General features: G+C 46.0%; 1 protein-coding gene across 1 annotated transcript; it reads right to left on the bottom strand.

The window, feature by feature from the left end:
• Positions 1–6885: 6885 nt before the first annotated feature.
• ORAI2 (ORAI calcium release-activated calcium modulator 2) lies at positions 6886–60435 on the bottom strand. The gene is made up of 3 exons (XM_075333242.1): positions 60300–60435; positions 20472–20710; positions 6886–8302 (listed from the first exon to the last, which is right to left on the bottom strand). Exons 2-3 carry the CDS (start codon positions 20694–20696, stop codon positions 7754–7756), a joined length of 774 nt encoding a protein of 257 aa, XP_075189357.1. The 5' UTR covers positions 20697–20710; positions 60300–60435; the 3' UTR covers positions 6886–7753.
• Between the last annotated feature and the right edge of the window lie 11654 nt (positions 60436–72089).

Below are 72089 nucleotides of genomic sequence, written 5' to 3' on the forward strand. Positions count from 1 at the left end.
TTATTTCTTTATATCTCTTGTCACCATATTTTATTCACATCAGAACACGATGAACAAGTCACCTGTAGTTCAAGCTACTGAAGAGCAAGTACTACCATGCTTTGGTGCGGAGTACTCGAAACGAGCAGGGCAGACGCTCTTGACTCGTGTACCCAGTATAATGGAAGTTAATAGGGACCTTGAGCATTTTTCCCAGAAGATCTTCAGGAAAAATTCTGGAGTTTCCCATTGACTTTCATTATGCTTGGCACTCTAGTCGAGCCCAAACAAGCGTCCAACCTGATCATTTCGAGTACCGAGCAACTGAGCATGGTGGTACTTGCTCTTCACTAGGCCAGACATTTTGTCAGTAAATAACATTTTGAGCTATACTGGCTCAATACATCAAGACTGGTGTTGTTCATGCCAAGGGCACGCTGGAGTCAGATACTTTTGAACCATGAAGAGGTGCATGCCTCTTCGTGAATCTGGAGCGTCTGACGAGTGATGTGCATTTCCGTTTGCTATGCCAGAAGACTCATTCCAATCAGGGACTGGTGTGAGAGTTCTGATGTACAGAACCAAAACAGCTCTTCCTGCTCTAACTCTGCCCGTTTTTTCGGAGTTGGGAGAAGCAGGTGGAAAATGCCACAAGTTGCACCTAAATTTTGCAACTTTTGTAAGCTTTTACGCCAGAATTCTAGAATGAAGGCTTTGATAAATCAGGCCCTATAAAGCAAAAACCCCAACAAAAAGGAGCCAGGACTGTTGAGCAGCTGGAATCCTACAGCAGTCAAGAATGGGACAACCTTCCTCTCCCAAACTCCCAACAAATGGTCTCCTCAGTTCTCTGATGTTCACAAACTGTTGTAAGATGGTAGACATGGCTCTGTCCCATCTTTTTTAAGATGTGTTGAGGGTATCTATTTCTAAATTCGTTAATCTTTTCAAACCAAATGGGAAAAATGTTTAACATTCACCTTCTGTTCTTTTTTGAATAAAATATGGTTGTAAGAGATTTCCAAATCATTGCTTCTAGTTTTCGTTAACATTTTATATAGTGCCCTAACTGTTTTGGAATTAGGGTTGTAGTACCTATCAGCCTAAAGCCTGCTTCACATGTTACGATTCTGCATACGATATCGTATGCGATCGTAACCGCCCCCATCGCATGTGCGGCACATTCAATTTTGTTGAATATGCCGCACAAACGATTAACCCCCGTCATACGTACTTACCTGTCCATATGACCTCGATGTGGGCGGCGAACATCCACTTCCTGGAGTGGGAGGGATGTTCGGCGTCAGATCGACGTCACGTGGCATCCGGCCAATAGAAGCAGAGGGGCGGAGATGAGCAGGATGTAAACATCCCGCCCACCTCCTTCCTTCCGCATTGCTGGCCGGGAGCCGCAGGACGCAGGTAAGATCTGTTCATCGTTCCCGGGGTGTCACACACTGCGATGTGTGCTACCCTGGGTACGATGAACAACCTGACGTTCAATTCATGAGGAATGAACGACGTGCGTGCGATGAACGTTTTACCGTTCATTCACAATCGCACGTAGCTGTTACATTGTAGTGTGTATCTTACGATGCCGGATTTGTGTCACTTACGACGTGACCCTGCCGGCACATCGTAAGATATATTGTAGTGTGTAAAGCGGGCTTTACTCAGTAGATGGCTGCCAGGAGTAAGTTGAAGTTGCTGGCCGCTCTGACACCAGGGTATGGGTGTGACTCCTACCTGAACCCTATAGATGTGTCCTGCTTCATTGCTCATGGTTCTTCCTAGAGTATAATGATTTAAAATATTAAAAAAAAGAGCTAAACAAATAAAGTAGCACAGAAGGTATAGTACACAAACGATGAATGGAGTGAGATTAGGATAGAATGTGCATGCAGTATCATCCATATATCCAATCATTTTTTATATATATATATATATATATATATATATATATATATATATATATATATATATATATATATATATATATATATATATATATATATTGAGCAATCTGAGAAAATAAACAGAGGCAGCATGAATGGTGACAGCGGCGGCTTGCCACGAGCACACACTTGGTATTTATATAGCCACATATCAGCTGATAAGAAAGATGTTCCCTCACTGGATCCTGTATCTCATACTGCTTTGTCTGTGGGCCATTAGCACACACTGTACTAGAAGCATCAGCTGTCAAGATCCCATATCTCTTCCTTTACAGATAACATATCTATTTTACTCACTTATATAGCGCTATTAATTACACAGCGCTTTACAGATGTGATTAACACTGTCCCCATTGGGGCTCACAATCTAAATTCCCTATCAGTACGTGTTTGGAGTGTGGGTGGAAATCGGAGAACCTGGAGGAAACCCACGCAAACACGGGGAGAACATACAAACTCCTTGCAGAGGTTGTCCTTGGTGGGATTTGAAACCAGGACTGCAGCACTGCAAAGCAACAGTGCTAACCACTGAGCCACCGTACAGTGCTAACCAATGAGCCATCGTGCTGCCCAAACATTCCAAAATTACGATGGAACTTCCATTTAATGGACCGCATTTAAAACAATAGATAATGAAGCTAACCTTTGCGATGATGATGATGATGATATACAAAAAAAAAATTTAGACTAAATAATTTGTGATATAAAACGTCTATGTAGCTGGAAATGTTTACCACTTATAACAATGAAACAATGGTGGGATGGAAAATGTATGTCTCAAAAATCAAAGGCATTCTGGAATATGAAAGGCGAATATAAGTTTACAGGTTAAAATATAGTGGTCATCCGATTATCTGGGTGCCATACATGGACCTTGTTAGTGCCAGGTTAGGGTACTTTCACACTTGTGTTTTTTTTCCTTCCGTCACAATCCGCCCTTTTGGAAAACAGCGGAATCCGTTAACGGATTCCGCTGTTTCCCATAGACTTGTATAGATGACTGATTGTGCCAAAAGTACCTGCGTTGCTTCCGCTGGCCGACGCTGCGTTGCTTCCGCCGAGCGGAAGGAACGCAGCATGTAACATTTTTTGAGCAGCGGAATCCTCTATTTTTCACTGCGCATGCTCATCTTTTTTTTTTTTAAATCACAGAAACTTCATTTTGTCTCTCAGTGGCCGAACGTTCAGCTGAGCGCTCGGCCGCCGGCATGTGAGAGCACTCAGTTGAGGGCCTGGCCGCCGGCATGTGAGCGCTCTCAGCTGAGTGCCCGGCCGCCGGCATGTGAGAGCTCTCAGCTGAGCGCCCGGCCGCCGGCATGTGAGAGCGCTCGGCTGATCGCCCGGCCGCCGGCATGTGAGAGCGCTCAGCTGAGAGCCCGGCCGCCGGCATGTGAGAGCGCTCGGCTGATCGCCCGGCCGCCGGCATGTGAGAGCGCTCGGCTGATCGCCCGGCTGCCAGCATGTGAGAGCGCCTGGCCGCCGGGTGATCAGCTGATCGTTCACAATAGTCTGCTGCCGGTAAAACTGTAAAGAAGAAAAAAAAAAAAAGTTGTTGTTTTGTACGATCCATTGTGCCATTATATGCAACGCATCCGTTGTATCCGTCACACAACGCAATGCAACGGATGCCGTTCAGCGCAAGTGTGAAACTAGCTTTAGAGAAACGTTACTTTAATTCCAATAAGTATTTCCATTCATTTGTATTTTAAAAAGGCACCATATTATTAGTTTATATGAGATTTACATGGTGGCAGAAATTTTGTGGAAAGTGTCATATCAAAGTGTTAACCATGTAAATGAGCATAAATATAACCACTAATAATTATATAATGCAAATATTATTTAGAAAAGACATACAGTATATTACGACACACATTTACACTTAGACCTTTGCATGTGAATATATTGTTTTTGTATCTCATCCATGTGGATATTTTATAGCAATTAAATAATTTATATATTTATGTGTATTATATAGGATCAAATGGTTATCAAGATGTCGTCATATCAGTGTGCTTGTCCCAACCCAATAGACCAACTGCAAAGTCAGGTTTCTGCTTGTTCCACAAATGGGGAGCGTTCAATGTAAAAATTGGGACAATTCATTATTTGTGTGTACCTATCCGTCTTAGGCTAAGTTCACATTTCCGTTGATTTGTATCAGTCACATGCGTCGCTTGACGCATGTGACTGATGCGCTGTTCAACGCTGTACAACGGATGACAAAGAACAGAATTCTTTGTCGGATTCCGTTGTGTGCGGGGGGCGGAGTTCTGGGGCAGAGCTGAGCGGGGGGCGGGGCCAGGCGCTGAGGATGTCAGTAGAAGTGCTGCGGTCTGCATGGCTGGGGACAGGTGAGTGTATCTGTGAGTGAGTGTGTGTATGTGCATGTATGTATGTATGTATGTATGTGTGTGCACATGCAAAGTGCGGGAGGGGGCGGAGCCGAGCGGGGGGCGGGGCCAGGCGCTGAGGATGTCAGTGGAAGTGCTGCGGTCTGCATGGCTGGGGACAGGTGAGTGTATCTGTGAGTGAGTGTGTGTATGTGCATGTATGTATGTATGTATGTATGTATGTATGTGCACATGCAAAGTGCGGGAGGGGGCGGAGCCGAGCGGGGGGCGGGGCCAGGCGCTGAGGATGTCAGTAGAAGTGCTGCGGTCTGCATGGCTGGGGACAGGTGAGTGTATGTGTGAGTGAGTGTGTGTATGTGCATGTATGTATGTATGTGTGTGTGTGCACATGCAAAGTGCGGGAGGGGGCGGAGCCGAGCAGGGGGCGGGGCCAGACGAGGGTGTCAGTGGCAGTGCTTGTCTGCATGGCTGGGGACAGGTGTGTGTGTGTGTGTGTGTACATACATGTGCGGAGTGCGGGAGGGGGCGGGGCCGAGCGGGGAAGTGTCGGCCTCCCTGCACACGTAACCAGCCTAAATATCGGGTAACAGCAAAGCACCCGATGTTTACCTTGGTTACCCGATATTTACCTTGGTTACGGGCCTACACCGCTTAGCGCTGGCTCCTTGCACCGTAACCAGGGTAAATATCGGGTAACCAACCAAAGCTGGTGACGTGTGCAGGGAGCCAGAGAGCATGCGCAGCGAAATCCGACGGATCTCGCTGCTCAAAAAACGTTACATGCTGCGTTCCTCCCGCCCGGCGGTCAGTCGTTCCACGACTGATCAGTCGGGCGCAGGGTGCAACGCAGCATCATCAGTCACAATCCGCTGCTCATACAAGTCTATGGGAGCAGCGGAATCCGCTAAACGGATTCCGCTGTTTACAAGAGCAGCGGATTATGACTGATAGATTTTAGCGGAAATGTGAACTTAGCCTTATTGGGGCGCACAACATTAAGTATGGATTATACATTCCTAATCTTTCCACGAAGGTAGTGGCTGTGGGAATTCAGAAGATTATGATTTTTCTGAGCAGAACTCTTTTCTTATATTCCAACATTTGGATTGCTGTATTGTCAGGACCTACTGTATCTTTTCACAGGTCCCCTCACAGCTTTAAAGTGCACAAATTACCATGATTTTAATATATAACCTAAAGGGCTATACTGGCACTATCATGCTGATTCTATACATACCTTTAGTTGTCAGCTCGGATGTATAGGTTTTGAAACATAAACAAGTACACTTTGTAAAATGAGCAGCTTTTTGATTGGCGGCGGCAGCAGCTGTTGATCAGCTGATAGCTGGGGTGGGTTTTGATAGTGATTCCTGCCCTCCTGTCTGTCTGTCCTCCGCCTATCTGTTATTTATGCTAATTCTATTATAGAATTGTTTTACTAAGTGGCTAGAAGGACCTGTGCTGATGTCATACCCATGTGACCACAAAGGGTCGGGCCTCAGCCAACACAGCTGATACCAGAAAGCAACATTTTTCTGTTGGCTGAGGCCCCGCCCCTTCTGGTCACATGGCTATGACATCAACACAGGTCCATCTAGCCACTTATTTATGCTAATTCTATTATAGAATTGTTTTACTAATAGGGGGAGGACGGACAGGTAGGGAGGGTGGCAATCACTATCAAAAAAACACCCTAGCTAGCAGCTAATGGGCAGCAGCTGCTAATCAAAAAGCTTCTCATTTTACAAACTTTACTTGCTTGTGTTTCAAAACTTATACATCCTAGCTGACAACTAAAGCTATGTATAGAATTAGCATGATAGTGCCAGTATAGCACTGGCTTTAGGTTATACAGGAAAATCCTGGAGATTGGTTCCCTTTAATGGGTACTGTACTTTATGTTATATATCCTTCAGTCCCATAGACTTTCAATTAAGCGTTACCATGCATGCTCAACTACGGCTCCAATTAATCAAAGGACTTGTGAAGTCCCAGCAATCAGGAACTTATCACCTTTCCTGGGATAGGTGATAATTTGTAATTGTGGTTCAACTCCATTAAACAGATATTCCATTATGAATATAAGGCCTAAAGTTGGTGTCACACTAAACGACAGCGACAACGACGTCGCTGTTACGTCACCATTTTCGGTGACGTAACAGCGACCTTGTAAGTCGCTGTTATGATCGCTGCTTAGCTGTCAAACACAGCAGAAGCAGCGATCATAAGGTCGCTGTGCTACATGTTCAGAGAGCAGGGAGCCGCGCTTAGCGCTGGCTCCTTGCTCTCCTGCAGCACACATCGGGTTAATTAACCCGATGTGTGCTGCAGCTACATGTCACAGTTCAGAGAGCAGGGAGCCGCGCTTAGCGCTGGCTCCTTGCTCTCCTGCAGCACACATCGGGTTAATTAACCCGATGTGTGCTGCAGCTACATGTCACAGTGCAGAGAGCAGGGAGCCGCGCGCACTGCTTAGCGCTGGCTCCTTGCTCTCCTTGCTACAGTATACATCGGGTTAATTACCCAATGTGTACTGCAGCCACATGTCACAGTGCAGGAGCCGGCACTGGCAGCAAGAGCGGAGGCTGGTAACCAGCGTAAACATCGGGTAACCAGGGAAAGGTCTTCCCTTGGTTACCCGATGTTTACGCTGGTTACAGCTTACCGCAGCTGCCAGTGCCGGCTTCTGATCGCTTCATTTCGTCGCTCTCTCGCTGTCACACACAGCGATGTGTGTGTCACAGCGGGAGAGTGACGACCAAAAAATGAAGCTGGACATTCAGCAACGACCGGCGACCTCACAGCAGGGGCCAGGTCGTTGCTGGATGTCACACACAGCGACAGCGACGGGACGTCGCTGCAACGTCACAGAAAATGGTGACGTAGCAGCGACGTCGTTGTCGTCGTCGTTATGTGTGACACCAGCTTAAGTTTCTCAGTCGTTGCAGAAAAACTCAATGCCAGGTATAAAGACTCCATAAAATAATTTCATTGGAGGTTCCAGCAGGGGGACTTTTTGTGAATTGTCACTGGGCCCTTCCAAAGCAGAGACCCCCTTAAATACATATTAAAGCACTCAGAGTAGGTACTGCTTATTCCTTCCACTGCTGAAGATGATCTCCTGAAATTCTATATACACATAAGCACCGAAAATGGACTGACAACGATAAGGAACACAACAGTAAAACCATTTAGTATTCATTTTGGTACCCACCAAAAAGTTCTGTTGTTTTTTCCACCATTGGTAAGTAAGCATTTCAGGCCCCATTTGTAAACAATACAACTTTTCCTTTTGTTGTCCCATTACACACCCTTTAAAGTGACAATGCAGAAATAATCTGCAACTTGGAACAATTCAGTCTTAAAGCTCTACAGCTATGACCCAGAGGCTTGAAATACAGCCCAACTTCTGAGAAGTGTTCAATAATGGAGACTCATGAACCGGAGTCCACTGACCATTGAACTTCACACCACATTTACACCTCGGTCATGCCCATCAAGTTGGATTTTTAACTTGTGGAGTTCTTCGATTTCCCTGTGGTGGCGCTCGGTTTTGTGCCTCACCAATGTGCGATAAAAGTGAATCGTGAAGATGACAAAGATAATCCCCACAGGTACCATGATGATGGTGGACACTAGTGCAGAGGTAAAACCTGCATCCGAACTTTGCCTCTGTGATGTGGCAGTTTCATTGCGAACTTGTGGAGAGTCAATTGGTAAGAACTTTATCCAACACAGAAGAACCACCTCAGCAAGAAACAAGAGGATGCCGAGAGCTGTGGAGAAGCCCCAAGCCAATTCGATATAGGGATGCATACGGTCATGGGGGGATTCATTGACAGAGTTCAAGTTATGGATATTACTCACTGCCTCGACATTGGGAAGTATACAAGTGCTGATGAGAAGTGCAAATAAGTGGACAGCCACCAGTATCGTGGTGCAGGCACTAAATGCAATGAGTAACGGTTTGGGGTAATCATATTTCATCTCAAGCTGGACTTCAACCATTGCCACCTAGGGAACAACATAAAAATAGAAAGACTTTTACAATGATATAATAAAATGCCATCAAATTGTTGTAAATCGAGATGAGAAAATCCATACAAAGTGAATACAAATCATGTTAAACTTTTAGAAATGTACTGAATCTGTGAAATTCCAGCAACATGCAATTTGCTTCTTGTGCATCGTGTTAGTTGCTGCTATCATTTTCCATATTGCATCAGCCAGAAAATAATTACCGTGTTTTTTTGTTTTATAAGACGCACTGGATCATAAGACGCACCCCAAAATTAGAGGAGGAAAATATGAAAAAATCATTTTTAATGCTAAAATGAGGGTCCGTTTTATAATCCTAGTGTGTCTTCTAATATCTCACCGAAGGAGTGCTGGTGGTGGAGCGGCTCAGGAGGATCACAGGAGGCAGAGTCGGTGATTCTGCGGGCTCAGAGGAGGGTGTGTCGCAGCTCAGGAGAGTCAGTGGACAGAGGGTCGGCAATACTGCGGGCTCGAGGGTATTGCGGTGGCGGGCGCCATTGACCTGCCGGCAGGCTACGGGCTCCATTGAACTGTGGGCTCCACTGAACTGCAGTGACGGCAGTTGACGTGATGGACTTCAAATAAATGGCCACGGAGACGACACATGCGCTGATGGCCAACGCGGCTATTTTATTGAAATCCATCGCGTACCACCGGCAGTTCAATTGAGCCCGTAGCCCGCTGGCAGATCAGTGGCGCCCGCCGCTGCCGCGACACCCCCAAACTCGCAGTATCACTGACCCTTTGTCTTGTGACTCTCCTGAGCCGCTCTACTGCAGTTACAACCCCTCTTCTGAACCCTCAGTATCGCCAACCCTGCCTCCTGTGATCCCGCTCCACCACTGTTGCCCCGGTAATCTATATGCAGATTATAAGTGCGTCTTATAATCTGGAAAATACGGTACTTGTCTTTGGGGGCACATGCGTGTGGGCTTCCCCAAAAGTACTTGCAGCTATCACATCACTTGGAATAGCACAGCTAATCAAGAGGGACTATCATAGACTCTATAAAAGCAAAGATAAGGAATGCAGCAGCAGTTTTGTGGGGGATTTCGTTATGAGAGGATATCACATCTCACAGCTTAGCCATAAAGATAGAGACAAAGCCATAAACACTGAAGAAACTTTACCAAAGCTGTGTGACAGCACAGCAGTGAAGACTATTAAGGCCCAGTCACACACAACGACATACTAGCGCCTGATAGGGATCGCAGGTAAGTCGCTGGGAGGTCGCAGGTGAGATGTCACACAGTCAAATCTTACCAGCGATGCAGGAACAATACAGGTCGCAGTAGCGACCTGTATAACAATCTCAGCAGTCACTGTGACCCTGTCACACAGTGTCAAACACAGCGATGTGTCCTGCCCAGCAGGACATCACCTTTGAAGAAAATGGCCTGGACCATTCTGCAACGACTAGCGATCTCACAGCAGGGGCCGGATCGCTGGTAAGTGTCACACATAACGAGATCGCTAACTGGATCGCTACTGCGTCACGGAAACCGTGACTCAGCTGCGATCTCGCTAGCGATCTCGTTATGTGTGACGGTACCTTAAGTGAATGCAAAAAAGAAAATATTCCACCTATAATTAATAGTTAGAGAAAGGAGAATGGCTGTGTCTGTGAGGCTTGTCCAGTGGGGGACACTGCTGCTTGTTTAATCAGTGTGGTTATAGCACTCATGCAATTTAATCATTCATTAGCTGAGAACCGACATCTTCGGCAATAGCTACGAAGTCTGAATATCAAAAGACTTGCTTATCTATAATTGTACATTTTAGTAAAAATAACGAAAAGAAAATTAAACAATGAAGACAATAAAGTATTCAGCAGTCAGGCCTCGAGAAATTTGCCAGCTTGTCATTTTTGCTAAACAACTGGACAATGTTTCCACCCACTCAAGAAACTTTCCCATGCACTGGCATTTTATGCGAAAAGAAATCTGGAAATTACCAGAAATGTTTCCCTTTAATAAGTAACACATTATACAAGAAAATCATTAGATTAGGGATTATTATTTTCCTAATATTTACTTAAAGGGAACCAACCAGCAGATTTTTAACATACAAAGTACAGGCAGTGCCATACTAGCACTAGGTTATTGAATAAAACGATACCTTCTGTTTAGAGATCCGAGGCTTGACTGCAGAAAAATCCTTTATCAAACCTTTAGGCTATGTGCCCACGCTGCGGATTTACCGCGGATTTTGCCGCGGATTTGCCGCGGATTTCCCGAAAATCTGCAGCAGCGGCACTTCCAAGCCATTTCAATGGCATTTTGGAAATGCTGTGTCCATGCTGCGGATTTTTCCGCTGCGGATTTGCCGCGGATTTTGATCCGGAAAAATCTGCAGCATGTCAATTGTTTGGTGCAGATTTGGTGTGGATTTTTGGTTTTGAATGGGGAAAAAAAAAAAAATCCGCATCAAAATCCGCGGCAAATCCGCGGCAAATCCGCGGGTGCGGATTTGCCGCGAAAGTCGAGGATTTTCAGGCAGAAAAATCCGCAGATACGTTCTACCGTGGACACATAGCCTTAGAAATAACATCATTGATGCAGTGTCTTGAACATCGGGGCGGGACTTTGTGGGTCAGGTCCTCAGCTTCCTCCTCCTGCCTTGCCTCCTTTGCTGTATTTAAATTTTGCGGTGTCACCACCATTGCCGATGTTAGCAGCTTATGTGCATTGCTTATGTCTTATGTGCATTGTGATGTCTTCAATAAAATGGCGTTGGATCGGTGCATGCGCAATCTCGGGCGCCATGTTATAGAAACACTGTGGGGACGATTGTGAGCAGTGGAGGTGCATGCACAGATTGAATTTTTGTTCATCAGCCCATGCACCGCCGTCATCTTCACTATTTCCTCAGTAGAGTGTCGCCGGAGATCACAGTAAGCGCATGCATTGATTCTGGCACCATTTTACTGAAGACAACGTCACACTAGCAATGTCCATGCGCCACCAACATCAGGAATGACAGCACAAAATTTAAATACAGAAAAGGAGGCAAGGCGGGAGGAGGAATCATTCCAGAGGACCCAACGCACAAATTCCTGCCCCAGTGATCAAGCCACTGCACCAATGTAGTAATTTCTCAAGCTTTGGTAAAGGATTTTTCTGTAATCAAGCCTTGGATCTCTAAAGTGAAGTTATAATTTTAATCAGCATCCTAGCACCAGTATGGCACTGCCTGTACTTTATATGTGATAACCTGCTGGTTGGTTCCCTTTAAACCTATTAATTCCATTTCTTTGTTGATGTTTAGATACAAGGTGGCCATAAAATAACCTAAGGTGTGCAGACTGATCCAGTAGACAGAATTGGCTGAAAATTGGTATGTATGCTATTCAAGTCATGGGGAAATGGAAGGCATTTTTTAAAAAAAATTTATACCAAAACTCCCACTAGATGAAAAAGTGGCACTGTACATTGAGCGAGTGTCCCAAAAGCCATGTGCCGATAATTGGAGATGTTACAATTGTTCCTACTAGCATAACTGTTCAGTATGGCCGCCATCATGCATAGTGATCATATTCATCCTATGCATAACATGCTGAATGCTTGCAAGTAACATGTCTGGTGGGATGCTGTGCACTTCCAAAATGATGCGGCCTTTGGAGTCAGCCAGGGTGTCGACATTTCCCCGATAAACACGCTCTTTTTCAAGTGTGCCCCCAACCAGAAATCACAAAGATTGAGATCGGGCGAATGAGGTGGATATGCGTTAGGGAAGGAGCGACTCAAAATCCTGTCATCGGGATCATGTGCATGCAGAACGTTCTTCACACGATTTACAATGTGAAGATGTGCTTCATAATGAAGCCGCTGTTAGAGTTGCAGAACGACCACGGTTTCCAGAATTGTCTGGAATCTCGCTGCTGTCACGGAACAGGTAGCCACCCCAGTTGGCCTCATTTCTTCGTAAAAGAACGGTCCAAAGATGAATGAGGAGGTGAAGGCACACTAAAAGTTTACCTTTGGCGAATGCAGCGAAACCCCCTCGATCACATGCAGATTTTTGGTAGCCCATATACGAAAGTTTTGTGTTTTCACCGTTCCATTCAGGTAAAATTCCATGGCCAGTTGACATCCACTTCCACTCTCACCAGATTCATGAATGCAAATATCATGCGGGTATTATTGTCACGAGGAAGACGTTGTTGATGATGGCTTATTTTGTACAGATATGCCCGCAAGACCTTTCAGAGAACTTTCCACACTGTGCTGTACGGGAGCCCCAATTGTCTGGAAACACTGTGTGCGCTGCTGTTCCCGGCAGGGTTGTTTGTGCCCTGTTTCACGATGGCAGTGGCAATGTCCTCCTCTCTGCTTACCGGTCGTCGTCCGAGCCCTGGCTGAACACTCAGTAACCCTGTTGCCTCAAAATGTGTCATAATTTGTCTCAGCGAATTGACAGCCATTGGTGTTATACTACGTATGTGAAGGTCTTCCAAACGACGAAAGGCTCTCAGTGAAGCTGTGGCATTCCTGGCATTCTCATAAAACAACCGCACTAACAGCGCACGATCCAGCAAAGAGGCGGGCATCTAGCAGACTGAGTTGCAAGGCGCGCTCACTGTACAGCGCCACTTTTCACCTGTGGGGAGTTTTGGTATAAAACATTTTTTTAAGATGCCTTCCGTTTCCCCATCCTTGAATAGAATACATACCAGTTTTCAGACACTTCTGTCCACTGGGTCAGTCTGCACACGGCTCTAAACACCTTAGGGTATTTTATGGCCACCTCGTATATATAGTATGTTTGTGGCACATTTTCAAGGCCTGCAAGTCTATTCATCTATATCTGTTTACTATACAAGAGGTAGAAAAGATTTTAATCTTGTCATAGAGGAGTTGCAATGAGAAGCATAAAATAATGTTTTATTCACACAGCAGTCACTCTAAGATCCCAATTCATCAAACTGTTTTCGCCAAAAAACTGGATTAAAACACTTTGAAAAGTTGCAAAAGTGTGCAAAAACATTGCACCTTTTGGTGTTTTAAACACCAGTATCAGGAGGTTCAGACAAAATTGGTGACGCTTCAGAGGAGCCTGACAAATTAAATTAAAAAAAGGCAGAATTCCTTACTCCGGAAATATTTTCTCCAGTCCTTGACTAGAATTACATTTGTGATGAGACGTACACCACTACAGGCCCCGTCACACGCAGAGATAAATCTTTGGCAGATCTGTGGTTGCAGTGAAATCATGGACATATTGTTCCATTTGTACACAGCCACAAACCTGCCACTGATTGTCCACAATTTCACTACAACCACAGATCTGTCGCAGATTTAACTGTCTGTGTGACACGGCCTTAACAAAATGCACTAAATTAATTAAAGGGAACCTGTCACCAGTTATTTGGCCTATAAGCTGCGGCCACCCCCAGTGGGCTCTTATATACAGTATTCTAACATGCTGTATAAAAGAGCCCAGGCCGCTGTGTAGAATGTAAAAAACACTTTATAATACTTACAGAAACGGTCGTTGCGGTGGATTATAGTCAGATGGGCGTCTCCGTTGTCCGCTGCCGATACCTCCTTTTTCGTCCATCTTCGTCCTCCTTCTGAAGCCTGGGTGCATGATGCATCCTACGTCATACACACTCGCCGGTTCTGCACAGGGGCACTACAATACTTTGATCTGCCCTGCTCAGGCAGATTAAAGTGCGCCTGCGCAGGACCTCAATTCTGGCGCGTGTATATGACGTAGGACACATCATGGACCCAGGATTCAGAAGAAGGAGGACAAAGATGGACGAAAGAGGCGGCGCCAGCACTGGACAAAGGAGACGCCCATCTGACTCAAATCCACCGCAGCGTGACCATTTAGATAAGTATTATAAAGTGTTTTTTCTGTTCTACACAGCGGCCTGGACTCATATACAGCATGTTAGAAAGACAAAACATCGGTGATTGCTGCCGTTTCCTGTCTCCTCATATACCTGGTACAGGTACTAACTACTACCGTATTTTTCAGACTATAAGACACACTTTTTTCCCCCCAAATGTTGGGGGAAAGTGGGGGGTGCGTCTTATAGTCTCAATGTGGCTGCGGGGAATGAGGGTGCTGCGGGTCATCGGGGGCACGAGCAGGCTGTAGCAGCCTGCCGTGACCACGTGGGCCCGCTCATTTCATATGCACGCCCATCCTCCCGCCCATCATCTCTCATCGCTGAAGCTAGCGCTGACAGGTGGGCGGAATGATGGGCGGGGGGATGAGCGGGGGGTGCGCGCACAATTAACAGCCGGCCATGATCACCCCGGCAACTACAGCCTGGAGTGATCATGTGCGGCTGTATTCATTGCCCCACGTGCATCATTATCAGTGCGGGGTGCAGTGAATCAGTGTACTTACCCGTCACCGTGTGTGGAGCCATCCCCCTGCAGCTTCGCGATGTGTTCCTGTCTGTGCCGGTCAGCTGATCTGTGTAGAGAGCGGTGAGCACAGCGATGACGTCATCGCTGTGCGCGCCGCTAGTGTCCACACAGATCAGCTGACCGACACAGACAGGAAGACATCGCAAAGCTGCAGGGGAATGGCTCCACACACCGTGACGGCTCCACTCAGCGGCGTTGCTGCTGAGACAGAGAGGAAGATGATCGGTGCTGCAGGATGTGAGGAAAGGTGAGTATAAACGTTTATTTTTTTTTCTGTGCCATAGGATACAGGCCATATACCAGGATGGGGGTATTTTATGAGCAGGATGGGGGTATATGAGCAGAATGGATGGGCGTATATGAGCAGGATGGGGGTATATGAGCAGGATCATATACAAGGCAGGAGGATCATTACCAGGATGGGGTACCTTAGTAGAGAATTTGGGGACATTACCCCCATAACAGAGTCAGCAGCAGATCCTCGCCCCATAACAGTGTGTCTTGACCACATTTTTTGCTTAAAATTGTATTTTCCTCCTCTAAAACCAGGGTGCATCTTATGGTCCGGTGCGTCTTATAGTCCGAAAAATACGGTATTTCATTCTCAAAACTGTTTTTTAGAGCCTTCTGCCTCTACCAAACATGAAGAACCATTCATTTTCTATCCTTTGATATTTATTTCAGAACTTCCTAAAACGTTTTGAGCTTATGGTGGAATTAGAGAAATATCACACAATGGCTGGAGATTTCCATGACTCATTCGTTTTGGAATTTTATTTATTTCATAAGCTTGAATTATTATGTCAGGCTAGTAACATAAAAACCTGTTTTTGGCAGGCTGTCACAATGTTAAATTGATCATCTCAAACGTTCTTTTCAAATCCTTGATGCTCTGTCATGCTTCAGAGACAACTCCAGCAGACAATAAAATTGTCCTTATTTAGTGAGGAAAATGAAACAATGTCTTCAGATTTTGTTACAAGTCCAAGATTCAAAACCACAATTATTTCTGTGTCTCCAAAAGTGAGAATATTGATGGGGTTTTGAAAGATATTATAAATCTTCACAGTTTAAAAAAAAAAAAAAAGACATTTCTACTGACTGGTAAAATGCTCTTTCTGCTAACTGCGAACTACAATGTCAAATACAGTGCCATGTAAAACTTTGGGTACCCCTGGTTAAAATTACTATTAGTAAGCAGGTTGAAGATGACATGATCTCTAAAAGACAAAAAGGTAAAGATGACACATTTCCTTTGTATTTTAGGCAAAAAAGAAAGTTCCACAACTCCAGAGTCTGCTAAATCTTCCTGAAGGTCTTTTGCAGTCAAACAGGGGTTCTGATTTGCCTCTCTAGCAATCCTATGAGCAGCTCTCACAGACATTTTGCTTGGTCTTCTAGACCTTATCTTGACCTCCACTGTTCCTTTTAATTGTCTTTTCTTAATTACATTGCGAACTGAGGAAAGGGCAACTTTTCTATTTTCTTATAGCCTTCTCCTGCTTTGTGGGCCTCCAACATTTTCATTTTCAGAGTGCTGGGCAGCTGCTTAGAAGAACCCATGGCTGCTGTTTTTTTGGCACAAGGTTAAATGAGGTTGGTTTTTCATAAAGTGTGAAATCTGCATCATGTGGCCTTTCATAACGATGATCGTGAACAAGCCATAACCCTAACAGGCTAATTAAGGTCTGAAACCTTGGTCTAAAGTTATCTGAGCATACAAATATCCAAGGGTGCCCAAACTTTTGCATCAGCCAGTTTTCTTTTTCGTAATTTTTTAAATGTAAAAGATTGAAATATTTATTTTTGCCTCAAATACAAAGGAGTTGTGTCATGTTTAACTTTATGCTTTTTAGAGATCATTTCATATTTAAACTTGCTTAACTGGTCACAATAACAGTAATTGTGACCAGGGGTGCCCAAACGTTTACATGCCACTGTATATGGTATGTAAAGAGAAGCTCTCAACAGGTTTTTGCAACCTCATCTGAAAGCAGCATGATGTTGAGGCAGAGACCCTGATCCCAGATATGTTTCACTTACTGTACTGGGGTCTACAGTTTTGATTAAAAACTGTTTTATACACTGCAGACATATGAGTTCTACAAATGCTGAGCTCTGTATACAGTCATGGCTAAAAGTGTTGTCACCCAGGATATTGTCCAGAAAATGAAGTATTTCTCTCAAAAAAGTTCTTGCAATTACACATGTTTTGTTATACGCATGTTTATTTCCCTTGTGTGTATTGGAACAACACACAAAAAAAAAGTAAATTGGACATAATTTCGCACAAAACTCCAAAAATGGGCTAGGCAAAATTGTTGACACCCTCAACTTAATATTTGGTTGCACACCCTTTGGAATAACACCTCTCAACTAGCATTTTGGACCACTCTTCTTTTGCAAACTGCTCCATGTCTCTCTTATTTGAGGGGTCCTCCTGGCTCTCCTGGCATAGCGTTTAATTTCATTCAAATGTGGACGAATAGTTTGCGCTGACACGGAAGCACCCTGAGCCTGCAGGACAGTTTGAATTTCTTTGGAACTTGACTGGGGGCAGCTTATCCATCATCTGGACTATCCTGTGTCGCAACCTTTCAGCAATTTTTCTCTGCCGTCCACAGCCAGGGAGATTAGCTACAGTGCGATGGGTTATAGACTTCTTGATTATGTTGTGCACCATGGACAAAGTAACATCAAGACTAGAGATAAGCCGACCCGTGGAAGTTCAGTTTGGCGGGTTCAGCAGGACTTTATCTAAAGTTCGATTTCAAACCCAGAATTGACCTGAACTGCAATGGAAGTCACTAATTGGGCAGTTGGGATCTCCGTCCACCTGCAGACAACCACTTTTTTTTGTTTATGCACACTACATCGGATCGCGCTGTTGTTATCCCCAGTGTGAGTCGCTTAAACACTGCAAGCAGCTCGCACTGGGCTGACCGTTGAGCGTACCCAAGCATAGCGATGCTCGCAGGAGTGGTTTGCATTCGTAGAATACTCAAACTCTGAACCTAAACTCTGATTATTTTTTTTTAAGTCTGTGTTTGGAACATACACTGGACACCAAACCTTGGGTTCGTTCATCTCTAATCAAAACCTCTTGAGATAAACTTGTAACCTTGAGGTTGTTGATATTTTTCAACTATTTTGATTCTCAATTCCTCAGCCAGTTCTCTTCTCCTCTTTCTGTTCTCCATGCTTAGTGTGGCACAAACAGACACAATGCAAAGATTGAGTCAACTTCACCTCTTTATCTGTTTTCAGGTGTGATTTTTGTATTGCCCACATATGTTACTTGTCATAGATGAGTTTGAATGAGCATCACATGCTGGAAAGAAAGTTGTTTACCCACAATTTAGGAAAGGTGGCAACATATTTGTCCATTCCATTTTTAAGATTTTGTGTGAAGTAATGTACAATTTGTCTTTTTTTCTAGGGTTTTATGTTATTCAAATACACACAAAGGAAATAAACATGTGTATAACAAAACATGTCACATAGCAATAGTTTTCTGGGAGAAATACTTCATTTTCTAGAACAATTTCAAAAGTGCCAACACATTCGGCCATGACTGTAACCCCTTCCACAACACTGATAGCAAGATTTCTGTGTATACTGTGCCTTGTGGTTTGTGATCGGCCCAATGGGTACGGACATCTGAGAACCATAATTATACATTTGGTCTTTCTTTCTTCTTTTGGGATTTATTTCTGTTGGTATTTGGCAGTAGTCTGGTAACTGCAGTCCTAACCGACCTTGTATTCCTTAAGTCTGATCCCACAATATCTGTTAAGAGGTGACCAATCACCTGCTGGTCTCCTGATCATTGATGTAACAGAAGCTGTGTTATTTTGTATCTTGTATGTTTTTGTAAGGTCTCGTTATGCCTTTGGAAAATCTATACTTTCCGCTTGCTCAGTGGGTGTGGGGGGATGATCTTTCCGCTGTGATGCCAGAGCTGTGCACACAGACTTTGGACTCACCACCAGTTGTGCTCTCTAACCCATGTCTTCACACGCAGTCTTACAGATACAGCAGCGTCCTCCCCCTCCTTTTTGCCTTCTACATACTGTTATACTGAGAGTAAGAGAACTGAACAAATTTCTGAACATTTATGAAATTCCTATTTGCAAAGGAGCTATAAGCTAAAGCAGGGGTAGGGAACCTATGGCTCACGAGCCAGATGTGGTTCTTTTGATGGCTGCATCTGGCTCGCAGACAAATCTTTAATAAAAAAAAAACATATTTTCCGGTTTGTAAGACACACTTTTTTACAGGTGCAGCAGTGGTGGCTCGTGCGGTGTCGGCCGCCATTGACCTGTGAGCTGCTTTCAATCTCCTGCAGTTGACGAGATGGACTTCATGAAAATGGCTGCGGAGGTGGCGTGTGTGCAGATAGGACTCCGTGGCCATTTTCTTGAAGTCTATATCGGCGATCTGCGTACGTGCCACGGCCATTTTCTTAATATCTATCTCATCAACTGCGAGAGATTCAATCAGCCCACCGGCAGATCAATGGTCCTCGCTGCCGCAACACCTCATAAGCCCACAGTATCGCCGATCCTCCGCTGCGGCACACTGAGCCACAACACCCTCTCTCCTGAGCCCGCTGGCAGATCAATGGTGCCCGCTGCCATGACACTCCACGAGCCCGCAGCAGTATCGCCGCCCCTCCACACATTGACCCTCCTGAACCACGACACCTCCTCCTCTGTGCCTGCAGCATCGCCTACCCTGCCTTTTGGGACCTTCTGAGGTGCTCCACCACCACCACTCCCCCCGGTCAGTATGGCTCTCACGGAATTACATTTTAAAATATGTGGCGTTCATGGTTCTCTCAGCCAAAAAGGTTCCTGAATCCTGGGCTAAAAGAATGAAAGAAACAAGGCAAGTTCCTCTGAATAGGATCCATTACAAAGGTGAAATTAAAGGGAACCTGTCCGGTTCCTGTGTCCACAGAACCATCAGCAGCTACCTATCAAAATGACCCGCTTAACAGCCCCTTTATTACAAGGACACAAACAGATCTTTAGAAAAAGCATTTCATGATATGATATGATATGCATGACATGATATGGAAATAAACCCTTCATTGGTCGATGGGACGTTAGTTCTATAGACTAATCGGCCCATTTGTCATGTTATCACACCCCTGTGGGCGTGATAGCATGACTTACAAGAGCCAGCGTCATTGCCAGCACTATACAAAGCTCACGCATGTGCACGGTTATGTTCCCTCACACTACTGAACTTCTGATGCCGGGTGTATGTGTCCCAGAACCAGAGAGGACTACTGCGCATGACCAAAGTCTTCTAAAGATAGGCGTGATAACGTGCTAGGTGGGCTAACTAGTCTGGGCAAGTAATGCCCCATCAACTAGTCAAGGGGGTCATTAGCATATCATAAATGAACTTTAGAAATAATTTTTCTAAAGATCTGTTGGTATGCAGTGTAATAAAGGGACAGTTAGGCAAGAAATTTAGATAGGTAGACACAATAGCTGGTGATTCTGGGGGCACGGGGGACCTGATGGGTTCTCGTTAAACACATATACTGTTGATTTACTGGGTGCAAACACATTTTCTATGCAAATAACCTCTTTAGAGGAAGAGAGCAGAGTATCTAGTGCTACCTAGTGCACTATAATTTTTAACGCATGATAGGTCATACATTTTAACTTTGTGTGATTCTATGACAGTAGAACCTATTCGGTTAAAAAAAAACAAAAAAAAAAACCCAAAGTATTTCCTCTTACCATAGCGAATCCAGAAAGCAGAGCAGAGGTCCTGCTAGAAGCCTTTAACTTGGCTCGGCTGAGATATAACTTCCTCCAGGATAAGGCCTGCACTGAGTGATGATTAGATGTCACCAGTTCCAGGTAGCTGCGTCTGACCCAGTCCCTGTAGTCCATACCTTTGTTGCTGCGCTCAGAGACGGCGGGGGTGGAGGGGTCCACTGGGACGTTTAGTTCACTACTCATGGTTGCTTTTAATGCTAGAAACAAACAGAATCTCAGTCAGATACAAAACTGTAGTAACAATATATTATAAGTAACAGTAAAACCTAACCTAAACATTGTGTGCAGGTGTGCAGGTTATATTAAAGGGAACCAATCAGCAGGATTTTCATATATAAAGTAAAGCCAGTGCTATACTGGTGCTAGGATGTTGAATTTAAGCATAGCTTTTGTTCTGAGTTTGGAGGTTTTATTTCAGAAATATGTGCAAGTAAAGTTACAGCAATGCACTGCTATTTGATTGACAGGTGCAACAGGAAAGGAATATGTGGGTCGGGTATTGCCATCTATTCTCGCCCCTATCTGCTGCCTGGCCTTCCTCCTCCTGTCACCATCATAGATGTTAATTCCGGCACAGGCAGACAGATCGGGACAGGAATAGATAGTAACACCTGACAGTTTTTTCTGTTTGACTGTCTAAAGTATGCATTGTCCAAAGTGGACAGCCCCTTCAAGTGAAATTAATGCATAGGTGAAATATGTTTTGAATGCAGTCCTTAATGTAAACTGATGCCAGATGAAGAAAATAAGAGTAGATTAGATCACTTTAGTATGAGGTTAGGCCGGGGCCAGACAGGGACTAAAGCGATCCTCGCATGACACTTGGCTTGTGCTGGCAGCACAGCAGGAGCAGAGTGTCATGCGAGTGTCATTGCGACTAAGGTCCGATCATGCGAGCGGACCTCAGCTGCGGGGGGCGGGCCGGCTCTCAGGAGGGGCGGGTCGGCACTGAGGAGGGGAGGGAGGGATTTTTCTCCCTCTCTCCTCCGTAGCTGGCTATTGCCATTTTCGCTCTGGACTCGCAAAAACACCTTGAGTGAAAATAGCCTTAGAGACAATCAAAACATCGTACCTACCCCAAAATGGTATCAGTAAAAAAGTCAGCTCAGCGTGCAAAATATAATCCATCACTTAGCCCCAGATCCCGAAAAATTAAAACATTACAGTTCTTGGAAATTGGTGACACAATCAAATATTGTTTTATTTACAAAATTTCCAATATTCTTTTCACCACTTAAAGAAAAACCCAAACTATACAGGTTTGATATCTACATACTCAGTCTGACCTACAGAATCATATTTATGGCCAGTTTTACCATATAGTGAACATGGTAAATAAAAAAAAAACAAAAACAACTGAGAAATTGCACTTTTTATGCAAATTTAACATACCATACTTGTAATTTTTTTTCCAGTAAATTATGTGGTGAAATGAATGGTGTCCTTCAAAAGTACAACTCACCCACGAAAGAACAAGCACTTTTATGGCTATATTGACAAAAAGTTATGGTTCTTTGAAAACACAAAAACAAAAAAAAAATGGAAATTCACCCGGGGATGATTATTTAATATAAAACACAGGTTAATACAGATTTTTTTTCTCACAAAACTATATATCTACTCATCATCTACTGCTCTATAACATGATGCCTGCAGACTGGCCGCCAATTTCAGGGTAAAAGGTTTCCTTTACAGCACTACTCCACGTTTTGTTTTTTTTTACTGCTGGAGTGGCGCTTTAAATCTAAGGCGGGCTTTGCATGCTGCGACATCGGTAACAATGTGTTACCGACGCTGCAGCGACAGTCCCCGCCCCCGTCGCAGGTACGATATCTAGTGATTGCTAACGTAGCGAACATTATCGCTACACCAGCTTGACATGCACTCACCTGCCCTGCGACGTCGCTCTGGCCGGCGAACCGCCTCCTTACTAAGGGGGCGGGTCGTGTGGCGTCATAGCGACGTTACACGGCAGGCAACCAATAGAAGCGGAGGGGCAGAGATGAGCGGGACGTAAACATCCCGCCCACCTCCTTCCTTCCGCATAGCCGGCCGGGACGCAGGTAGGAGATGTTCCTCGCTCCAGCGGCTTCACACACAGCGATGTGTGCTGCTGCAGGAACGAGGAACAACATCGTAACATCGGTATTTCCCAATTTATGGAAATGACCGAGGCTACACCAATGATAAGATTACGACGCTTTTGCGCTCGTTAATCGTATCATAAAGGATTTACACACTCAGATATTGACTGCGACGCCGTATGTGCGTCACTTTCAATCTGACCCCACCGACATCGCACCTGCGATGTCGTAGTGTGCAAAGTGCCCCTTAGTCCCCTACGCCTAGAGTTATACTCACCCTCCGGTGCGGTCACCCTTTTTCAGCATCTCTCCAGCCCCACAGCACCATCTAATACTCGTAACTGCTGATTGGCCGAACATCAGAAATTACGTCACAACTTCCTAATGCAACTCTATGAGAGCCAGAATGAGGCTATCATAGACTTGTATTGAGTTGTGACCTCCAACTGCTCCATGAAACACTAGACCTACCAGAATGTCACAAATTTCAGGAGATTGACCAGAGTGACACTGGAAACAGATGAAGACGCAGGGAGGTGAGTATAAGAATGGGGGTGGGGGCCTTAAATTTAAAGCAGCACTCCAGTGGATAAATCGTAAAACACTGGAGTGCTGCTTTAAGTGCTGGCCAAGGAATGTGCCATTTTCAATCTATTTTGAGTTGTTTCCATACATCATTATTTATCAGATAACATTGGCGTTTCGATGTTGCTATTGCTAACCCATTTTCTGAAGGCAAATGTGTAATATGACCCTCTCTAACGTGCTCTTTCCATTCATGCAAAGCATAAAACAGCACAGGAACGAACGCCAGGCCTCCACAGTGTATATACACCGACTACATTGGAAGGATTCCAGGGAAGGATGATACTCAATAATTCAGTCTAACACCCAGATCTACACTTTATCGCGTAAGTTCCTTTATACTGTATGCTTAACACATAGTAAATTAGCCATTATTTTACAAACACTGGTGTAATTGGACATTATGGGTAATCTGAGAACGGAAAAATAACAATGGCTGACAGCGTAATAAACACAGTACAATATTTATTTTACTTCTTCCTTAGTTAAATAGCTTAGTAAAAGCTCTAGTACCAGTAAGTGTCAAATTCCACACATAAAGAAAGTGCCCACATAGCCGGTATGAGCAAACCCACACACTCACTAAAACGGAATGATTAACCGGAGCGTGGCAAATAATACAGTTGGACGAGGTCGATGTGCGCTTTACAGGGCTCTGTTGGCAGCTCAAGGAATAGAGCTGATTATGTAAAACTCAGTGAAGTCCGTGTTACTGTTAGGGTTCGGCCGCCTGGATAAAGGGCTAGGAAGCTGGAAAAGGAAGCAAAATGGGGATTAAAGCACAAGAATTATACTTACAAAGTTTCCGCACTGCTGTGAGAGTAATTCTAGGTACGCTCATTAAGCCTTATGAATATTTCCTGCTTCTAATGGATGCGTCAATTCTGGGGCAGCTGCGGGCTGCTATTTCTAGCCTGGGGAGAACCAATAACTATGGGCCTCCCAGTCTGAGAATACCAGTTGTCTGCTTTATCTGCACTGGGTATCAAAATACAGGATACCACACATAATTTTTTTTCAATTATGTATTTTTACACTTCACTTAAGGTTTAATGAGTGTACCCGAAAACCGCGTGACAGCCACACAGAAGATCAGTAAGTATGATTGTCCTGCTTTAATCCCCATTTTGCTTTCTATTGCAGCCCCCTAGACATAACTACCAACATTTTAGCACTTTTATACCTGAACATTTTGCCAAAACCCTATAAAGACCACACCCCCATACTATCCAGAATACAATCAGATACTGATAATTTTATAGTGTATACCGGACAGAAGTGGTACTATGTAGTGTATATATACAGAATAATACAGATTCTAAAAATCACATTCCATGTATGCAGCTCTATATACAGTGTGTCCACCCATATCCTGTCCTACACCATTAAATTGAGAACGGTGGCAGCTATTGGCATAGAAGTGGTGTCTAGGTATAGTAAAGTAGCCATGCACTACACAATGAAACCACCTATAGCGCCACCTGGTGGAAAACAACGGAGTTAGCATTTTTATCTCGAAAACGGAACGAGATAGAGAAAAAAAAATGAATTTAAAAATCGTAGGGCATCATCAATTCAATACGAATCAACACCTTGCATAAATGTTATGATATGAAACCCATGACCCCCCAAAACATTGAATGCTGGTCACGCATATGGCGCTCATTTTATTTTGACAAAGTCACTTTGTCATTTATTAATACGTAAAAAAGTGATCTGTTAAAAGAATAAAAAAAAAAAAGATATTAAAATATAATTCCAATATCTAATTCTTTAAAGACTGATAAAATATTCATAATACATATCGCCGGAATGTATTTTTTATAAAGGGGGAATCTAATAAAGTTAATGTTCTTTGAAATTATGGAAGAGACCTTAAATATTCACACCATTAGGTTTCAGAGTATTCAATCTATAAATCCACTCAAATTCTTTTCGTGTAAGTAGTATTTTTCGGACTATAAGACGCACAGGACTATAAGACGCACCTAGGAAAATAAGAAAATAAAACTTTAAGCAAAAAAATGTGGTCATGACACACTGTTATGGGGCAAGGATCTGCTGCTGACACTGTTATGGGGGTAATGTCCCCAAATTCTCTACTAAGGTACCCCATCCTGGCAATGATCCTCCTGCCTTGTATATGATCCTGCTATAAACCCCCATCCTGCTCATATACCCCCATCCTGTTCATCTACCCCCATCCTGTTCATATACCCCCATCCTATTGATATACCCCCCCATCCATCCTGCTCATATTCCCCCATCCATCCTGCTCATATACTCCCATCCTGCTATATGCCCCCATCGTGCTCACATACCATCCTGGTATATGGCCTGTATCCTATAGCACAGAGAAAAAAAATAAACGTTTATACTCACCTTTTCCTCACTCCATGCAGCACCGATCATCTTCCTCTCTGCGCCGCTGACCTGTGTGTGTGGAGCCGTTCCCCTGCAGCGTCGCGATGTCTTCCTGTCTGTGCCGATCAGCTGATCAGCACAAATCAGCTGACCGGCACAGACAGGAAGACATTGCGTGCTGCAGGGGGACGGCTCCACACACGGGTATGGGTGAGTACACTGATTCACTGCACCCCGCGCTGATGATGACGCGCAGGGAGCAGTGAATACAGCCGCACATGATCACTTCAGGCTGTAATTGCCAGGGGTGATCATGCGGCCGGCTCTTTACTATGCGCGCGTCCCCGCTCGTCCTCCCGCCCACCTGTCAGTGCCGGCTTCTGCGCTGAGAGATGGGCGGGAGGATGGGCGTGCATATGTAATGAGCGGGCCCACGTGGTCACAGCAGGCTGCTACAGCCTGCTCGTGCCCCCGATGACCCGCTCCACCGCAGCACCCTCATTCCCGGCCGCAGCCCTATAGTCAGACCATAACACGCACACCCAACTTTCCCCCAACATTTGGGGGGAAAAAAGTGCATCTTATGGTCTGAAAAATACGGTACTTGTTCTCTATCTTTACCTCTTCTCTGTTGAGGACAGTATCCATTATGTTGGACCTTTTGATCCAATGTAAAGTAGTCAGTGTACAGCTTGTATAACAGTGCAAAGTTGATGTGACCTCTAAATAACGCAACACACAGCCATTAATGTCAAAACCACTGGCAACAAAAGTGAGTACATCCCTAAGGGAGAATCAGCAAATTGTGCCCAAAGTGGCAATATTTTGTGTTACCACCATTATTTTCAAGCACTGCCATAACTCTCTTGGGCATGGAATTTACTAGAGCTTTACATGAGTCGCTGGATCCTCTTCCATCCTCCATGACATCATGCCCAGTCCAGCATCTTTAACCTCAGTTTCTTTCGCAAGGCAGTGGTCATTTTGGAGGTGTGTTTGGGGTGGTTATGTTGGAATACTGCCCTGCGGCCCAGTTTCCGAAATGAAGGGGTCATGTTTTGCTTCAGTATGTCACAATACAGTTAGGTCCAGAAATATTTGGACAGTGACACAAGTTTTGTTATTTTAGCTGTTTACAAAAACATGTTCAGAAATACAATTATATATATAATATGGGCTGAAAGTGCACACTCCCAGCTGCAATATGAGAGTTTTCACATCCAAATCGGAGAAAGGGTTTAGGAATCATAGCTCTGTAATGCATAGCCTCCTCTTTTTCAAGGGACCAAAAGTAATTGGACAAGGGACTCTAAGGGCTGCAATTAACTCTGAAGGCGTCTCCCTCGTTAACCTGTAATCAATGAAGTAGTTAAAAGGTCTGGGGTTGATTACAGGTGTGTGGTTTTGCATTTGGAAGCTGTTGCTGTGACCAGACAACATGCGGTCTAAGGAACTCTCAATTGAGGTGAAGCAGAACATCCTGAGGCTGAAAAAAAAGAAAAAATCCATCAGAGAGATAGCAGACATGCTTGGAGTAGCAAAACCAACAGTCGGGTACATTCTGAGAAAAAAGGAATTGACTGGTGAGCTTGGGAACTCAAAAAGGCCTGGGCGTCCACGGATGACAACAGTGGTGGATGATCGCCGCATACTTTCTTTGGTGAAGAAGAACCCGTTCACAACATCAACTGAAGTCCAGAACACTCTCAGTGAAGTAGGTGTATCTGTCTCTAAGTCAACAGTAAAGAGAAGACTCCATGAAAGTAAATACAAAGGGTTCACATCTAGATGCAAACCATTCATCAATTCCAAAAATAGACAGGCCAGAGTTACATTTGCTGAAAAACACCTCATGAAGCCAGCTCAGTTCTGGAAAAGTATTCTATGGACAGATGAGACAAAGATCAACATGTACCAGAATGATGGGAAGAAAAAAGTTTGGAGAAGAAAGGGAACGGCACATGATCCAAGGCACACCACATCCTCTGTAAAACATGGTGGAGGCAACGTGATGGCATGGGCATGCATGGCTTTCAATGGCACTGGGTCACTTGTGTTTATTGATGACATAACAGCAGACGAGAGTAGCCGGATGAATTCTGAAGTGTACCGGGATATACTTTCAGCCCAGATTCAGCCAAATGCCGCAAAGTTGATCGGACGGCGTTTCATAGTACAGATGGACAATGACCCCAAGCATACAGCCAAAGCTACCCAGGAGTTCATGAGTGCAAAAAAGTGGAACATTCTGCAATGGCCAAGTCAATCACCAGATCTTAACCCAATTGAGCATGCATTTCACTTGCTCAAATCCAGACTTAAGACGGAAAGACCCACAAACAAGCAAGACCTGAAGGCTGCGGCTGTAAAGGCCTGGCAAAGCATTAAGAAGGAGGAAACCCAGCGTTTGGTGATGTCCATGGGTTCCAGACTTAAGGCAGTGATTGCCTCCAAAGGATTCGCAACAAAATATTGAAAATAAAAATATTTTGTTTGGGTTTGGTTTATTTGTCCAATTACTTTTGACCTCCTAAAATGTGGAGTGTTTGTAAAGAAATGTGTACAATTCCTACAATTTCTATCAGATATTTTTGTTCAAACCTTCAAATTAAACGTTACAATCTGCACTTGAATTCTGTTGTAGAGGTTTCATTTCAAATCCAATGTGGTGGCATGTGGAGCCCAACTCGCGAAAATTGTGTCACTGTCCAAATATTTCTGGACCTAACTGTATATGTTAGCATTTGTGGTTCCCTCAATGAACTGAGTTTCCCACAGCCGGCAGCACTGATGCAGCCCCAAACCATGACACTTCACCACCATGCCTGACAGTAAGCAAGACACACTTGTCTTCTTGTCTTTGTACTCCTCACCTGATTGCTGCTACATACCATTTGAACCAAGTAAGTTTATGTTGGTCTGATCAGACCACAGCACATGTTTCCAGTAATCCATGTCCTCAGTCTGCTTGTCTTCAGCAAACTGTTTGCCGGCTTTCTTGTGCATCATCTTTAAAAGATGCTTCGTTCTTTGATCGACCATGCTGAGGCTTTTTCTGAGTGGAATCTGTCCTGTTAAACCGCTGTATGGTCTTGGCCACCGTGCTGCAGCTCCGTTTCAGGGTGTTGGCAATCTTCTTATAGTCTAGGCCATCTTTATGTACAGCAACAATTCTTCTTTCCAGATCCTCAGAGAATTCTTTGTCATGAGGTGCCATACTGAACTTCCAGTGACCAGTATGAGAGAGTGTGTGAGCGAGAACACCAAATGTAACACACCCGCTCCCCATTCACACTTGAGACCTTGTAACACTGATGAGTTATTTGACACCGGGGAGGGAAAATAGCTAATTGGGCTTAATTTGGCCATTTTCACTTAGGGGTGTACTCACATTTGTTACTAGCGGTTTAGACATTAATGGCTGTGTGTTGAGTTATTTAGAGGGCACCAAATTTACACTGTTATACAAGCCATACACTGACTACTGTACATTGTATCAGTGTCATATCTTCACTTGTCCCATGAGATTTAATAAAATATTTTCAAAATATGAGGGGTGTACTCACTTTTGTGATATACTGTAAATACACAGTTACAATAAATGTTTATATATAATACAGAGGTACAGTATATATGTCTCAATATATGCTCTGCTGGAGGATAATTGGGGACAGGGGCCTGTCGCAGCCTAGATTCAGCACAGCAGTAGTACAGGAGCAGTTTGCTCAGAGATTACAAGCAGCGATATTGACCGTGCCGGAGCTCCATGCCGAAGTGGACTGACAATCGCTAACCATGGCTTGTCAAGCAATCATTACTGACAAAGAGCAAATACTTTCCCTGGACATTACTCACCTAATGTGTGATGGAGACTGATGGGATCAGTGAGAGTGATGGGATCAGTGAGAGGCAGTGACGGCCGGCGCCTTCCCTAGAGGCTTTGTAAAGTTTCGAAATAAAAAAACTTAATATAAAAGAAAAAAAAAGAAAAATACTGTATACATCACAGTGCCATAGACACACACTGACTTATACTCACCCGGCGGCGCCCGCAACACTTCAGAGACAGAAGACAGGATTGCTTTGGATATTTGGCAGGCTTGACCAGGATTAGATCCTCTCCGTTACCCTTCAGCACTGCAGTGATTTGTTCTTCTCTCCAATGTCCTTCTCCTGGTAAGGTCCTATTTGTACTCTTAGGCCGGGGCCACAAGGGGACTACTGTGATCCTCGCATGACACTCGGCTCACGCTGGCAGTACAGCAGGAGCCGAGTGTCATGCAAGTGTCACTGCTGTGCTGTTTCTATTTGTCTTAGTTAAAACTGTTATTTAATGTTTTTCATGCTTGTCTCTGCTGCCATCTACTGGTCAGACCTTTCGGCTCCTCTGTTTCTTTTGCCCAGCCCATGGGAGTGTCTGATGACCCTCTTGCATCACATCCTGGGATATTCTTTTCCAAAGCAGAGTCTGTGAGAACAACATCCCTTATTGGAGCTACTAGGAGCAAAGTCTTCTGACCACGTAGTAGCTACAGAGGCAAGCATCACTGGAAGATTTCAATGCCAGGTACTTGGATTACTGCACTCTGCATGTCCTAACCTTTGGAGAAAATAAACCACCATTGTTTCATCTCAGCATGTGCATGTTTTCACTCTGGAGTGCTCAAGGTCCTGTCTGCCCCACCTATAGGAAAACGAAGGTAAGACTCTCACAACCTCTCACAACTACGCACCTTCCATCGCCTTTAAGTGGGGACAGAACAGTCAGAAGACTGCTTAGCAGCTCAATACCCCGGCTACAGATCCCTAAGAACCCTGTCACTTCCCCTGTAATCTGCCTAGCAACAAGCCTTGTGCACTAGTCTGCCTGCACAGTGCATGCCTGGACAAGCCTAAGGGGAAGCTCTCCCATCTGCCACGTCCTGTGTCACCTCTGCTGCATTGTAAAGGGACAGTTTATGCACCTGCTGTTTCTCTCTTGCTATACTCCTTCTATAGACTTGCAGTACATTATACCCCATTACTGCACATCGCTGCACTGCGAACCCCAAGTTTTACTAAAGACACCTTGGGAATCTCATCAGGGAGTCCTTGCAGAGCTGCACAACGATTTTTGGACCCCTATTCAAAAGTCAAGTTTCTTAAAGAGACAGTACACCTTATATAAAAATGGCCGAAAAAGACCTCGGACAGTTCCCCACTGCTGAAACAGAGCAAATACAACCTGATACTGTCCATTATGAAGCCCAGGAGGCAGAGCCCATGCTTTCAGCAGACCAAGTTGTCCGACCGAAGCGCTCTTCCAAACCCACGATAAAGGCCACTGAAAACTATCACACTATGAAAGATGAGCTATGTGAACACCTGGAAGAACAGTGGGAACGAGTCACCTATTACATGTCAAGACTTGAATCCTCATCAGGTGATGCCACATGCTTACAAGCCGCTCTGGAACGGCTGAACACAGCTCATGAAAGATACAAGAGACTGTCAACAAGGTACATTACCTTTCTAAAAGACTCTAAAATTGATGAAGCTCTTTCAGACCTGAGCAAGGCAGAAGAGGTGGACAAGGAAAGAGATGCCAAGGTGCAAAATGCCATAGACAAGGCAGAACACCGTATCTCTCACCAGCAAGAAACCAGATCACACCGATCAACCTCATCTAGACGTTCCTCTCGGTCATCCGGGTCATCATCCTCAAGAAGCTCAGCCCTGAGCGACAGGATACTAGAGGCCCGCATAAGAGCAGAGGAATCCAAGGTGAGACGTTCCTTCACAGAAAGAGAAGTAGAGGAAGAAGCCAAAAGTGCAGAAGCGGAGGCTCGGATAAAGATTCTTCAGTCACAGATGGAAGAGGAAGTTGCGCTAGCTAAAGTGAGACTACTTGAGCAAGCATTGATCCAAGGTCCTGATCCAGCTGACTCGCCACCACTGGAAGCAGACAATCCAGTTGATCGCACAAGAGACTATGTACTGAATCAGTTACCTGTAGCAACCCCGGTTTGCAGTACCGTCCAAGCCGACAACACCGAAACCTCCAACTTACCTCTACCAGTGCCAGTGCCACCTAAAGCACCCAAGCAAATTAATAACAGTCACCAAAAGGTGCCCTCTCAAACACAGCCACCACAGCAAGATGGCAACCAAGTGTTTCCTGACCCACTTCCACAGCTCAAGCAGCGGTCATCAGAATCTACAGAGGCTAAACCACAGCTCAACCCTGCAGCAACGTCATTTAACATCTCATCCATTCATGCCAGGCAGCCCATACGCCCCAGGGGCATCACGAGTCGTCGTGGTAACAAGTGGTGAGAAATCAGATATGTCTGAGTTTGCCAGGTTCATGGTGAGCAGAGAGCTAATCAACACTAGTCTCACGAAATTCGATGATCGTGCAGAGAGCTACAGGGCCTGGAAAACAACTTTCAAGGCAGCCATCGCAAATCTCAACTTCACTGCGGAACAGGAGCTCGACCTCCTGATCAAGTGGTTGGGCCCAGGCTCTACAAACCGTATCAAGAGCCTCAGAACCGTCTATGTGGGACAAGCAGAAGCAGGTCTCGCTGCTGCATGGCAGAGACTGGAACGCACCTTTGGCAGCGCAGAAGCAATAGAGAAAGCCCTATTCAAGAGACTGCAGGACATCCCAAAGATCAACCTTAAAGAAGTCCACAAGCTTCAAGACCTAAGTGATCTGCTCATGGAGCTGGAGCTCGCCAAAAGAGACCCTCGTCTGTCTGGGCTGTGCTACCTGGATACAGCCCATGGAGTGAACCCAATCGTGGTGAAGCTGCCATACAGTCTGCAGGAGAAATGGGCAACGTCAGTCTCAAGGTACAAAAGAATGAATGACGTCACCTTTCCCCCATTTATTCAGTTCTGCAAGTTCATCGACGAGCAGGCCCAGATGAGGAACGACCCCAGCCTCGACTTCCTAGAGTTCAACACTTCGGCAGCTGCAACATCATCATCATCAAGGTATGAAGGTGCCATACACAAACGCAGAGACATTAAGAACACTGTGAGTGTCAGGAAGACTGAGCTACCATCACCTGCAGCACGCACAGATAAACAGAACACCATCTCATCACGAGATAAGTCTTTCAATCAAGAATGTCCCATCCATAAAAAACCACACTCACTGAACAAGTGCAGAGGGTTTAGATCTAAAACCCTACAGGAGCGCAAGAAAGTCCTCACAGAGCTTGGGATCTGTTTCAAATGCTGCGCATCACTTGAACACATGGCCAAGGACTGTAAATCCATTGTCAAGTGTGAGGAGTGTCATAGTGAAAAACACGTTTCAGCCATGCACCCAACCCAGCTAGCTAGAGACACACCGGCTGCAGTCACCACCACTCCCACTCCAAGTCATGGCGGGGAGCCCAAGAATCAGACTGACACCACCACAGCCGTCTCCTGCTCATGCTCAGAGGGTATGTGGAGAGGGCCAAACACAGAAATGTTGTGCCCGAATATGCCTCATCAAGGTTTATCCTGAGGGACATCCAGAAAAGGCAATGAAGGTGTATGCCATCATAGACGACCAAAGCAACCGGTCCCTAGCAGGAACCAAATTCTTTGAAGCCTTCGGAATTAATGGACCATCAGAACCCTACACCTTGAACACCTGCTCAGGTCGCATTGAGACTAGCGGCAGAAGAGCCCATGGATTCATTGCTTCTCCTATCAATGGGAAGACTGAAATACCTCTACCAATGCTCGTTGAATGTGACCAAATACCCAGCCACAGGAATGAAATTCCTACCCCAGAAGCTGCATTTCATCAACCACACCTAAGACACCTCGCTAGTGTTATTCCACCTCTGGACAATAACGCAGAGATTCTACTCCTGCTCGGCAGAGACAATCTAAGGGTACACAAGGTGCGACAGCAGTGTAATGGGCCTGATTATGCACCATACGCCCAGAGACTGGACTTGGGATGGGTAGTCATAGGAAATGTGTGCGTTGATCGATCAGAAATTGATTCCTTCAAGACTTATGTGCATGGAGATGGGCGCACAACCTGCTTAAAGCCATGTCCTCATCACTATGAAGTGAAAGAGAAGTCTCCAGACACAATACAGCTACCTGACATCGCTTCTTCTCTGCATATCGACAACTTGGGAAGATCAGTCTTTCTCACAACCAAGGACGACGATAAAGCAGCCTTGTCAGTAGAGGACAGAGAATTCATCGGAATAATGGACTGTGAGTTTTCTAAAGACAAAACCAACCATTGGGTCTCTCCATTACCCTTCCGATCTACCAGGGTAAGACTCCCAAACAACCGAGCTCAAGCTCAGACCAGATTTAACTCTCTTCAGCGTTCCATGAACAGCAAGCCTGAAATGAGAGAACACAGCGTCGCCTTTATGAACAAGGAAGTCCGCAACAACCTAGCAGAACCCGCACCAGCTGAACTGAATCCAGCAGATCACACAACTAGACCTATGTCTATAAGTTCTTTTGCTAACTCTTCTTGGCTTACAGGTCCAGAGTTCCTGCTGAGACAGTCAGAAGAAGGTGTCCAGGAAGCCTTCAGCATCCTAGATCCGGACAACGATCCAGATGTCCGAGCTGAAGTCAATACCCTGGCCACCAGTGCAGAAAAAACTTCCAACTTCGGTTGCCAACGTTTTGAACGTTTCTCCAGCTGGATGAGGCTCGTCAGGACTGTCGCTAGGTTAGTGCATATCGCCAGATGCTGTCGTACTGACCTTAAAACTAAAGACTGTCATCGCTGGCATGTCTGCCACAAAGCCCTTTCTGCTGAGGATATCTCCCATAGCGAGTCCCTCATAATACGCCACCTCCAACAGAGTGAATTCGCCATAGAATGGAAGTGTTTATACAACAAACAGCAGATTCCATTAAGAAGTCCTCTCGCCAATTTAAACCCAGTCATTGACAGTTTCGGCTTACTGAGAGTTGGTGGTCGTTTAAATCAGGCTCATCTTGGAGTTGCAGAACAAAATCCTCTCATCATTCCCAACAAACACCATGTTACAGTCTTGCTGATCCGACACCACCATGAAAAGACTGAACACCAAGGCAGGCAAATTACAGAAGGTGCTTTACGGTCTGCAGGCCTCTGGATTATTGGAATGAAGAGACGTGTAGCACAAATACTACACGATTGTGTGCACTGTCGTAAAGCGAGAGGAAAACAACTGTACCAGCAAATGGCTGACTTGCCTACAGACAGACTTTCCACAGAGCCACCTTTCACCTACGTGGGCCTAGACGTTTTTGGACCATGGATGGTGTCCACACGCAGAACTCGCGGAGGCCAAGCAAACAGCAAGCGGTGGGCTGTGTTATTCACCTGCATGAGTGTTCGAGCCGTTCACATTGAGGTGTTAGAGTCCATGGATACCTCCAGCCTAATCAACGCCTTGAGAAGGTTCCTTGCCATCAGAGGACCAGTGAAACAGCTGAGGTCTGACCGTGGAAGCAACTTCGTCGGTGCATGTAGAGAACTGAACATCGACACCAAACCTATCCAAGATCAGCTGGCAGAGAAAGGTTGCACCTGGATCTTCAATCCCCCTCACAGTTCTCACATGGGAGGCTCCTGGGAGAGGATGATCGGGATTTCACGCAACATCTTGAACTCCATGCTAATGGACGTCAATTCCTCAAGACTCACACATGAGACTCTAGTCACTCTTTTAGCTGAAGTCTCAGCCATTATCAATTCAAGACCCCTTGTGCCGGTGACCATGGATCCACAAACACCAACCATATTAACTCCTACTATTCTCATTACCCAAAAAACTGACAACGCGGTAATGCCCAGCGGAGAGTTCACCCACGCGAACACTTATCAAAAACACTGGAAACGGGTTCAATACTTGGCTGACTACTTCTGGAACCGATGGAGGAAGGAATACCTCACCATTCTTCAGGGAAGAAAGAAGCGGCGACATCCCAAGCCGAACCTCAAGGAAGGAGACCTAGTCCTCATGAAAGATCAGACCACAGAAAGGACTGACTGGCCTATGGGACTAATTACTAGGATACTGCCTAGTCAGGACGGCAATGTTCGGAAGGTGGAGCTAAAGGTCATCAGGAAAGGTGAGACGAAGACCTTTGCAAGGCCAATCCACGAACTTGTTCTGCTTTTGCCCATAGAGAGCGACCCTACAGGATGAACGCTACCGGACCTGAACTTTGAGCCATCCTTCTTGTTTTGGACTCAATTGAGCTTGTTTTGCATTTAACATGCCTTTCCTTTCAGGTTGTATTATGGACTCAATAGTGAAATCCCCAAAGTGAATTTCAGACGGGGAGTGTGCTGTTTCTATTTGTCTTAGTTAAAACTGTTATTTAATGTTTTTCATGCTTGTCTCTGCTGCCATCTACTGGTCAGACCTTTCGGCTCCTCTGGTTCTTTTGCCCAGCCCATGGGAGTGTCTGATGACCCTCTTGCATCACATCCTGGGATATTCTTTTCCAAAGCAGAGTCTGTGAGAACAACATCCCTTATTGGAGCTACTAGGAGCAAAGTCTTCTGACCACGTAGTAGCTACAGAGGCAAGCATCACTGGAAGATTTCAATGCCAGGTACTTGGATTACTGCACTCTGCATGTCCTAACCTTTGGAGAAAATAAACCACCATTGTTTCATCTCAGCATGTGCATGTTTTCACTCTGAAGTGCTCTGGTCCTGTCTGCCCCACCTATAGGAAAACGAAGGTAAGACTCTCACAACCTCTCACAACTACGCACCTTCCATCGCCTTTAAGTGGGGACAGAACAACTGCGACTGAGGTCCGATCGGACCACAGCTGCGGGGGGAGGGCCAGCGCTGAGGATTTATCTCCCTCTCTCCTCCGTTGCCGGCTATTGCCATTCTCGCCCTGCACTCACGGTACACCAGTGTACTGCGAGTGCAGTGTGATCTTTCTCTCGCCCCATAGACTTGAATGGGTGCGAGAGAAACAGGATCGCATTGCACGCGCACCATGCTGCGACTGTTTTCTCGGTCCGATTAGGGCTGAGAAAATAATCGCTCATGGGTAGTGGCACATAGGGTAATATTGGTCCGAGTGGAATGCGATGTTTAATCGCATTCCATTCGCTTCGATTTTCATGCCGTGTGGCTTAGGCCTTAATGGCAAACTCTTTAGCATGTGTGCAGTACAAACTGCGTGAAATTTTTGAAAAATCACGGACAGCAGAGAAAAGCACCAGGTTTTTACGGACTGTAGAAAAATATAGCGCCATCCAATCTTGTTATAGGCAGCTAATTATAATAGGTCTCCAAAAAAAGCCCAAAAGCTATAGCACCATATTTTGTTTGACTAGTTTATTTTGAACTTTCTTCATTAGAATTTTGAAAATGAAAATATATTAGATTTCAAATACTAATATGAAAAGACGGAATTATGCCATACACATATCCAACATTTCTTAAATGGAACCAACGGGCAGGATTTTCATATATAAAGTAAAGCCTGTGCTATACTGGTGCTAGGATGCTAAATGTAAGCATAGCTTTTGTTCTAAGATTGGAGGTTTTATTTCAGAAATATGTGTAAGTAAAGTTCCAGTAATGCACTACTATTTGATTGACAAGTGCAACAGGAAGGGAATATGTGAGTCGGGTTTTGCTATCTATTCCCACTCGTCTATTGTCTGTCTGCTGTCTGCCTGCGCCGGAATTAATGTCTATAACGGCAATAGGGGGAGGAAGGTCAGGCAGAAGACAGGGGTGGGAACATATAGCAAGACCTGACCCATATATTCTTTTTCCTGTTGCACCTGTCAATCAAATAGCAGTACATTTCTGTAACTTTACTTGCACATATTTCTGAAATAAAACCTCCAATCTCAGAACAAAAGCTATGCTTACACTCACCATCCTGGCACCAGTATAGCACTGGCTTTACTTTATATATGAAAATCCTGCCGGTTGGTTCCCTTTAAGAAATGTTGGATATGTGTATGGCATAATTCCGTCTTATCGTATTCGTATTTGAAATCTAATATATTTTCTATTTCAAAATTCTAATGAAGAAAGTTCAAACGGAGATTTTACAGATTTTTGCTATGTAATCGGAGAGCAGCACAATATTGGGGATTCCAGCAATGTATCACTTACTGAGTTTTGATAAAATCACAGTTTTATTTGCAGCAGTTCTTCGAATGCTGAACGCTGTATAATCCTGTCCACACCACTTATTAGCAGCTTTCTGTGATCACTGTGCATAGGGAGAAAGCAGCCAATCAGTGGTGGAGGTGGCATTATACAGAGCTAATGAATATGGAGGACTACATGGTAGCAGGTATTCTAGTCCTCTAGTGATAATCTCCTGCTGATAAAACAGTGATTATATCAAAACTACAACAAGCAGCTCAAAAAGACCGGGGTTACACTGGGATCCGATGATTCTCTCGACACCCGGCTCAAACTCTGCTGCGAGCGTGAGGAATGTCATCTACGGCGATCCGATTCTGTCGCATGTGAGAATAGGAGAACAGGAGAGGAGAGGATGAAGAGCTTAATTCCTGTTTAGTTCAGAAAATATAAGAGCGCAGTCCCTAGCAACTAATCATCAAAGGATGTTAAAAGGAAAGAGACAAGAATGTTTGGAAGTCATTAAACTTCTTTCCACGCTTTTATCTTCTGCCATCGAATTTTTGTCTAAATAAGTTTAGGCACATTTAAAGCAAGGGAAAAAGGACAATACACACGTGGGTAAATCGGAATAATTTAGGAGCCATTAAGTCCTCACATTTTATACACTACGTGGTGTGTTTAGTTAGAATTCGCTAGAGAATGGAAATATTACAACTATTATATCATATAAAAAATATTATGACATTATACAGTTTATATTTGGTTTTACTATAATGCATTGTGACCTTAACAAATCTGAGCTAGGAAAAATATTTAATTCTGCCCCCGGCGAGAGATCAGTTTTGGCTATAAATAATGTAGTAATAAAATCTGGTATGCACTTTTGACGCTAACTCTAAAGAGGGCTTTACACGCAACGACATCACTAACGAGATGTTGTTGGGGTTGCGGAATTCGTGACGCACATCCAGTCTCGTTAGCGATGTCGTTGCGTGTGACACCTACGAGCGACCGCTAACGATGCAAAATACTCACCTAATCGTTGATCGTTGACACGTCGTTCCTTACCCAAATATCGTTGCTGCTTTTGGACGCAGGTTGTTCGTCGTTCCTGAGGCAGCACATATCGCTACGTGTGACACCCCAAGAACAACGAACAACAGCGTACCTGCGTCCTCCAGCAACGAGGTGGGCGTGACTTTCCTGCGGCTGCTCTCCGCCCCTCCGCTTCTATTGGACGCCTGCCGTGTGACGTCGCTGTGACGCCGCACGAAACGCCCCTTAGAAAAGAGGCAGCTAGCTGGCCACAGCAACGTCGCTAGAAAGGTAAGTATGTGTGACGGGTACTAGCGATTTTGTACGCCACGGGCAGCGATTTACCCGTAACACACAAATGACGGGAGCGGGTGCGATCGGCAGCGACAACGCTAGCGATGTCGCTGCATATAAAGTGGCCTTAACACTAACATGCCAGAGAAGTGCGCAGGAAGCCGCAACATTATTTATTAGTGAAACCACTGCATCATCTGTTAAACACAAAGGGCCCGATTCATTAAGACTGGGGTTTCGTACACCAGTTTTAATGATGGACGTGCAGGAGTAAGATACACTTAATTTAAACCTGGGCAAAGTCCAGTCCGCAGGCCATATCTGGTCCGCTGGCTGTTTCAGTCTGACAAGTGCACCAGAAAGTAAATAGTGGTAAATATATTGGTATCACGATGAGACTGCAAGTGTCATGCAAGATACGAAAGGACTCCGGCGAGCGGCGCAACAACAAAGGAAGACCAGGGTAGCAATACAATGGAAGGCCCTGGCGCTAGGGAGAGGGGGGCGGGGTCATCTCCTATAAGTCACCTGACGCTGATTCCTGCATTCAATAACGTCCCTAGACAGGTCCTTCCCCCTGTGCGCTGTCATATGCTGGCCTCGAACTCACCCTGATTAATGAAGGCCAGTGAGACGCCAGTCTCACCACTACAAAAAGACAACATGAGGAGGGTAAGACAAACCGGTGGGGAAAGACACAACAAATAACACTCCATAGCTACTGCATCATGAACTTTTCAGCTGCAACAGAAGCGACACCTCAGCTTCTCAAGAGACTGTCTCCTTCAATGTGGATAGCATAGGTATGAGCTACAGCCAGCATAAGAAAGAGTGAGAAGTAGATATTTATAACAGAAGGGAGTGGCTGCAGGTGAGGTTACAACTATGTTAGATCACTGCAGGATTGAAATGAACCTTAACCTCTTCAGTACCGGATAGAATTAAATACATTCCAACTCAGGGTAAACAATAAACGGGCATAAAAGCCGATCTGCGATCAACATTACAGTGTGACCTTCTGATCTTAGATTCCCCCGAGATCACAACAGGCCGTAACACACGTGACAATTGATGAAGGGTGGAGCATTGTTATGTCACGTAATACCTGTGGACAATCAGCCCCTGCTTCACTCTCCTGTCCTTCAGACAAATCAGGCATCTGTAAGTAGTTGGAGAGTTTCCTCTGGATGTTAAGTACATTTGAAGGAGGGGAGAGTGAAGCAGCAGCTGATTGTCCGCAGAAATTGTGTGACATAATGTCACACGATCCCCTGGAGAGCGAGTGCCGACACTGCTGGAACAGCGCCGACACCGGAGGTGGGTCTAGATGTTGTTATATTACTGGGGTAAACATGGGGATTGATAATGGGTTGTCTGAGTAGTAGACATCTCCCTTAATGTGAGAGCTGCCATGTCCACCATCTACATCCACTTTTTTGTGTACAAGAAAAACTTTTTTATCAGTGTGCTGGATCTGATTTTTATCCATTTGTGGTCCGTGCCTCCATTTTTACCATCAGTATGACATCGCGTTCACCCATATGCAAAAAAAAGGCTTCTACCCATAAATAGCACAGTAGTGCCACCCATTTTTATTCATGGAACCATTCACTTTGAATAGGTGATTTTGAGCTGCAAATGCGACAAAAAAACAAACCTAAACCTGTCTGTTTTTGTTGTTTTGGTGGACAGTCGGTCTGAGGAAGAAAAATAAACCCACAGACATGTGAACATACCCAAAGACTATAAAGAGTAGATGTCCTATCCATGGAACACAAAGACAGACTCATGTGAGGTACAAATATTTGAATGAGGCCTGACAAAAAAAGTTCATAGAGTAATATCCAGTCTGCATAGAGTTAAAAAAGAAAAATAGTTTTGCAAGTTCAACAAACCATTTTGTTCTATTTATAAGTGATCCTCCCCTGACCGAGTAAGCGATCGTCCAGATGGACTGAGTATACACTGGATGTGCACAAGCAGCCTGCAATCCCATGACATTAACATCACAGAAAGGGCAGATATACATCAGACGGCGGCCTCTGATCAGGAGATTAGCGCTGGCTGTGTCGCTTTATGCCAGCTCTCTGTTACCTTTAGATATAAGCTTGGCTATTAAATGATTTCAGGAGCCGCACACAGGCACCATACTGAAAATTAACTTTTCTGTCTTAAAATGAGAATGTCAGGCAACACTTATTCTTTAAAGGGTTATTCCCATCTCCAAGATCCTATCCTTACATGCAGTAGGTGAAGTAATAATATTAGCAAATAGCTCCAATTAGAAATGTAGTATAGTTCTCCTGATTATCTTTGTTGCTTACCTCATGTGCAGGGCATTGCAGGACCTTAGGTATCCATGGTTACGATCATGCATATAGTCACAGTTAGTTGCTAGTGGTCATAACCATGTATACCCAAGTAGAGATGAGCAAACCTGAGGTTCCGACTTCCAACAAAAAAAAAAAAACAAGTTTGGGTTCGGAGTTCAAGTGAGGTACGAGTGCAAACCACTGAAGTGAGCAGCGTTGTGCTTGGGTATGAGGGATGATCAGTCCTGTGCAAGCCGCGAGCAGTGTTTGAACGGGTCACACTGGGGGTAAAATCAGCGTGATCTAATGTAATGTGCATACACATAAAAAAAAAAATGTTGAAACACCTCACCGACCCTCCCCCGAAAGTGTTCTGCTTATGGATATAAACTGCCCAATTGCTGACTTGCATTGAGGTTTGGATCAAGTCAGGGTCACACACCAAACCTAATCAAAGGTTATAGGATGTACCCTGCAAATTGAACTTCCAAAGGTTCGCTCATCTCTATACCTAAGACCCTGCAATGCCCTGAACATGAGGTAAGAGACAGTGAATCAGAAGAACTACACTACATTTCTAATTTGAGGTATTTGCTAATATTATTATACCTACTACTTGTTGGGATAGGATCTTGAAGATGGGAATACCCCTTTAAGAGTTATTCTCCCCCAACAAAAAACATAAAACAAACAAAAAAAAAGCTATTCCCTATTCCCCCAGAGATTCCAAAATTAGGACTTTGGAACTATGAGAATGTAGCGCACCTGAACCCATCAAGGCACTACAAGGTAATGCATCGTGCCAAAGATGCAGGGCCTACTCCCAGGGACCTGGAAGACTAGTGCCGGTAACAGCAAAACACATTAGAATCCCAGTTTTCCCCCATCCACACAGACTGGTGACAGACTAGACATTGACCCACTGGATGGCCACCCAGGGGTTGCACCAATCCAGTCCACTAGACGACCAGGTGGGAGGGGACAGACAGACAGTTAGAGAGAAAGAGAGAGAGGGTGGAAGTGAGAGGAGACAGACGTAACTGCTCTGACAGGGGAGTGTGACGGTGACCTGAGGGCCCAGGCTTGTGGTTGCCGGTGGAGTACGGCGAAGTACTCCCGGAACCATACCACCAACGGGGTACATAGCCCTAGGTCAGGCAAACGCTCCAAGCAGACCTGATAAAATCTGCACAGTGAGGGGACCATCCAGGACCTCACTGACCATAGATGTCTGGGGGCACCAGCAGTAACGGGAAAACTAGGGACCAGAAAGGAACACTGACCCTACAGGGTTCACACTGCCGCCGTACGGACCAGAGACTGAGAGACAAACAGGAGGGGACTCCCAGACTCTCTAAGCCATGGGGACCCACCAACTTGAGAAAGGTGCAGGGGAAAGAAGCCACCAGGTCATCAACCGGCACTGGGACTAAGGGAACCAGAGATGAATACCAGCCTTCCTCCGGGTACCAGTTACCATCTACTGTGATTAAAGGGAACCAGTTATACGGCAACCCTTGTGTGGCCTACCTCATTCCCGCGCCTAACTCCATCACCTATCCCCAGGGGGCCCTGGCCCTACTTGCGGAGGGCCCAACATCCAGGCTGCTATCACATGAGCCCCAGTGGAAAGACTGTGCAGCGGCGATTCCATCACCATAACCGCAACCCGCAAGTGGCGTCACAACATCAACTTTATTAACTATTCCCCTGTATATAACCCCTTTTTAAAAGTGCCCCCAGGGTCACGGAAACGGGCAATGGCCACCCAGTGACACATCCCAGTAGTACACCGCTCGGGACAGAGTACCTCATAGCTCTGGGCGGCACAAGAACAGGGATCAGCACAGTCCTGAATGGAGCGGAGACGTGCATGCCAGAACTATGCACCATGTATGGAACTGCTCCATAAAGCCAAAACACTGCATTCAGCAGTCACACAGACAACAAATGGAGCGGAGGCCGAGCATTCACACCTCCGCTGCGCTGAGGACGGGGCTGAGCTGAGGACGGGGCTGAGCTGAGGACGAGGCTGCAAAGCCATTCTCAAGATTCCAGATCACTGGAGGTCCGTTCGGTTGGACCCACAGGGAAATTATCCCCTATTCCATGGATATTGCACAACTTGATTATTTGGGATTTTTGAAATCTTGAGCAAAAGTAGGAAATGTTATAAAATAAAGAGATACTTAATACTTACAAGATGAAGCCCCTAATGCGCCAGCACTGGCACTATGAAGGGCCATGCAAGTCCTACAACAATCTTACACTAGAATTCATTCACACGATTGTTGTGATTCACTGATCTCAGTGGTCAGAGATTGGCTGCAGTGGTCACGTGATGATGTGATAGGACATCATGTCTGCTGGCCCACTAAAGAGCACAGGAGTGGTGGTACTGAAGCGGTGAGGAATTCAATAGAAACATAAGTTTTATAAAAACCTGGAGCACACCTTGAACTCTTGCCATACAGCGGTCATTAGATAATTTAGGCTGAAATCAGGCTTTATGAGCCAAAATGAGTAGATAAAAAATAAAGGAAAGTAAAAATAGGAAAGGCTTAAATGGAATCTGTCAGCAGGTTTTTGCTACCTCATCTGAGAGCAACAATAAGTAGGCAAGGTGATTCTGAATACAACAATGTATCACTTAGATTACTGTGTGCAGCTGCTCTAACACAATCTGAATTTTTAGGTTTAGTCATGTAGCTGAGCCCAGAGAGCTGCCCCCACCCACACCAGGTTTTCTATGGGGATTGTACATTTACAGTGAGGTGTCATTCAGAGTAGGGGGCGTGTCGCAGTGCTATGCAAGTGAGTTTCAAAGTCCTGTAATGATAAGGGTCCTGCGGCTTAAACCAACACAGCAAATTGGACTGTGACAAAACAGGCTTCCTTAAACTTTGTGTTAACCCTTGCAGCATGTTGGCTTCAGTTTACATAGCAAAAATCTGCTAACAGATTCCCTTTAAGGTATGTTCACATGTAAAAGAGATGCCACTTATTTTCCAGCTAAAAATCGAGAAACCCGAGGCATGTTACAGTACCAGCATTATAGATGAGATTTTATAAATTAAATTCTTATCCACACACATTATGCAGAAAATCTGTTACAGAAATGGATGGACAATGCACATTTTTACCACAGATTTCACCCCCTCTGCAATAAAATCAATTTGTTACTGATTTTCCATTGTGGATTTTGCTGTGAAATCTCCTTAGTAGATTAGTCCTGTGTGGATGTGCTCCAATATTTCTCCCCTTTTTGGTATCCAGTCCTGTGTTATATGGTACCTGTACTATCAGACAACATAGTCTCATTTGATAATGTAATAAACACACAATCTGAAAATCAATCATTTGGTATGTAGTCCAACCCCTGAAACCGCTCTGCTCAGGCTCTCCAGGCTGCCACGCTCCATACAAGTATAACAAGTAGAGATGAGCGAACCGGTCCCGGTTCGGTTCGAGGTCGGTTCGTCGAACGGAGGTCCCGTTCGAGTTCGGTTCGTCGAACGTTCGACGAACCGAACTCGAACCGCATAGGAAACAATGGCAGGCATTCAAAAACACATAATAACACCTAGAAAACACCCTCAAAGGTGTCCAAAAGGTGACAAACAACTCACAACACAACACAAACACATGGGAAAGTGACAAGGACATATACTCATGCGAAAATAAAAGAGCAGGACAAGGAAAAAGAGGAGGACACACAGATATAGACATGGCACTCCCTTCTAAAATCATGTAAAACACCGCAAGGTGACTCCAAGCGGAGTCTCCCTTTTTTCCAAAAATTGGGCCACACACACCCACCCATTCAGTGGCAGCAGTTGTGCCCCAGTTGTACACTTCACAGCTAGATTTGCATCAAGCACATTCAAAAATACGCCATTCTTATCCGTCCCCAGGATGACACCGGGGTAGGTAGCAAAGTCTTTCCTGATCCCAGCCCTGTTCATCTTGGATCATTTTTAAAAAACACAGCAAGCAAGGGTTACTACTTACTCCAAGTGGAGTCTCCCTTTTTTCCAAAAATTGGGTCCCACAGACACCCCATCAGTGGCAGCACTTGTGCCCTAGTTGCAAACAGGATGTTTTGATTTGCATCAAGCACATTCCAAATCCACAAGCATTTACTCTCCCCAGGATGACACAGGGGTAGTAAATTCCTTCTGGATCCATGACTTGTTCATTTTGATGAACGTCAGTCTGTCCACATTGTCACTGGACAGACGCGTGCGCTTATCTGTCAGCACACACCCAGCAGCACTGAAGACACGTTCAGAGACAACGCTGGCAGCTGGACACGACAAAATCTCCAAGGCGTAGGTGGAGAGCTCTGGCCATTTTTCAAGATTTGACGCCCAAAATGAGCAAGGCTCCATTTGCAAAGTCATGGCATCGATGTTCATTTGGAGATACTCCTGTATCATCCTCTCCAGCCATTGACTATGTGTCAGACTTGTTGTCTCTGGTGGCCTTGGAAAGGACGGTCTAAAAAAATTATGAAAAGATTCCATAAAATTGCTGTTACCAGCACCAGATACGGTGCTACTGGTACGGGTAGACTGTTGAAGATGACGAGACCGTCCCATGTTTGTCAAGTTACAACTGGGAGATTCACTCCCTGCACCTGCACGGTTGTTTGGTGGAAAAGCCGAGCTAAGATCGAGTAACAGCTTCTGCTGATACTCCTGCATACGTGCGTCCCTTTCTATGGCTGGAATTATGTCACAAAATTTGGACTTGTACCGGGGATCCAATAGTGTGGCAAGCCAGTAGTCATCATCACTTCTAATTTTGACAATACGAGGGTCATGTTGGAGGTAGTGCAGCAAGAAGGCGCTCATGTGTCTTGCGCGGCCATGCGGACCAAGTCCACGCTGTGTTTGTGGCATAGAGGTGCTAACCATTCTTTCTTCCTCTGACATCTCCCCCCAACCTCTTTCAACTGAAATTTGACCAAGGTCTCCCTCATCCGCTGAGTCTTCCATGTCCATGGACAGTTCGTCCTCCATTTCTTCATGTTCTCCTGCACCTTCCTCAACATCTCGCCTTCTACCATGCGCCCTTGTTGATCCCTGTCCCCCATGGTCCCATGCCTGCTGCGTTGGTGATGATGAACGTCTGGACCTTGGTGATGTTGTTGTGTCTTGCACATATGAATCCTCCTGTAGTTCCTCCCCTTCCTGTTGTCCCACCCCCTGACTCCGAATAGTGTTTAGCGTGTGCTCCAGCATGTAAATGACTGGAATTGTCATGCTGATAATGGCATTGTCAGCGCTAAACATATTCGTCGCCATGTCGAAACTCTGCAGAAGGGTGCATAGGTCCTTGATCTGAGACCACTCCATCAGGGTGATCGGCCCCACCTCTGCATCTCGTTGGCCCAGGCTATACGTCATGACGTATTGCACCAGGGCTTGACGGTGCTGCCACAGTCGCTGTAACATGTGGAGAGTCGAATTCCAGCGTGTCGGCACATCGCATTTCAGGCGATGAACCAGCAGGCCGAAAGACATCTGGAGCGATTCAAGTCGCTCAGCTGCGGCGGTTGAACGGCGGAAGTGAGCAGACAGTTTTCGTGCCATGGTTCATGGTCAGAAGGCCATCTAGGCCGGGATAGTGTGTTAAGAATTGCTGGACAACAAGGTTCAACACGTGAGCCATACAAGGCACGTGTGTCACCTTGCCCAGGCGAAGGGCCGCACCCAGGTTTGCAGCATTGTCGCACACGGCCTTACCAGGCTGCAGGTTGAGTGGAGACAACAATTTATTAAACTCGGACCGCAGAGCTGACCACAACTCCTCAGCTGTGTGACTCCTATTCCCAAGACATGTCAAGCTAAAGACCGCCTGATGCCGTTGCGCTCTGCTGCCAGCATAGTAATGAGGGGTGCGTGATTCCTTCTGCGCAGTGAGAACGCTGGTGGCCTGACCAGGCAGGCTTGGGGCGGAAATGGAGGACACAGATGATGTGGAGGAGGCAGAAGCAGTGGCGGAACTTGGACAGACAGAGGATTGACACACAAGTCGTGGGGACGGCAAGACTTGTGCAGCAGACCCTTCACCATCTATCACCATAGTTACCCAGTGCCCAGTCAGCGACATGTAACGTCCCTGTCCATGCTTACTGGTCCAAGTATCGGTGGTGAAATGCACCTGTTGACACACAGAGTTTCTCAAGGAAGCGGTGATGTTGTGTGCGACATGCTGGTGTAGCGCGGGCACACCTTTCTTAGAGAAGTAGTGGCGACTGGGCATCTGGTACTGGGGCACAGCGACAGACATAAGGTCTCTAAAATCCTGTGTGTCCACCAGGCGGAAAGGCAGCATTTCGGTAGCCAAGAGCTTACAGAGGGATAAAGTCAACCTCTTAGCTTTGTCATGGGTCGCAGGAAATGGCCTTTTATTTGTCCACATCTGAGGGACAGAGATCTGGCTGCTGTGTGTAGACGGTGTTGAGTAGGGTGTCCCTGGAAAAATGCAGCTTTGTGAGGAAAGTGCAGGCGGAGACATGATGTCGCCTTCATCCACCGTTGGTGCTATCGATGTCTGAGAGAGCTGTACACACGCACTTGTTTCCCCTTCCAAACCAACTGACGACCTACCAAGCAAACTGCCTGTTGCGGTTACAGTGGTGGAAGTTGTGCGTGGAAAACCAGGTGTGACAGCTGTCCCCACAGTCCTAGAAGATGAAGAGCGCGCGGATGCACTGGAAGGGGCCGGCGGTGGATGGTTCGCTCCGCTAGGCCGCATTGCAGCACGGTGAGCTTCCCACCGAGACATATGATATTTATTCATGTGACGATTCATGGAAGAAGTTGTCAAACTGCTGAGGTTTTGACCTCTACTAAGAGAACCATGACAAATTTTACAGATCACATAATTTAGGCGATCTTTTGCTATGTCAAAAAAGGACCAGGCTAGGCAAGGCTTAGAGGGCATGCGACCTGTTGATCCACCCCGATTAGTGCTCAGAGGCAGAGTGGTGGCTGAGGATGCAGTTGTAGACGTGCTACCAGTACTCCGACTCTGTCCAGGAAGGCGCAAGGTAATTTCGTCATCAGTTGCATCCTCCTCCACCACCTCTGTTGACCTCGAGTGCCTGACTGTGGGTTGACAGTAGGTGGGATCTAGAACTTCCTCATCAATTGTTGTGTTTGCACTCCCCTCACCCTCAGACCGAGCCTCTTCTTGCCCTGATCGAAAATTTAAGTTGTCATCCCAATCTGGTATCTGCGTCTCATCGTCATCAGTATGTTCCTCATTGTCTATAACAACAGGTGTTACAGTTGGTGAAAAAGGGTCAACATTATGCTCAGAAACTTGGTCCTCACGGCCTGAATCTGAGTCACAAAGGTTCTGGGCATCACTGCAGACCATTTCCTGTTCTGTACTCACTGTAGCTTGGGAGCAGACCTCTGATTCCCAGGCTATAGTGTGACTGAACAGCTCTGCAGACTCAGCCATCTCAGTTCCACCATACTGTGCAGGGGGGATGGAGACTTCAGAGCTGGGAGAAAGCAAGTTTGATTGGGATGACAACTCAGAGGACTGCTGTTTTTTGGATGCGGTAGTTGAGGTGGCGGAGAGGGCACTTGTTGGACCACTTGAGATCCATTCAAGCATTTTCCTTTTTTGGCCATCATCTACCTTTGTTCCAGTTGTCCGTGTCCGTAAAAAAGAGAGCACATCGGATTGTCCACGGTAAGTAGTAGACATCTTACTTTTGCTGGAAGATGGTCTATCTTCAGCAGATGTTAATGGAGCTTTGCCACCTTCCCCACGGACAAACCCTTTTTTTCCTTTTCCAACACGCCTCTTACCCTTTCCACCAGCATCTGTCATTTTGCCACTCATTTTGATTGCGACAAGATTGTGCACTTAAAATGTGGTAGTAAAAATTGAGAGGTGGTGTAGATTGCAGCGGTGGTCCAGCTTTATTAACAGCAGAATAAACAACAATAGTTATCACTGACAATGCAACTACGGCCCTTAAACTGGCAGCAGTGTTTGCTAGTATAATGGCTTAGCTACAATGAGTTTGAGTGTGCAATGCAGGCAGACGTGCTGCAAATATCTTTGCACTAGTGGGACTATACAGAAGTCCAACAGCCACGTTTAGGATGCCACTAAGTTCACTCAGTGTTTGCTAGTATAATGGCTTAGCTACAATGAGTTTGAGTGTGCAATGCAGGTAGAGGTGCTGCAAATATCTTTGCACTAGTGGGACTATACAGAAGTCCAATAGCCACGTTTAGGATGCCACTAGGTTCACTCAGTGTTTGCTAGTATAATGGCTTAGTAACAATGAGTTTGAGTGTGCAATGCAGGCAGACGTGCTGCAAATATCTTTGCACTACTGGGACTATACAGAAGTCCAATAGCCACGTTTAGGATGCCACTAGGTACACTCAGTGTTTGCTAGTATAATGGCTTAGTAACAATGAGTTGGAGTGTGCAAAGGGCAGGTGGGTACAGTGCCAGGGTTGTGGGTCTGGGTAGAGGAAAGGAAGCCTGCCTTTCTATCCCTCCTAATGGGGAAATGCAGCGAGGAAATCCCTGACCTTAGGTACACAGACGCTGTCATCTTGTGTAGCTGTTAAACTCTGTTTTCAGGACCTGTCACCTATGGCTCTGACCCTGCCGGTACGAGCCCTTAAAAGGACTGATAGAAAGTGCTCTCCCTAAGCTGTCCAGCGCTGTGTATGGAGCGCATACAGCATTATCGACGATAGGACTCAGGACGGAGCTGCGCCAGTGATGTCTGACACCAAGGACGCAGAAGAGATAATGGCGTCCGGACGGGCAGATACTCGTTTTTATAATGCAGGGACATGTGACATGGACATCCTATCACACATCCGTTGCTTCTCTGACTAAAAGTCCACTTAGCTGTGTGTGTGTGTCTGGGATTGGCTGACATGCTGGCCCTCCCCACTACACGCGCGCGCTTAGGGAAGGAAGACAAGGAAAAAAAAAAAAATGGCGATCGCCATTATACAAACAGCAGTGATCTGAATGCGCTGTTCCCGCACACTATACACTGAAATGTCATAATAGTGTGAGTCACAGAGTGACTTACACTATTACAGCGAAAAGCCAGCTAGGAATTAGCTGGTCTTTTTGCTGCTAGAACCGTTCTCGAATGTATCTAGAACTATCGAGCTTTTGCAAAAAGCTCGAGTTCTAGTTCGATCTAGAACAGCCCCCAAAATCACTCGAGCCTAGAACTGGAGAACCTCGAACCGCGCTCAACTCTAATAACAAGGTGGCAGTTTTTCAGATTAGCCAGGCAAAACATCATACAATAGAAAAAACAATGTGAGGGGAAAGGAAGTTCTAGAACCTATAGTGCAAACAGAATGCTGATAAAGAAAACTGCACAATAAAAAGGTGTGGCCGGCAAGTGACAGAGCATGATAGTTGGGCAGATCGTGAAAATTTTAGACTGCTATGTGCACCAAAGGTGTCACCAGGTTTTTCCCTTATGAGCTGCAGCCACCCTCAGTGAACCCTTATATACAGCATTCCAGAATACTGTATATAAGAGCCCAGGTCGCTCTGTATAACATAAAAACACCTTTATAATGCTTACGTATGCAGTGGTCCAGTCTGATGGGTGTCGCTGCTCTCAGTCCACACCTCTCTATCTTATGAAAGCAGCGTCCTCCTTCCCAGCCCCGTGTCATGACGCGTCCTACGTCATCCACACAGAGGCCTCCATTGCGCTCCTGCACATGCGCACTTTGATCTGCTCGGCCGAGGCGGATCACCCTTGGCCAAACTTTTGCCAAGTACTGCAGTTTGCCAAAATACCAACATTGTGTAATTGTCGATTTCCAGAACTGTGGTCACTTGCCAACTAGATTCTCATCCGCTCCTCTCAATAGAACCATCGCATGCTCGCAACCATGTGATCACCACTCGAAACGGTGAACAGAGGTGGATCCAGCGTGTATGTTACTACCCTAGTACTCCGCAGGCTGCACTGCTTGCAGAAAGTTTGCACCGGGGTGGGAAACCCCCTTGCTGGTGATTCCGCGGCAAAAACCGGCAAGTGCGCACAGGGCCTTAAACAGAAGTGGGAAGTTTTGTTGCATGGGGTTTACATCTTGGTAAATCTTGTAAGTCGTGTTGAGTGGAATGTATACACCATACATGCAAGATATATCACACCGACTGAACTGTCAGAGCTAGGTCACAACCGACGACGTCTACAAACATATCTGATGTAACAAGTTCCTGTTTTGCTGCGTAGATCACATCTAGAAACGAAGAAGCCCAAAGCTTCACAACTGTAAGCAGCAGGAGGTAGTCAGGGAACCCGGTAAATACCGTATGTCATCTAATATATAAAGCTGTGTGTGTGTGTGTATGTATGTACAGTACAGACCAAAAGTTTGGACACACCTTCTCATTCAAAGGGTTTTCTTTATTTTCATGACTCTGAAAATTGTAGATTCACATTGAAGGCATCAAAACTATGAATTAACACATGTGGAATTAAATACTTAACAAAAAAGTGTGAAAAAACTGAAAATATGTCTTATATTCTAGGTTCTTCAAAGTAGCCACCTTTTGCTTTCATTACTACTTTGCACACTCTTGGCATTCTCTTGATGAGCTTCAAGAGGTAGTCACCGGAAATGGTCTTCCAACAGTTTTGAAGGAGTTCCCAGAGATGCTTAGCACTTGTTGGCCCTTTTACCTTCACTCTGCGGTCCAGCTCACCCCAAACCATCTTGATTGGGTTCAGGTCTGGTGACTGTGGAGGCCAGGTCATCTGGCGTAGCACCCAATCACTTTCCTTCTTAGTCAAATAGCCCTTACACAGCCTGGAGGTGTGTTTGGGGTCATTGTCCTGTTGAAAAATAAATGATGGTCCAACTAAACGCAAACCGAATGGAATAGAATGTCGCTGTAAGATGCTGTGGTAGCCATGCTGGTTCTGTATGCCTTCAATTTTGAATAAATCGCCAACAGTGTCACCAGCAAAGCACCCCCACACCATCACACCTCCTCCTCCATGCTTCACGGTGGGAATTAGCCATATAGAGTCCATCCGTTCACCTTTTCCGTGTCACACAAAGACACGGTGGTTGATCTCAAATTTGGACGCCTCAGACCAAAGCAGATTTCCACTGGTCTAATGTCCATTCCTTGTGTTCTTTAGCCCAAACAAGTCTCTTCTGCTTGTTGCCTGTCCTTAGCAGTGGTTTCCTAGCAGCTATTTTATCATGAAGGCCTGCTGCACAAAGTCTCCTCTTAACAGTTGTTCTAGAGATGTGTCTGCTGCTAGAACTCCGTGTGGCATTGACCTGGCCTCTAATATGAGCTGCTGTTAACCTGCGATTTCTGAGGCTGGTGACTCGGATAAACTTATCCTCCGCAGCAGAGGTGACTCTTGGTCTTCCTTTCCTGGGGCGGTCCTCATGTGAGCCAGTTTCTTTGTAGCGTTTGATGGTTTTTGCCACTGCACTTGGGGACACTTTCAAAGTTTTCCCAATTTTTCGGACTGACTGACCGGCCACTCGTTTTTCTTTACTTAGCTGCTTTTTTCTTGCCATAATACAAATTCTAACAGTTGATTCAGTAGGACTATCAGCTGTGTTTCCACCAGAGTTCTGCACAACACAACTGATGGTCCCAACCCCATTTATAAGGCAAGAAATCCCACTTATTAAACCTGACAGGGCACACCTGTGAAGTGAAAACCATTTCCGGTGACTACCTCTTGAAGCTCATCAAGAGAATGCCAAGAGTGTGCAAAGCAGTAATCAAAGCAAAAGGTGGCTACTTTGAAGAGCCTAGAATATAAGACATATTTTCAGTTGTTTCACAATTTTTTGTTAAGTATTTCATTCCACATGTGATACAGGTAAAATATATCTTTGTACTGTGTTAGCCAGTAGAGATAAAAAATTATTTAAAAGAACTGAAGTCCTCAGTGGTTGATACCTTTTAATGGCTAACTGAAAGATGGTAATAATTGCAAGCTTTCGAGACTACTCAGGTCTCTTCATCAGGCAGGGTATAACACAAAATCTGAAGAGTCACATATTTATACACAACAGGACATAGAATAGTGCAGTAAAAAAAAAAAACAAAAAAAAAACAAGTTATATGAAACAGAACTATCACTATGGCAAGGGGGCAAACTGTTCTGGCCATAAATATTGCTGCTGTTCCACACTGAACTGCAGCAATATTTATGGCCACAAGAGTTTGCCCCCTGCCATAGAGATAGTTCTGTTTCATATAACTTGGGTTTTTTTTTTTACTGCACTATTCTATGTCCTGTTGTGTATAAATATGTGACTCTTCAGATTTTGTGTTATACCCTGCCTGATGAAGAGACCTGAGTAGTCTGGAAAGCTTGCTATTATTACCATCTTTTCAGTTAGCCATTAAAAGGTATCAACCACTGAGGACTTCAGTTCTTTTAAACAATTTTTTATCTCTACTGGCTAACACGGTACAAAGATATATTTTACCTGCCTAGTGTAAAACGCCTGAAGTATGGACATGTCATTTCTTTTCACAGAAATACATACAATTTTCAACAGTGGTATTCCACTAAAGGAATCCGCACCGTCGCATTTACAATCATGAAATTTTGCATAGACGCCCCATGTGATCCAGGGAGAATCGTCGACTATGTTTTGACGGGGAAATGTAACCCCAGGTTTTACAGTTACTCTCCAAAAAACCTGCCTCCATTAAAGTCAATGGAGCTGCGAGCTATTAGGTTAATAGCAGCTGTGATTGGTTGCTATAGGAACAAAATAAACTGTTAGTATAAGATGCTTATGTGTGAGGTAATAAGATGTCGGTGGGGAGACAGAGACAGAGAGAGACAGACAGGGAAAGAGACAAGACAGAGACAAGACAGAGACAAGTAAAGAGACAAGTAAAGAGACAAGTAAAGAGACAGAGACAGACGGGGAACGAGACAGACGGGGAACGAGACAGACGGGGAACGAGACAGACGGGGAACGAGACAGACGGGGAACGAGACAGACGGGGAACGAGACAGACGGGGAACGAGACAGACGGGGAACGAGACAGACGGGGAACAGAGACAGACAGAGATAGAGAGAGATAGACAGACAGAGATAGAGAGAGACACAGAGAGAGAGACAGACAGAGACAGACAGAGACTGGGAAAGAGACAGAGCGACAGTTACTATCCCGAGCAACGCCCGGGTACTACAGCTAGTAGTTACATAAAACTATTACCTGTGATCTAGTGTTCTTCAATTCATCCTATTTGTGCTATAGGAAGATGATGATCTCTACAGATCCCACATGGACACAATCCATCACAATCTTTTGTTTATTATCAGATTGTCATCACTTTTTCACAAAATGAATAAACAAAAACAAGAGTGCCAAGATATATACAGTGGGGGAAATAAGTATTGAACGCGTCACCAATTTTCTTAATAAATATAAATTCATAAAAGTGCTATTGGCATGAATTTCTCACCAGATGTCAGTCACAACCCATCCAATCTACATAGGCAAAGAAATCAAACCATAGATGTCCATAAAATAACTTATCTATAATAATGAGAAAGGACACAGCATTAAACACGCTTACTGAAACTTATTTAAAGGGAATCTGTCAGCAGATTTTTGCTATGTAAGCTTAAGACAGCATGCTGCAAGGGTTAACACACAAAGCTCAGGAATGCCTGTTTTGTCACAGTCCAATCTTTTGTTTATTTGCTATGTTTGTTTAAGCAGAAGGACACTTATCATTACAGGACTAGAAACTCATGTGCAGAGAAGTTCGACATACCCCCTGCTGTGATTGTCTTTTTTTTTAATAAAAAAAAATAATAATGTTTTGGGTTTGTCTTGTTGATTATAATTAATATTTGTACATTTTACAGATATTCTTTCTGTGGTGATCTTGTCCATGAGCAAATTCTTTTCTTTATACCAGTAGTCACTTTAAACATGCTTGATCATGCTTTTTGTTTAACAATGAAGTCTTGCATGGTGATCGAGTGCGTTACTTATTGTTTTCGCTTAAACAATTGTACCTGCTAATTCCAAGTATTTCTGTTGCTCTCCACAGGGGTCCATGGCTTTTGAACATCTCTTCCTGATAATTATTTGCACTGTCTGAAATCTTGCGGATAGCACCTGGTCATGGCCATTTTATGGTGAAATTATGTTCTTTCCACTTCCAGATAATGGCCCCAACAATGCTCACTGCAACCTTCAGTAGTTTAGAAATTCTGTAATGAATGCCATCAGTATCTTTTGTAACAATAAGGTTGCATAGTATTGAGAGAGCTCACTGGTTTTACCCATCATGAGATGTTTCTTGTGTGGCACCTTAGTAATGAGACAACTTTGTATAGGCCATCAGTTGAACCAGCTGATACTTTTCACTAAGTGTCATGATTGGATTATAATTACTGATAGAATTCAGCTCATGTCATGACTTTCCATGGTTTTTGCGCCTGTTTTCTTGTGTTCATGACTTTTCCCTTTGTCATTTCTCATTATTACACAGAACTATTTATGGATTTACATCTATGATTTGATTTCTTTGCCTGTTTGGATTGGATGGGTATTACCAACAACTGGCGAGAAATTGATGTCAATATCACCTTTAGAAATATATTACTTAGAAAATTGGTGACGTGTTCAATACTTATTTCACCTGTCGTATGTCCCCATTTACATCTACAGTATGGCCAGCTGGGGTTGGCAAGCTGAGAGCTGCATGAATAAGCTTAATCAGGAAATCAAGAAATCAGCATCTTTAACCAGTGTTGGATATTGACATTTTTCATGTTGAGGTTTGATCTAACCCATCTATGGCATCAATTAACTCCATATTGTCCATGTGCGTCTTCTTCACACTGTACAAGTAGACAGATGGAGATTAAAGGGGAGTTCATCACACCTTATTTTAACCTATTTTGAAAACTTTTTTTTGTTTATTTAGTGCTTTTTCATGTGTTAAGTGTGGAGTAAAAGAACATTGGAGCAGTTACTCCCGATCAAGGGGGTGACGTGGGGCAGAGATTACAGATGACCGGATAGGTTTGGGAATGCCCACTGGGCACTGGTGACCTTATATGTGTATAGATTTAAAGTTTGATTTCACACTTCTCTGAGAGACCCCAGAGACATGTTCACACTTCTGGTTTAGCCCCCTGCCAGCACAGTTATTGTGGTAATGAGCAGAACGGAGCTGACAGACTCCATTTATACAAAAGCGGCAAAGTCCTGGACTGAACCTGAGAGCAGATTGTACAGACATTACATTTACAGGGAAACGTTTTAAATATTTAGATCCTTTTATTTCCGTGAGCTTAAGAACCATCACATAATGTATTTGCAATCTAAAACACACCCAGACTAAGGCGGGCTTTGCACACTACGACATAGCAGGTGCGATGTTGGTGGGGTCAAATTGAAAGTGACGCACTTCCGGCATCGCAGGCGACATCGTAGTGTGTAAATGCTAGATGATCCGATTAACGAGCGCAAAATCGTCGTCATCGTATCATCGGTGCAGCGTCGGCGTAATCCATAATTACGCTGACGCGACGGTCCGATGTTGTTCTCGCTCCAGCGGCAGCACACATCGCTGTGTGTGAAGCCGCAGGAGCGAGGAACATCTCCTACCGGCGTCACGGCGGCTTCCGTAGGATATGCGGAAGGGAGAAGGTGGGCGGGATGTTTACATCCCGCTCATCTCCGCCCCTCCGCTCCTACTGGCCGCCTGCCGTGTGACGTCGCACGACCCACCCCCTTAATAAGGAGGCGGGTCGCCGGCCACAGCGACGTCGCAGGGCGGGTGAGTCCATGTGAAGCTGCCGTAGCGATAATGTTCGCTACGGCAGCTATCAGAAGGATATCGCAGCTGCGACGGGGGCGGGGACTATCGCGTGCGACATCGCAGCATCGGCTTGCGATGTCGCAACGTGCAAAGCCCGCCTAAGACTATGAGGCCACTATCCGGAGCCTGCGTTCTAGACTCAGAAGATTGAGTCTCTGCAGGAGGGCTGGCACTAAGGAGGAGACCGCAGCGTTCGTGCCCGCGATCAGGGTTCTGGACGCAGCGCACTTTTGCTGTGTTTTCCCCACTGAGAACACTTATGTCTCCGCAAGCATAAATTGACATACAGCTCGGGAAACTGCGGTGCAGGTCAGTTTACACTGCGTTAAAAAGAAGCCCAGTAGACAGGACATTTCTATAAATCCCATCCACTGTGCTTGTACTGTACAACGTAATGTTTTGGATGCAGGGAAAACACACTGTATTCAAAGCAGTGGAAACACTGATCATGGGAACATACCCATAAAGAGGTTTCACAAAACAAACACTTGTTCCCTATCTGCAGTAGAGGTGATAAATATCTGATTGCTGAGCCAATGGGCTTCTGTTTCTCCTGACAGCACAACTACAGTGAGGCTGAATTCAGATGTCCGTGTTTCATGGTGAATATATGATCCCTAATGACATGACTGGCCTCAGGGGTCCGAACCGGAAATAGTCTCATATCTGTCATGGTTTGGACTCCTCGGGCCGGTTCAGTGTTGGGGTCTCTATACAAACAGCCAAACACAGAAAATGAATTCAGCCTAAGGAGAGGTTTGAGAGAGCAGCAGTCTGGCACGAACATCCGTAGGACTGGCAACATCCGAGTCCAGGGCTCAGATGTTTACATCGGTCATGTAGGCAGAGTCAAGAGCAGGAAGCAGCGCCCGGAGCAGGAGGCAACGTCCGGAGCAAGAGGCAACGTCCGGAGCAGGAGGCAACGTCCAGAGCAGGAGGCAACGTCCAGAGCAGGAGGCAACGTCCGGAGCAGGAGGCAACGTCCGGAGCAGGAGGCAACGTCCGGAGCAGGAGGCAACGTCCGGAGCAGGAGGCAACGTCCGGAGCAGGAGGCAACGTCCGGAGCAGGAGGCAACGTCCGGAGCTGAAGGCAGAGTCCAGAGGGGGAAGCAGCATCAAGAGCGGGAGGCAGCGTCAAGAGCGGGAGGCAGCGTCAAGAGCGGAAGGCAGCGTCAAGAGCGGAAGGCAGCGTCAAGAGCGGAAGGCAGAGTCCGGAGGGGGAAGCAGCGTCAAGAGCGGGAGGCAGCGTCAAGAGCGGGAGGCAGCGTCAAGAGCGGGAGGCAGCGTCAAGAGCAGCAGGCAGCGTCAAGAGCAGCAGACAGCGTCAAGAGCAGCAGACAGCGTCAAGAGCAGCAGACAGCGTCAAGAGCAGCAGACAGCGTCAAGAGCAGCAGACAGCGTCAAGAGCAGCAGACAGCGTCAAGAGCAGCAGACAGCGTCAAGAGCAGCAGACAGCGTCAAGAGCAGCAGACAGCGTCAAGAGCAGCAGACAGCGTCAAGAGCAGCAGGACTTATACTCCTCCATTCAAATACATCCCCACTGCTGTCTTGTTGAAAGGAACAACAGAATGGGGGTGGAAGGCTACTATTCTAGTGGTCAGTGTGGGTCTCAGACAGGACAAAAATGTCACACACACAGATTAAAGGATGAGTCTATAGGGTTTTCTAACTATATACAAATAGCGTATTCATAGAGAACAGAGACTCTAGCTCCACCTATGGGAAATAGCAATAGTAAAAGTCAATAATGACCCTTTAAAAGGTCCTGGTCAGATGAATTAGGCTAAAAAGCCAAACCAGACACGCCATTCGCAGACACGTGTTTTGGGGTGTTTGCCCAATAGTCATTGCAGGGCAGACGATCTGATCTGGATGGGTGAGAGGCCTCAGACAAGAAGTGTAAGGGGTAAAGTTTCTCCTTGTGTAGAGAGCCAAGTGGTATTAAGGAGACTTATAAGCCATGCAATGCTCCACAGGGAATTTATATAGGCAAATATATTCAGAGATCGAATAGTTAAAGTGAACCTGTCATCAGAAATTTAGCTATAAACCTAAAAGTTTCCCCCCTCTGCAGCTCCTAGGCTGCATTCTAGCAAGGTTCCTATAGTTTTTGTGGCCCCTTTTATTCCAAAATAAATACTTTACAAACTTGTACCTTTTCGTATGCAAATTTCTTAAATCTTCCATGGGGGCGGGCTGCCTGATGTACGTTGCTGTCCTCCTGCCGATTTACGCCGCCCCTGAACGCTGAATTTCAAACCTCAGGACGCCGCCCCTGGGCGCCCGTGGTCCCGTGCATGCGCTGTGCTACTGTAGCGGTGCCGTGCACTGTGTGCACGTGTGACCGCTAGTGACACTTTTGCGCGGGCACCGACTGCTCTGTCCGCTCCTCCCATCTATTTCCTGCTGCTGAGCAGGATGGGAAGGAGGTGACGTCCGGTCATCTGGCCAGCGAGCGTTTGCCCAGAACGCTGGAGGAAGAGGGGAAAGTGTGGTCACGAGGTTATGGGCGGCACTTGCTGATGACACTCACATCGCCGCCCATAACCTCGTGCCCGCGCAAAGTGTCACTAGCGGTCACACGTGCACACAGTGCACGGCACCGCTACAGTAGCACAGCGCATGCGCGGGACCACGGGCGCCCACAGGCGGCGTCCTGAGGTTTGAAATTCAGCGTTCGGGGGCGGCGTAAATCGGCAGGAGGACAGCAACATACATCAGGCATCCCGCCCCCATGGAAGATTTAAGAAATTTGCATACGAAAAGGTACAAGTTTGTAAAGTATTTATTTTGGAATAAAAGGGGCCACAAAAACTATAGGAACCTTGCTAGAATGCAGCCCGGGAGCTGCAGAGGGGGGAACTTTTAGCTTATAGCTAAATTTCTGATGACAGGTTCCCTTTAAAACAAAAAACAAATGATAATATGGTAACAATAGCATAAAATGCAGAAATGGTCTGTGTGTGACTCTTATATATAATAAATATGTTACCAGTATAGAGCCCCACCATCTATCTATGCTGCTTATCTTTATGGTCATCACCTCGTCCTATAATGGCTTCCTGTTTATTATATTGATATAATGAGTTATTCTAACAGTCGCTGTACATCGGGAGAGAGAGAAGTGGCAGCACTTACCAGTCACACAGCACCAGTGTGCACCAGCACCAGCAATCAGCCGGCCAGTGTGTCAGTGGGGGAGGACAGGATGCCCGCAGCTTCCCCTGCTCCAGCCCAGGCCCTGCAGCAGCAGCAGCATCACTACACGCCAGCCGGCCGGGACTGATGCAGCGGGTCACGTGAGCAGCAGACAGTGACCGACATCGCCCCCTCCGTGTGTACAGTGTGCCGCACCGTGTAATCCGCCCGCTGATTGGCTGCCGCGCTACCCCTGTGTTGCTCGCGCTGATTAGTCAGGGAGCTCTTCATGTTTGGTGTCTGTATACTCTCAGCGCTGCTCCCTCGCAGCCGGGCGCTCCGGAAAGGAAAGGGTTAAAGGACAATCTCATAAAGAATCAACTCGAACGTGTCCCGCCATTACTATGCGCAGGTGTCTGTACCTGTGGCCGCTGCCCCTGGGAGGATTATCCAGGGGGCTCCCGCCCTGCTCTGCTATGTGGCTGTTGCATGGACGCGGCCAGTTACCGTGTCAGGAAGAACAGACAACAGGAAAGGTGTTATCTGCAGGATTTGCATAGATAGGAGCTGAGAGCACACTGCACTGCACTGCAAACACTGCATCCCGGCCCGCACAGGGGCTCAGTGGGGTCATCACTAGTGCTCTGCAACTACTGGGGTGAGAGGGTAGAGAGAAAATGATAGATAGAGAGACTGGAGATAAAGAGAAATAGAGATATAGACTGCTGTATATACATTACATAGGTGATACTGCCAGCAATAGCTGTATCATATATGTAATGTATATACAGCAGTTGCAGTATCACCTATATAACGTATATAGACTGCAGTATGTGAATTATATAGGTGATACTGTGACAGCTGGCAGTATCATATGTAATGTATATACGACAGTTGCAGTATCACCTATAAAATGTACATACAGCAGTCAATATATACATACACCGCAGCACGGTGGCTCAGTGGTTAGCACAGAAGTGTTTGTGTGCTGGGTTCAAATCCCACCGAAGACGACATCTGCAAAAAGTTTGTATGTTCTCCCCGAGTTTGCGTGGGTTTCATCCCACACTCCACAGACATACTGATAGGCAGGGCTGTATTTTGCCTTCGTGCTGCCCTAGGCACTTTAAGTGGTCGCGCCCCTTAGTGACAACGTAAAACTATGAGTTTTCACACACGACATCTGTTTAAGGCAGATCTACTCTGTAAAACACTTGAAAAAGTATAAATGAGAAATGAAGGGCACCAATCCCCCCCTCCCCAATGGGGATCACTACAGGCACATCAAAACATAGCATGAGTATAAAATATTCCCACCACACCGTCCCCACTTATATACTGCGACTGTCACACTGCCCCTAATAAACTAAAACACCACACTGTCCTCACTTATAAACTGCTGTATATCCACCACACATTCCTCGATTATGAAATATGATCTGCACATTGACCTCACATCATGCTGCCCCCTCCTAACAATGTCCCATGCACGCTGCTCCCTCCTCACAATGTCCCATGCATGCTGCTCCCTCCTCACAATGTCCCATGCATGCTGCCCCCTCCTCACAATGTCCCATGCATGCTGCCCCCTCCTAACAATGTGCCATGCATGCTGCTCCCTCCTCACAATGTCCAATGCATGCTGCCCCCTCCTCACAGTGTCCCATGCATGCTGCCCCCTCCTCACAATGTCCCATGCATGCTGCCCCCTCCTCACAGGGTCCCATGCATGCTGCCCCCGCCTCACAGTGTCCCATGCATGCTGCCCCCTCCTCACAGTGTCCCATGCATGCTGCCCCCTCCTCACAATGTCCCAGGCATGCTGCCCCCTCCTCACAGTGTCCCATGCATGCTGCCCCCTCCTCACAGTGTCCCATGCATGCTACCCCCTCCTCACAGTGTCCCATGCATGCTGCCCCCTCCTCACAGTGTCCCATGCATGCTGCCCCCTCCTCACAATGTCCCATGCATGCTGCCCCCTTCTCACAGTGTCCCATGCATGCTGCCTCTCTCCATGAGCTCCTAATGCTGCCTTCCTCTTTTACATAATGACACCTCCATGCTGCCCCACTCATCATACTAAGACCACCACACTAGTGCTTATGCTGAGACACCCCCACACACACTACCCCACTCTTGATATTGACTCCCCTACATTGCTCCACTCCATACTGAGCCCACACATGCTGCCCCTTCTCCATAATGAGCTCCCAATGCTGCCCCCTCTCATTCTGAGTCCTTACAATCACACCCATCGATTTTGTCATTGCACTATCCCTCAACCCTTGTCCTCTGTCTCTAGCATTGGCCCCTCTCTCCCACTCCACCAGCAGCAGTTTCTCCCCCCACCTCCAGCAGCAGCCTCTCCCCCAGCATCAGCCTCTCCCCCCGGCCTCCAGCAGCAGCCTCTCCCCCAGGATCAGCCTCTCTCCCCCCAGCATCAGCCTCTCTCCCCCCAGCCTCCCCCAGCATCAGACTCTCTGCCCCAGCATCAGCCTCTCTCCCCCCAGCCTCCCCCAGCATCAGCCTCTCCCCAGCATCAGCCTCTCTTCCCCAGCATCAGCCTCTCTCCCCCAGCTTCCCCCAGCATCAGCCTCTCTGCCTCCAGCATCTGCCTCTCTGCCCTCAGCATCAGCCTCTCTGCCCCCAGCATCAGCCTCTCTGCCCCCAGCATCAACCTCCCCCAGCATCAGCCTCCCCCTCCCAGCCTCCCCCAGCATCAGCCTCTCTCCTCCCAGCCTTCCCCAGCATCAGCCTCTCTCCTTCCAGCCTCACCCAGCATCAGCCTCCCCCAGCATCAGCCTCTCTCCTCCCAGCATCAACCTTTCTCTCCTCCCAGCCTCTCCCAGCATCAGCCTCCCCCAGCATCAGCCTCTCTCCTCCTAGCCTCCCCCAGCATCAGCCTCCCCCAGCATCAGCCTCTCTCCTCCCAGCCTCCCCCAGCATCAGCCTCTCTCCTCCCAGCCTCCCCCAGCATCAGCCTCCCTCCTCCCAGCCTCCTCCAGCATCAGCCTCCCCCTCCCAGCCTCCTCCAGCATCAGCCTCTCTCCTTCCAGCCTCTCCCAGCATCAGCCTCCCCCAGCATCAGCCTCTCTCCCAGCCTCCTCCAGCATCAGCCTCCGCCAGCATCAGCCTCTCTCCTCCCAGCCTCCCCCAGCATCAGCCTCTCTCCTCCCAGCCTCCCCCAGCATCAGCCTCCCCCAGCATCAGCCTCCCTCCTCCCAACCTCCTCCAGCATCAGCCTCCCACTCCCAGCCTCCTCCAGCATCAGCCTCCCCCTCCCAGCCTTCCCCAGCATCAGCATCCCCCTCCCAGCCTCCCCCAGCATCAGCCTCCCCCAGCATCAGCCTCTCTCCTCCCAGCCTCCCCCAGCATCAGCCTCTCTCCTCCCAGCCTCCCCCAGCATCAGCCTCCCTCCCAGCCTCCTCCAGCTTCAGCCTCCCCCAGCATCAGCCTCCCCCTCCCAGCCTTCCCCAGCATCAGCATCGCCCTCCCAGCCTCCCCCAGCATCAGCCTCTCTCCTCCCAGCCTCCCCCAGCATCAGCCTCCCCCAGCATCAGCCTCCCCAGCATCAACCTCCCCCCCCTCCCAGCCTCCTCCAGCATCAGCCTCTCTCCTCCCAGTCTCCCCCAGCATCAGCCTCTCTCCTCCCAGCCTCCCCCAGCATCAGCCTCCCCCAGCATCAGCCTCCCCCAGCATCTTGCCTCCCCCCTCCCAGCCTCCCCCAGCCTCAGCCTCCCCCTCCCAGCCTCCACCAGCATCAGCCTCCCCAGCATCAGCCTCCCCAGCATCAGCCTCTCTCCTCCCAGCCTCCCCAGTATCAGCTTCTCTTCCCCCAAGTCTCCCCCTAGTATCAACCTCTCTTCCCCCAAGTCTCCCCCAGTATCAGCCTCTCTTCCCCCAGTATCAGCCTCTCTTCCCCCAAATCTCCCCCAGTATCAGCCTCTCTTCCCCCAAGTCTCCCCCACTAGCAGCCTAACTTCCCCCAAGTCTCCCCCCCTATCAGCCTCTCTCCCACCACATGCACCACATGTGCAGATCTAAAGTCTGCATTAGAGACACCCAAACACGCCTTATGAATCTTCAGCTCTGCGAGCACTTACCTGCTCCTGTGCCCGCCGCCATTTTCCTGGCTCACGCGAGTATCCTCTTCTGACACCGGCATCCATCGCGGCGTCCTCCGCGGCGTCCTGCTGTGAGCTCTGCATGTGATGTCCACACAGCATTAGACGCAGCACATTGGAAGGAGCTGATTGGCACGTGCCTGTGACCCCGGAAGTGCAGGCGCCGGCAGTTCCGGGGTCAATCAGCTCCCTGTGCCCGGCCACCGCTGTTTGTCTGCATTCGCGTCTTAATTGATGCGGATACAAATAAATTGAGGTATGCCTCCCCCCCCCCTCCAAAAACACAGCGGATTTAATTGACTGTATAACGGAGAGGAATAGATTGTGTAAAAAAATATATATATTTTTTTTGCTGCCAGAAGGTGCCGCCCCCCGCAACCTGCCGCCCCAGGCACGGGACCACGGGTGCCTAGTGGTAAATACGGCCCTGCTGATAGGGAACTTAGATTGTGAGTCCCAATAGGGACAGTGATGATGATAATGCATGTGAAGTGCTGTGGAATTAGTAGCGCTATATGAGTGAATAAATATTATTATTATTATTTTATAGGTGATACTACGACTGATGTATATACATTACATAGGTGATACTGCCAGCAATAGCAGTAAAACCTACTTAACGTGCATACAGCAGTCGAAGTATCACATACAATGTATATAAACTGCCGTATGTACATTATATAGCTGATACTGTGATTTGCTGACAGTATCACCTATGTAATGTACATACAGTAGTCCATATACATTACATAGGTGATACTGTGACTGCTGTATGTACATAAAAAAAAGTTTCCATATTGAAACTCATCCAGATCCATGAGATGTGGGAATGAAGGAGAGGTGCAGAGGGTTCTGCATAGGACAATGGGCGTCGGGCATGGAACATGCAGAAGAGTGGGATCCCAGGGGCTGGGTGAGGAGAGGCCAAACTTCACACACAAAAAGACGTTCTGAAGCTTGCATTGCCCAGTGTCAGACAGAAAGAGCCCTGTATGTGCCGCGGATACCAGTGTCAGAGCGAGTGTGTCGCACAGGATTCTACGTAGGAGTCTTAAAGGGCAGTCACCCCTCGGCATTGAACGGCAAAGTGTGCCGCCAGCATTCGCTCTCACACGGGCTGCCAAAGCGCACACTCAGACAAGGGCCGCCATGGCGCACACAGAGCTCTACGCCGGAGTCTTAAAGAGCCAGTGGCCCACTTTGCCATTTAATGCCAAAGGCACACCGGGCATTCTCCCATCTTGGCTAATTGTCAGTCCGGGCCTGCAGAGGAGCTTTGTTGGAACATTTTTGATAATAAATTAGTGAAAGAACGATAGTTTGGGGAAGTTTTTATTCAAATAAACTATTTTTTCTTGTGTGTGTCTTTTTTTATTACTTGGTTAGTAATGGGTGTATTTGATAGACGCCTCTCCAATAGTAACCCCTTGATGTCAGCTGTCATTACACAGCTCACATCAATCCCCCAAAAAATATTTCCTTAATTGCCATTGAACCGGGGCACCGTTTGGAAAATGTGTTTTGTTATTTGTTAAACCCAATATATATCATTGTTAGATACGCAGTCTATGAGACCCGCAACACACTTCCGTTTTTTTTGTACGTGTGTGGTACGTATTTGCACGTACCGGAGACACGGAGACACGGAGACCCATGTTATTCAATGGTAGATGGCACACACACGTAAAATCACACGGAACGTGTGTCCGTGTGGTAAGTACGTGTGTGCGCTTTTCTACACGGACGACATGTCCGTTTTTGGCTGGCAGCACGCAGGCACGGACCCGCTTTAGTCTATGGGTCCGTGCCTGCACGGACCGCACACGGAATATGTCCGTGTTCAGCACGTATCGTCCGTGTCCGTTTTTAATCACAAAATCTGAAACACTTGTTACCAATCTATCAGGTCAATTGATGGCAAACAAAAACACCAGGATCTCATGATGAATGATTAACAACGTTAATTGGGTAAGAATGCTGGCCTTTATAAACGGACAGCACACGGACAGCACACGTACGTATTTTATGTCAATACGGACATTCCACACGCACACACGGCTCGCATACGCCATCACACGGATGCCATACGTACCGGAGAAACGCCCCCAAACAAAACGGAACACGGACCCGAAAAACGGACCGTGAGACACGTACTTTTTTTTGCGGAAGTGTGTTTTAGGCCTGAAAATGTATTTATACGGCAATGAAACCTATAGGAAAAATAAAAAAACAAAATAATGATCCAGTAACTTTTACTGCTGCATATAGTTCTAAATACCGCAACACAACAGAAATCATTAAACAATTTATACATTTTCTATATCGAGATGAAAAATTGAACAAGGTTTTAAATAAAGGGTGCAGATTAGAGTTGAGTGAGTACCTAACTATTCGTACTCGCTATACTCATAACGAGCACTGTCTAATACTCACGTATTTGTTCCGAATAGCATGTGCAACGCAAGTCAATGGGGAAAAACTCGCAAAGTAACGAGTAACCCAAATGCCGTACTATTCATGTGAGTACCGAATATTGCAGAATTCTGGTTACTCGTTACATTGTGTGTTTTTCCCCATTGGCTTGCATTGCACACGTTATTCGAAATGAATACGCGAGTATTAGACAGTGCTCATGAGTATAGCGAGTACGAATAGCTAGGTACTCACTCAACTCTAGTGCAGATTTGTAGCAAAAAAAAGTTGATCTGTGTGAAATTTATTCCACCTTTACTATCTCCTAGCTTATATACAGAGAAAAAAAGTGGTTTCCGCAAAAGTGTTTTTTGTATGTGGGGGGCCACCAATGTAATGTATGGAAATATGCTGTGAATTGCACCAAAATTATGGGACCACTGGTCAAAAGATTCCCTGAGAATGACTTTTTATATTATAATACCCAAAATGCAATTTATTAACTAAGAAGCAGGAGGAATGGAGCACCAGCCGCACAGCAACGATAATACACAATGAAGGCGGGGAGTTGGTGCAACACTTAAGCGTGCTTTACACACAGCGACATCGCTAGCATTTGCTGGCGATGTCGAGCGCGATAGCACCCGCCCCCGTCGTACGGCCGATATGTGGTGATCGCTGCCGTAGCGAACATTATCACTTCGGCAGCGTCACACGCACATACCTGCTCTGCGACGTCGCTCTGGCCAGCGAACCACCTACTTTCTAAGGGGGCAGTTCGTTCAGCGTCACAGCGACGTCACACGGCAGGCGTCCAATAGAAGCGGAGATGAGCAGGACGTAACATCCCGCCCACCTCCTTCCTTCAGCATTGCCGGTGGAGGCAAGTAAGGACATGTTCGTCGCTCCTGCGGTGTCACACACAGCGATGTGCGCTGCCGCAGGAACGAGGAACAACATCGCTAATAAGCAGAAAATGATTTTTTGTTTCAGGACGACCTTTCCGCGGCAAACGATTTTGACCGCTTTTGCAATCGTTTAAGGTTGCTCATAAGTGTCACACACTGCGATCTCGTTAATGAAGCCGGATGTGCGTCACAAACACCGTGACCCCGACGATAATTCATTAACGATATCGCAGCGTGTAAAGCCCGCTTTACTCCATGCTGGGGAGCAAGGTCTCTATCACACCTTCAATCCAGGTCAGCCTTTCCTCCTCTGTAAGTGGTGGTCGGTGCAGTGAAATCAACCTTAACCAAGGCCACGTGCACACACTCAGTATTTGGTGAGTTTTTTACCTCAGTATTTGTAAGCCAAAACCAGGAGTGGGTAAAAAAGAACTAGGGATCGGGGCTTCTAGATTGGCCTTCAGACTAGGATGCCCTAGCTGTCCCTACTTCCTGACATACGTCTAATGGTGACGATGTCTGATCTGATCTAATATCCCCTTTCCCCCACCCCAGGGGAGGACTAGAACAGGGGTGGTTGAACTAACAAATATGGACAAACAAAGAAACTAAAACTCTATAAGACAGCTAGCACCCACGGAGATATAAGACAATACGTGATCAGAAGAAAATAAAGGGCAGGGAGGAAATAACCAGATGACAAAAGGATTTCCACAGTACACCAAGCAGCATGCAATAAATCACTAGCAACTGGAACAGAACAGCACAGGGACCGAATTAGTAAAGTGCTAAAGTCGGCATGGGAAGACAGATTCCTCCATCTTAAAGAGGCTGGGAGAAATTGTGATAGGTCTCCCGTAACATGTGATCCAAAAGGTAACCAGCAGGCTAGCATGAATTATCTCCTGCTAGCCCGATCACTAATGAGCACACGTCTGGTCGACGCTCGAACCTGCCTATGCAACTTAGAAGCGCCAGAGAAGGCTATAGTGTGGAGTGTCAGAGTCTGTAGTCTGAACAGCGTCTGATGCCGTCATGACAAACGGCAAGTTTAAAGCCAAACACCTTGTGAAAAATTGTTCCATTCCTGGTTTTGGTTTGGGGTGCTCTCACATTGTGCAGTCCGTATTCGTCAAACGAACTGTGCAATTTATCTATATTTGTCTCTTTTTCTCACTTAAAAAATGTATACAGCAAACGGAACTCAATAAGCTTGACTAATTTCATTGTTAAAGAATAACGCATCCGTTTGTAAATTGGAAAGGACAGTAAAGTTGTTTTTTTATTTGAAACCGAATATAAAAATGCATATTGTTTCCCATTCTTGAACTCGAACTTTATTCAAGTTAACATCTTATGGTTTAAAGCAAAAATGAGATTCATTTACTAAGAGAAAAATACTACTTTGATGTCCAATAACACACCCTATCCACAAAACACATAGTAATAAAACTCGGCACTTATTATACTTTGTAAATGACGTGGATTTATAGACAATCAGGAACAGTCCATAACAAACGACTAAATGACGTTTCGGCCAATCATGGTCCTTCATCAGAAATTCTCTGTGTTGCTGTATTTCATGAATCTATTACTCACAGGAGCCCTATTTTTTTATTTCTCTATCCACATAGACATATTAGGCTTTGGTTCTTGTGGAACAAGTTGCATTTTTGAATAACACCATTCATTTTACTACATAGTATACTGTAAAATGGGGGGGGGGATTTCAAATTTGGAGAAATTGAGAAAAAAATGGAATTCTGACATGGTTTTTGAAAATTGCTTTTACCATGTACATTTAGTGGTAAAAAGGAACTCACAATATGATTCTCCTCATCAGTAGGATTACTGCAATACCAAACCTGTTTCTTTTTAATTAAAATTAGTGGTTGAGAAAAAAATCAGAAGTTTGCAAAAAAATTTTGGGGTAGTGTTTCCATTTTCCAAGACCAGTAACATTTTCATTTTTTGGTTGATGGAGCCTTGTGATGGCTAAAGGCCGCTTTACACGCAACGACATCGCTAACAAGATATCGCTGGAGTCACGGAATTCGTGACGCACATCCGGCCTTGTTAGCGACATTGTTGCGTGTGACACCTACGAGCGACCGCTAATGATCAGAAATACTCACCAAATCGTTGATCGTTGACACGTCGTTCATTTTCAAAATATCGTTGCTTGTGCTGGACGCAGGTTGTTCGTCGTTCCTGAGGCAGCACACATCGCTACATGTGACACCCTGGGAACGACGAAGAACAGCGTTCCTGCGTCCTCCGGCAACGAGTTGAGAGTGACGTGAATGCGGCTGCTCTCTGTCCCTCCGCTTCTATTGGTGGCCCGCTGTGTGACATCGCTGTGACGCTGCACGAACCGCCCCCTTAAAAAGAGGTTGTTCGCTGCCCACAGCGACGTCGCTAGGAAGCTAAGTCCGTTTGCCGTGTCCTAGCGATATTGTTCACCACATGCAGCGATTTGCCCGTGACGTACAGACGACGGGAGCGGGTGCTATCGCTAGCGACATCGCTAGCGATGTCGCAGTTTGTAAAGCGGCCTTTACTTTTGAAGGGGTAAAATGACATTTTTATTGATACCATTTTGGAATAGATTTGATGTTTTGATCTCGTTACAGCATTTTTTGTGGTATTGCAGTGACCAAAAAAACCCAAAGTTTTGGCATTCTTTTGTTTGTAGTTTTTCTAAAAGTGTGTATTTTTTTATTATCTTTCTTTTTAATGGAGCAAAAGTGGGGTGATTTTGACCTTTTTATTTTTTTTTATTGTTTTCATATTTTTCAACACACTTTTTTTTACTTTTCAGTGTTTATCATAGTCCCCTTAGGATACTATAATATAACCTATTTGTTGCTGCATATAGTGTAAATCACAGTCTCCTGTGAAGCCTGGCCACAGGCAGGGTTTAAAACGAGTGCCGCTATGAGCATAGAGATCTTCACCAGACGTCCTGCTTTCATAATAACCCATTGGTGACCAGCGATCACGTCATAGGTGCACTGATGGGGGTCTTAAAATGGCACGCTCCCATGCCGGCGTGTATTAAATTCCACTGTCAGAGTTTGACAATGGGATTTAAAAGGTTGAAAATCGTGGGTGGAATTAGGCTCCATCATTGATTGTTAACGGTAGGTCCTGGCTGCAACACACATCCATTACCTGTCGGGGGTGGTGCAGGCTGACCCTGTGAGCCAGCTCCATACAACCGCTTCTGACATGCGCCTTGCATATACGGCAGATGTTGTGAAGGGGTTAATGAGAAGTGTGCTGAGCTATAACCCATCTGTACTCATCTTTATTTATGAATCACCTGTTTACACCATTCTATGGTCAGTATGATTGCAGGGATACCAAATTTATTGAACTCATAACGTTTTTTTAAAAGCTTTGTTAGGGTACTTGCCCACAATCAGGACCCACACCGTCATGGATGAGGCAGGTCCTGACATATGGGGCTGCGGATTTCTTCCGCAGGAGACCGCAGCTGCTCGTGCCCACGATCCGGGCTCGGACAGTTGCGGTCTCTCTCTTCAGTTCTCTCTATGGAGAACACTCGCGTCTCTGCAGCAAAGAATTAACCTTCCGCAGCTCGGAAAGCCGCACCGCAGGTCAGTTTTCACTGTGAGCCATACACGCACAGTGGGCAGGAGATTTCTATAAATCTCATCGACTGTGCTTGTACTGTACATGGTAGCGTTTTAGACACAGTTGAAAAATGCTGCGTCCAAAACGCTGTGAACCCTAATCATGGGCACACAGCCTTAGGGCTTCATTCTTTTTTGGGGGTAGGGTGGCGAGAGGCTGATTCATGTATGTCATTAGCAAAGTTTTTGAGTGCAAAACTTTTTAATTAATTGAATTATTTTCTGCTGAGACAAGGTGACTCAAAAACTGCAATTCTTGCATTGTTTTTCATTTTTTTATAATACATTTTTTTATGTATAATACGTATTTGCATTATATACGTGTCAGAAGTGACCCTGAACATGTGATCATTTGATGAAATATATAACACACTATTATTTATGTAGTGCAGTGTCTTACACTGGCTAGTCAGTATTTTATTGGCAGAAGAAGAGCCTAATAGCTTTCGAATAGGAGAGATGTAGAGATAATTGTATGCAAAAGGGCGCACTTCTTATGTACTTAGCATATAGACAACTATGGGATACTTAAAAAATAAGATATATAGATACCGAGATTATAGGTCCCCCCATAGGCATATAATAGTGCAGATTTCAGCTAGACATTAGTTATTTAAACACTTAAGCCGCGATTATCATTTGCATATTTTTCAAAGTGACTGTATGTTGATATATTTCGCACAAAAT

Source organism: Anomaloglossus baeobatrachus, chromosome 2 (assembly GCF_048569485.1).
Source record: "Anomaloglossus baeobatrachus isolate aAnoBae1 chromosome 2, aAnoBae1.hap1, whole genome shotgun sequence".
Taxonomy (NCBI): Eukaryota; Metazoa; Chordata; class Amphibia; order Anura; family Aromobatidae; genus Anomaloglossus; species Anomaloglossus baeobatrachus.

What these genes read in the sequence shown, in the direction of transcription:
- ORAI2 (XM_075333242.1), bottom strand. Translation starts at nt 20,696, where the DNA reads ATGAGTAGTGAACTAAACGTCCCAGTGGACCCCTCCACCCCCGCCGTC. An exon ending in TGCTTTCTGGATTCGCTATG is followed by an intron (nt 8,303 to 20,471) that starts GTAAGAGGAAAT and finishes GTTGTTCCCTAG; the next exon opens with GTGGCAATGGTTGAAGTCCA.